The 72,089-nt window shown below is 30.3% G+C and overlaps 4 protein-coding genes across 4 annotated transcripts; 3 read left to right on the top strand and 1 right to left on the bottom strand.

The window, feature by feature from the left end:
• The first annotated feature begins 16,064 nt into the window (after positions 1–16,064).
• Positions 16,065–24,771, top strand: LOC140177666 (uncharacterized). Its single transcript, XM_072210814.1, has 10 exons — positions 16,065–16,121; positions 16,315–16,344; positions 19,488–19,547; positions 19,821–20,004; positions 20,104–20,208; positions 22,698–22,938; positions 23,004–23,143; positions 23,189–23,366; positions 23,502–24,399; positions 24,538–24,771. Exons 1-10 carry the CDS (start codon positions 16,065–16,067, stop codon positions 24,769–24,771), a joined length of 2,127 nt encoding a protein of 708 aa, XP_072066915.1.
• Positions 24,772–37,828: 13,057 nt separating this feature from the next.
• Positions 37,829–42,259, bottom strand: LOC112735215 (uncharacterized). Its single transcript, XM_072210813.1, has 3 exons — positions 41,961–42,259; positions 39,737–40,232; positions 37,829–39,571 (listed from the first exon to the last, which is right to left on the bottom strand). Exons 1-3 carry the CDS (start codon positions 42,257–42,259, stop codon positions 37,829–37,831), a joined length of 2,538 nt encoding a protein of 845 aa, XP_072066914.1.
• Positions 42,260–42,306: 47 nt separating this feature from the next.
• LOC140177665 (uncharacterized) lies at positions 42,307–61,282 on the top strand. Its single transcript, XM_072210812.1, has 7 exons — positions 42,307–42,390; positions 56,747–56,806; positions 57,080–57,263; positions 57,363–57,467; positions 59,989–60,229; positions 60,295–60,657; positions 60,793–61,282. The coding sequence occupies exons 1-7, from the start codon at positions 42,307–42,309 to the stop codon at positions 61,280–61,282; spliced, it is 1,527 nt and encodes a 508-aa protein (XP_072066913.1).
• Positions 61,283–61,285: 3 nt separating this feature from the next.
• On the top strand, positions 61,286–61,732 carry LOC140177664 (uncharacterized). The gene has a single exon (XM_072210811.1). The coding sequence runs from the start codon at positions 61,286–61,288 to the stop codon at positions 61,730–61,732; it is 447 nt and encodes a 148-aa protein (XP_072066912.1).
• The last annotated feature ends 10,357 nt before the right edge of the window (positions 61,733–72,089 follow it).

The raw sequence follows: 72,089 nt of genomic DNA, 5'->3' as shown, positions 1-72,089 counted from the left end.
CCATTCGAAAACTCAATACAGACCACTTGTGAACTCGCTGCCACGACACTATAAGACACTCCGGGCCATGCAAAGAGCACCCAAATACCTCTACTATGCCCCTGCACTTCTTTAATATGAATAGGAGTATAACCTAATTTGTTACAGAAAACAACCACCTTCTGGAAAGCACAATGAGTCTCTAAAATAATAAAAATGTACGGATAAAATTTTTTTACCAATTATTTCAGATGCACCCGAGCTAATTTATTTCTGGCACCTCTCATATTCCAAGCTATAATATTTGCACAATCCATATTAATATTACTTGGAATAAGACCCACAACTCAGATTTGTTGAGGATAGTGAGTGGGGCCTCCACTATAACCGCACTGTGCCCATTATCGACAAAACGCTCGTTACCATCCAGTATGCTTATCACGCCATTCTCAACCGAGAAACTCTGAAGAGAATTAAGCCTTAATCTCTTTAATTTGCTTCTGAATGGCGTTTTAAAAGTCACAGCACCTTACGAATAAACCTCTACCTGTGCTAAACTAGGTCCTTGCTTGCCACCCGTCACACCTTGAGAAGAGGTAGAACCTGACGAAGCTAATTTAAATTTCCTCGCTTGTTTTAGCAGTTGATTGCCCTTACTCATGTGTGAAGATGATTCAATCCCATTGATGCCTTTCATAACAGGCTCTTCTTTGGCAACATAATTAAAAGATTTATCCACATAAGCTTTTTTGGACTTATCTTGGTCAAGAATACCAAAAAGACCTTCTTGCCCTTTGCCTTTCTTTCCACCTTGATCCACGTCGCATCCCCTGCATGTGCCACTTCCATTACATGCACTTCCTTATCCTTACTCTTCTCTATCCCAATTGTAGCACTACCAAAAACAAAAGACTTCTCAATATTAGAAGAAAACGGTACATGATCCATCTTCTCATGCTCTTCTTCCTTGGCTTCATTTACCCTTGTTTCATCAATGTTTGCCGAAATTGAACTAATCAATTTATAGTCCACACCAACATGCCCATAACAACCACACATATTGCAGATCAACTCAAGGCTTTCATATTTAACATTCAAAACCCTCCCATCCACCTCAACACTACTAGTAATAGGATGCTTAAATCAATCTCCACACAAGCCCTCGCATACTTCTCTCTCGCTGCCATGTTAGTTGCTACATCAATTTTCACTGGCTTTCCCACCGCAGCGGTAATCCTCAACATAGCCCTCTCATGATAGTAACGAATCTCTAAGCCATAAAAGTGTACCCATACTATGGTGGATCCAAAAACCTCCTCCTTTGAAAAGAATTCTGGTGACCATGGCTTTACAGCAAGATAGAACCCGAATATCATCCAAGGATCACCAAGTAAAACCCTCTCCTGATCTTTGAAAGCATTAATCTAGAAAATGTTCAGAACTTGAAACCCACCTTTCAATCTCCACACCATATCCAGCTTATGCACCATCAACGTGCAACTCATATGTTTGCTCGAGATTTTGACGACGATGGCCTCTTTATATGGTACAGATAATGCCGCCAGTCCTTCTCCTGAGAAGATGACCCGAGGAGGATGCGGATCCCCGTGATTCCCTTTAATCACCTTGGCTAGCCTCTCTCCTTCTAAAGTCTCATCCCAAAGTATAGGAGACAAAGACTTCTGGCCAATCATCATGTCGCGAAAGAAAACCTTCTGAAAGCCATGTTCTCCTTTAAAACCCTTAGTAGCCTCCTCCTTTTCATCAGTATTTCTATTGCCGGCATTACCTTACCTCACTGTGTATCACCCTCTTCGTAAACACACAACTCCCCTCACTACCCCTTCGGTCATACCTAAACCTTAGCAGAGAAAATTTGAATACACAAAATTATATAAATCCAATTTAATAGAAAAAAGCAAAAATAACCTAACAATAAAACACAAGGTTAATATTAGAATTTAGAAAAGAATGACCAAAAGAGGATTAGGGTTCTACGTTGCACTGGAAAAAGGCAGGAGAAGAAGAAAGAGAAGAGAAGAAAGGAGAACCGCCATCGAAGGAGGAAGAAGAGAAAGGATAAGAAGACGATGGAGAGAGAAGTTGTGCCGTCGCCACTTTCTTCACCTCCAGCACCGTCTCTGCCTTGCTCTTCTGTTATCGTTTCTACCTTGCATTGTAATCCTCTTCTCTGCTCGCCGTCGTAGTGTTTCTCATTGCTCGAGCTCGCGCCGTGTTCTGCTCTGCTATGTTTTTCTGCTCACGCCGTTCTGAAACATTTAATCTGCTCCGCCGTTCTGAAACCTCTGCTCTGCTCCGCCGTGTTGTTGTCCTCTGTCCTCTCAAATAAATCGACAATTTTCTGTCGTTCACCTCTTTCTCTCAAGCCTCTCGCCTAAGCCTCTCGCCTCAGCCTCGGTCCTCAGGCATCTCTTCCTCCGTCGTCGTCCTTGAAGGCTTGCAGATTGATTTTACATATTACTTGGTTAATTTAGCTACATTTTTGAAATAACAAAACTAGTTCCAGTATACATCTCTCTCTCTCTCTCTCTCTCTCTCTCTCTCTCTCTCTCTCTCAGTCTAACTGATTGAAGAAGCTCACATAATCCTTTTCTTCTTTTCATTGTTTTTGCAGTTTCGAGTTCGACCATGTCGAAGGACAAAGATTCTACCAATTTGTCGCGCACCTTCAAATACCTCTTAGGTTTGATGTAAATTGTTGTTTCGTTTTTCAGTAATCACAATTTAGCAATGTGATTTTAGTTTAATTATTTTAGACTTTTGATTAGATTTTAGCAATGTGATAAATCCTGCACTTGTGGAACAATAAATCTTGCTTAGAAGGAGAAAGAAGGAGAAAAAGGTATATATAGAATCGCAAAGAGTCGGGAAAGAAGAACGAGAGATTTGGATCAGGTTAAGTGCATAAAGGATAAGGATGGAGAGGTGTTGGCTCAAGAGGAGAAGATTAATGAAAGGTGGAAGAGCTACTTCTACGAGTTATTTAATGAGGGACAGAAGACTCTTCCGAGCCTTGGTCGATTATGCACAAGGGAAGAAGATCAAAACTTTAACTACTATCGAAGGATTCGAGACTTCGAGGTAAAAGAGGCTCTAAAGCAGATGAAAAATGGCAGGGCAGTAGGACCTGATAATATCCCGATTGAGGTTTGGAAGGGTCTTGGAGGAAAAGGCATCAATTGGTTAACCAAGCTTTTTAATGAGATTTTAAGGTCAAAGAAGATGCCTGATGAGTGGAGAAAGAGCACCTTGGTACCTATCTACAAGAATAAGGGGGATATACAAAGTTGCGGAAACTATAGAGGGATTAAGCTTATGAGTCATACTATGAAGTTATGGGAAAGGGTGATAGAACGGAGGTTGAGAAAAGAGACACAAGTAACAGAGAACCAATTTGGATTTATGCCAGGCAGATCTACCACTGAAGCGATATACCTATTAAGAAGGATGATGGAGAGGTATCGTAGTAATAAAAGGGATCTACACATGGTGTTTATTGATTTGGAAAAAGCGTATGATAGGGTACCAAGGGAGGTCTTATGGAAGGTTTTAGAAAAGAGGAGAGTAAAGATCGCATATATTCGGGCAATTAAAGACATGTATGATGGGGCCACAACTAGTGTGAAGACTCAAGGTGGTGTGACAGAGGAATTCCCTATTGGTATAGGATTACACCAGGGATCATCCTTAAGTCCATACCTTTTCACATTAGTCTTGGAAGTACTCACAGAGCACATCCAAGAGCCTGTGCCATGGTGCATGCTTTTTGCCGATGATATCGTCCTTATGGGAAAGTCAAGGGAAGACCTAAATAAGAAGTTGGAGTTATGGAGAGAAGCTTTAAAAGTGTATGGTCTGCGCATAAGCCGTAGCAAGACGGAATATATGGAATGTAAGTTTAGTCTGAGAAGGGAAAACTCCAATATAGAGGTGAAGATTGGAGAAAACATCCTGCGAAAAGTTAAAAGTTTTAAGTATCTTGGGTGCATCATACAGGATAATGGAGAGATTGAACAGGATGTAAATCATAGGATCCAAGCAGGTTGGTCAAAATGGCGGAGTGCATCTGGTTTTATATGCGACAAAAAAGTGCCTTTAAAACTTAAAGGTAAATTCTATCGCACCGCTATAAGACCGGCTATGCTGTATGGTACGGAGTGTTGGGCGGCTAAAGGGGAGCACGAACATAAGTTGAGTGTGGCAGAGATGAAGATGTTGAGATGGATGAGTGGTCATACGCGATTGGATAAAATAAGGAATGAAGATATAAGGGAGAGAGTTGGAGTAGCACCCATTGTGGAAAAGATGGTTGAATCGCGTCTCAGGTGGTTTGGACATGTGGGAAGAAGACCGATAGAACATCCAGTCAGGAGGGTGGATGAGATGGAAGATGGACAAAGGGTGAAAGGCAGAGGAAGACCTAAGAAGACCATCCATGAGGTGGTCAAACAAGATCTACATGTAAACGGTCTCTCTGTAGACATGATACATGACAGAGCACAATGGCGTCGTTTGATTCATGTAGCCGACCCCACTTAGTGGGACAAGGCTTTGTTGTTGTTGTTGTTGTTGTATTTTTGTAATTGATTAGATTAAATTAAATTGTGATTGTATTTGACAAAACCTATTTTATAATTCGGATTGTGACAGGGATGTCAATGCGGCAGGGCGGGGCGGAGGCGGGGGATGCCTCCCTGCTTCCCATCCCCATCCCCGCCCCCATTCTCCGTCGTGGGGAAATATTGCTCCCATCCCCATTCCCCACAGGGCCCCATTCCCTGCGGGGACCCCATTCCGCATCTACATAATAGTTCTAACTAATTATTAATTTCCATATGAATAGAGCTGCAAGTATCTATCTTATACAAAAACTGCAAGATTTTATACAAAAAGTCTAAATGACACGATGGTGACTTCTTTCGAAATAACGCAATGGGGGGACACAACGACGAGCCAAAGGAAAAAGTAGTGGACGAGGTGGGAGATGCGGCAATAGAGAGGAGAATGGACACAACTGCAGAGTTACGAAAAGGAACGCCACAAATAGAAATTACGACGCGGTAAGGGTGATGGAATGGTGAGTTATGACGATGCGGTGAGAAGGGTGACGAGGGGGTGGCTGCAGAGAGGTTGGATGGAGTATGGACTGTGTGTGTGTGTGTGTGTGTGTGTGCGCGCGCGCGTGTGTGTGTGTACTAAAAAACATATATGAGAAATAAACTGTTAAGGATAATTCAAGGAATTCATAAATTTCGGGGAATAGCGGGGACGGGGCGGGGATCCCCGCTCGGGTCTCCGCGCTTGCTTCGAGGGAATTTTGTCCCCCATCCCCACGGAAAAAATTCCCCACAATCAGATCCCCATTCGGGGTAGTCACTGCAGGGATCCCCGTGTTTCGGGGAATTTTGCCATCCCTAGATTGTGTTGTGGAGCAAATTAAAGGAGTGTGGAACTGAGATTTCAATTTCGATTTTGGGGTTGAGATTTGGGCGTGCGTACGTACGTGCGCTCACTTTAGTTCTTGTGCTGTTTTTCTGGGATTGAGAAAGTAGATAGTGAGGGAAAGAGGATTGAGGAGAAATAATTGCCAATTATTTGTTGTTATTACAATTTCATTTTCTCTTAATATAATTTCTTGAGCATTTAGTTCTTATTTTTTAATATAATAGTTCATTAGTCATTTTATTAACATGCATATTAGTCATTTTATTTCTTGAGTATTTTAAGTTTTGAACTAGTTGCCAATTTCATTGAGGCTATGATCCCAAACCTACGCTCCTGAAGGCTTGTAAGTGCAAGCGTATGTATAAATTCTTTTATGACATACCTCGATAACCTATGCTAATTCTTAAATGATCGTTTATCTGTTTTAATATTTATGCTTATATAATAATTTTTCAATACAAATTTTTGTAACTGGCCATGTTGTGTCCTATGTTATTTAGAATTTCCATGCCCATAGATGTGTTTAGCTGTACTGGGTATGGTGTTGTATCCATGTTCTGTAGAATGTCAGACTAAGTATTCCATATTAATGGCCACTTGCCATGCTTTTCTATTTGACATGAGTCTCAAGTGTTGGTTAAAGGTTGCAAATGACTGCTTTCCTGCATCAAATTTTGCCATCTCTTGGAGTTTAGGTTCAATTCATAGTGGTAAGCTGGCATCCTTGTAGGTTGATGTTAGAAAATATTTGGCCTGGAAACCATGCTGGAACTGGACTAGGTATGTATTTATTGACTTCTGTATTTGGTACTGCACCAGGCGCAAAAAAAAAAAAAAGAAACAATTTGGAACATTTTCATTCTTGCATATATGGGCCATGAGGCACTCTATGCAATTACACTACCTGAAGACTAAACCAAGATTATAAAATAATTTCAAAGAAGCAGATGAATCTCAATTACGAGAAGTCTGCTAGAGTTTCCTTGGACCTCCAATAGGGATGGCCGAAGAAGCATTATTAGATTCAAAAAGCTTAGCATGGGATCCTCTTGTGCTTGTAGACTAATTTGTTTATTTACTTTTTCAGGCAGGGGAAAAAATAGTTGAGAGATAGGATTGTGAATGCTTGCTATGATTACTATTTTATTTTGTTCCTGTTGTTTCTTTTTCTCTCATAAAATGAAGCTATATGGTGAATAAATCAGCTTAAGTGTAGAGTGTGATTGTTAATGACTTTTGTTAACTATGCATTTTATTGGTGAGCAGGGGCATTTAATCCAAACTTGCTGGGGATACATGCATTAAACCAAGTCTACTTTGGTCGATCTTTCAGCTTCTGCCTAAGGTTTATGATAAGAAACTTGCTAATTTCCTAGGTTGAAGTTCTTTTTCCATCTCTCAATGCACATTATTACCTGACTTCTCAAAATCAGGAGTAGTTTAATCAAGTGTTTGTAATTCTCTAGACAATCAAAACATTGGAGGTCTTCCATATCTGATGAGCATTCAACTAAGTTAGAATCTTTGTCTTCAGCAGCAATCTTTTGTTTTCGAATCTGATGAGTTCTCAACCAGGCTAAGATCTTTTCCTTCAGCACATCCATGTTTCTGGTTCATCTCCGTCCTCGTTTTTAGGGTCAGGGAAAGAGTGAAAAGAACCTCAATCATCTTCTCTAGCATACAAATGAAGCGAGCTTCAAAAGTGGAAAGCATTTTCTGTTTTTGGTTCTGATGAGCTTTCAACCAAGCATCCTAATAAGCATCCTAATAATCTTCAGCAAATTATTACGAGATTCATTGGCAAACATGAATATATGTATTTAAAATGCTAGTTGAACCTTTTAATATCCATTTTAATTAGAACTTCATTAGTTATTAAGGTTTTATCTCTTTTCTGAATTTTATTGTGTATAAATTTATATAATAATTAAAATGATTATACATGTCTTTTTTTGTATTTTCACTGCAAAAATAATTCTTATTTTTAGCTAAAAAAGACAACCTTTCAATGGTTGCATATTTAGTTTAGAGGTAACACTTATATGGGTTGCATATTTAGAAGAATAAGCAATGCTTCCAAGGGTTGCATATCAAACTGATAGGCAACATTTCATCATGTTGCATATTTTAAACAATAGGTAACACTTCAACGTGTTGCATACTCAAAAGAAGACGCAACGTTTTTTACTAGTAGCTGAAGCATGACAGCTAAAAGAACAGGTGTAAAGTGTTGTCTAAAACACAGTTCAGGAGCGTTGTCTATTTTAAAGAATAAGTAATGCTTTTAAAGAGTTGTCTTCAGAAGCGTTACTTTTGAAGCAAAAAAGCATTGCCTTGACTTAAGGCAATGGCCGCATCTGCAAGCCACCCCCCAAAACGTTACCTCAAGTCCCAAAACGTTGTTATAGATCAAAGGCAATCTTTAGGCAACACTTTTTAAATGTTGTTTCAGTTCCAAAATGTTGTAGTATTGTATGAATAAATTTGTTGGTACGTTAATTAGTCTCAGATAATTTTAGTACTTTATTTAGTTTTAATAAGAAAGTTGAGTTCATATAAAATTAAAATTTCAATATTCAAATATCAAATACACGAAATCAATAACTAAAATATTGAAAAATAAATTAAAATTATATCAATCGAATGATCTTCTTTCCAACATAAAATTTGCAAGTATCTTATTAGAGATAAAAGTTGTGTTGTCTTCTGGTACATATCAATTGTGTAACCTTCATATATAATTTACTATTTGCCTTAATCTTCTTGTTGTCTAAGATCTAAGACTCACCATAAACACTTTTATTTTCCTTTAATGTATTTTTTGTTTGCTAAATGACCTTATGAAATATCATTAAAAAACTAGTTTTGAAGCAAGTTTAGTTTAATTTCAATAAAAACTAGCTAATTTTTTAATGCTCATGGTTGCTTGTTGTCAAAGACAAGCCGTTTCAAAACTGATCATCAGTCATAATCTTCCATCAGATTGTCTTGATTCTTTGAATGGGCAAATTTTTATTCTAAAAATAAACTCTTAAAACATAGATTTTTTTTAGCCGATCACATTCTTTTAATCTACAACAAAAAACGAGTTGTTAATTTAAATAATTTTGTTTAGAACATTTCTTTTAAGAGTTTAGTAGGATGTTAAAGCAAAAATAACACAATAATTAACTGAAAATGTTAAATAAATAAATATTGAATAGACTGGTCAAGCATACCCAAATTATCTTAAATTTTAACAAAATAGAGACTAACACTTCTATTAGAGAACTATTTTATGCTCTAATGTCTCTATTTTTCTCCTTGTTCTGATAAGATTTTGTTTGTATCTCTTCTATCAATAGAAGAATATGATTAAAACACTTTTGGAAATTGAAATCTTCAGTAATGTCCTCCCTAATGAAAAAGGGCAAATTATGGTGTAACAGACTTTCTACTTATTTTTTTTTTATCTTTTCTCTTCTCTTTTATTCCTACTAAAATTTCTTTTGTCTTAATTTGAATAATTTAAACTCTAATCTCCAAAAAATATGAAATATCTATCTACTCTGTTATATAAAAATTGGATTTCTGTCACTTAATGATGAAGTTGACGTGGCATGCTTCGGAGGGTGTTTCCTGATTTATTTCTTTTAACTCATTAAATACAAGTTATTACGATAAACTAATTATATCAACTAATTGATTTGATTAGATATTTAAATATTATATCATTTATTATAATTTATATCAATTTTATTTGGTAATATTTTTTAATTTATTTATTTTAATATTCTGTTAGTATTTTTTAATTTATTTCTTTTAATTTATTAAACCAAATTTATTGTGTGTACTAATTAATTAATTTGATTAATTTATTAGTCATTAAAATAATAAATCTATGAATAAAATAGGCAATAGAGATATTTTCAACTAATAATTAAATTAAATTAAATCAAATCATATATATTGAACTAAATTCAAATCATGTGAATTAAGGACTAAATTAAAATAAGATAATTTCTTACTTATTCAAGTTAAGTACAATAAATACAAATTAATTTTATTAGATAATCATAGTTGTCTGGTCTATTATATATAGATGGCCACACAAAATTATAAGAATCGTAATTTTTATCGCTCTTACTATTTCAACTCTTTTTTTTCTTTATGTATAGTTTCTTTTATTGATTGTTTGCTTGATGAATATATCTCAATTTAAGCATTCTACTACTACTACGACTGTAGATGGAAGTTGACATGTAGCAATTTAAAGTAGTCAATGTATTTTTTTATAATATTAGATAGTAGAATATTTGTTAAAATAAATATACTAATTGTAATGTTTTTTTTTTCAAATGTTATATTTTTATGTCAGTTGACCTGTTATGAATTTATTTTTTAGAATGACAACAAATTATATTTTTTTCTAATATTATTGCTAAAAAAAAGTGATAATGCGTATGAATATTATTTGTAAGAATGTTGAAAGAAGTCATAAGCCTACATTTTTTAAAGATTTATTGTTCAATAAAATAAACAAATTTCATATGATTTAATTTATATGAATACCAAACTTTCTTTTCTAGTAAAAAACGCTACAAAAGTTCAATGTGCAAATAATAGGTTTTGCAGAACCTTCTTGATGAGATGCATGATAATGGTCAAATTCTTGAATTTATGCATTTGTAAGAATAAAAGTAAATATGTATTAGTGGTTAAAGATTCGTGACCATTTGTTTTTGGGAAATCATTAAATTTTCATTGTCACAAAAAAAAAATATATCAGGGAACATCCTATTGGACTCGGACTAATGTGTAAAGGGAGAAGGTAAAATCAAGCTCTTATATATGGAAAATATGAGCAGCCCTTTAAGATAAATGAAGAGTTGTTCCAAAAAATGCATTATCCATGAAAAAGCAGAGAAGCATCTTAGCGGCATCAGTCATATAAATTTTTTGAAGGCACAAGATAATAAAATAGATTGACTTTAATATTATTAATTAGAAGCTAAATTTAATAGTTTAAATAAGCACCACTAATTATATTAAAAAAATACTTTTATAATAATAATAATGTGATTTACATATTAATTTTTTTGAGTAAATTCATTTTAAAATGTAAAAATTAGACTCAATTATATTAAAATTTTAAAAATAATATAAAATTTGACAACAAAATTAACATTCATTAAGAAAATAAATTTATTTATGGTTATAATTATAAATAATAATAAGACTTATAAAAAAATATTAATGTCATCATTCTTATTAATTAAAACATAATATTAGGTAGTTGATAGTTTTATAGGCGGAAATAATAGAATAGATTATGTAAAAATTAGCAACGAACAAGCAATAAAAATTCAGAAAAAATCTATTATATAAAATTAGTAACTAATGTTTGTGATAATTTAAAATTAAAAAATAAAAATACAAAATATTAATATATTGAGTTTTCGAAGTATAAATCTTGAAGTATATATATATAAAATTAATGATTATGATTAAAAATTTTTATTTTATTTCAATTTATTTAAGATATGTTTATCTTAAATTTTATTTTTTAATTAATTAGTATTTTTTTTTGTACATTTAATTATCATTAATTTATATAAATTAAAATATATAACTTAAAAAAATAGATACATGTATAAAAAATAAAAAATATTGTTTTTTGTTAGTAAAAAATTTATGTCACTTTAGCTTTTTTTTTTACATCATATCTTATATTTTTACTATAATTAAAAGTTAGAGGTAAATTATTAAATATAAATTAGTAAAAAAAATATAATACTTAATGACTTATCATAATCACATTAAAAGGTATTTAAGTTATTTTTATATAATAAAAATGATATGCTTCAAAAAATATCTATAACAATATACTTTTTTCCATTTTTATCCTTCCTAATAACCTATCCCACGTCAGTTATTCCGCGTTACAATACTCCCACTACCTCATCTTCATTCACGTTCTTTCTTATTTTATAAATTCAAGTAACTTCTATAATAATGATCTCTTTCTTCCCTTATTCTCTCTCACTTCACATTGCTGTTACTAGAAAAACTTCCTTCGTTTCTCATCCATTTTTTCATGCATCTTTTTCTCTTCATCTAATATATAATTTGTTTTTCGTCATTAAATAAAAGTGTAAAACTATGTTTATATATTTGTTCTGATTAATTACAGTTGACAAGATACCAATGGAAGTGGTGAGCGAAGAACAGAGGAGCAACACCTCGCCAGAAGGCGTGACAGTTAAGTTATACATCCCATTAATAAATTTATGTAGTTAGTATATCATTTAATATGAATTATCTTTTACAATATATTTTCATGTTAATAACAAATTTATTTAATACTCATAATAACATGGTCCAAGTAACAGATCGAATGATGCAAATATAGGTAAGAATCATGTGTATTTATTTAATTAATAATAATAATTTCTTAGGTTTTGATTCCATAAACCTTCCATAATTGTCCTAAATGATATAGTTATAGATATTATTATAATATCTTAATATACTTTAAATACAATATCTATAACAATATATATATATAACAATATCTATAACAATATATATCTATAACAATATATAATGCGAATACCTCAAGTTTGGTGTCCAATTTTCTTTCCTATTTTAATCCTGCTAAGTGCCAACATAATCCAAAACTAACTTTACAGTTATGTATTTCACTACCAGTTACAACAAAAATTCACAGGTAACTTCTTTCTCAATCATCAACTTAAATAATCTATTTTTTTATCATTTCTTTAATTTTCTTTACTTCTCTTACTCAACTCTAACATTTTTACCTTTTGAATAACTCTTTAGACAACTTCCTAAAATAGACTATGACTATGATAAATGTTGGTTTTAGAAGCATGTACGAAAAGAACAAAAGAATAATTTATGACGAAAGAAGTGTTCAATTATCATCAATAGTAGTGATAAGTAATTTTTGGTAAATTTTATTATATTTTGTGATATTCATTTAAATTATATTTTATTTAGTTTTATCTTAGTTTTAGTTTGTACCGTTTTGTTCTGAGTACAATGTACTCTGTAGCTTCACTCTAATTATTTTATTAGAGTTTTTGTTGTAGTTTCTTAAAAAATTTTATCATTTTTGTATTTCTTTTGATGTTTTTCTTCTCCTTTCTTTAACATTTTCAATTGAATTGTCTCCATCCTCTTCCTTTGTCTTTCTCCACTGCGGTTACAAATTTTTTTTCAATTTACTTAATCAATCTATATTTTTAATCTATTTTTTATTTTTGTAATTTGTTACCAATTTTTCACGTAGATAAATAGCGTTATGTCTTTTTCTCTCATTAATTTGATTTGACAAAAAAAATAGTTTTTTTACATTTTACATGTACATTTTATTTATGTTTTTGACATGTTTGTATTTAACTATCTGTCAACGATGGGATGAAAAAATTTTATAAATATTTTTTATACATTTTTCTTTTTAAATTGCTTTTAATGGGATAATTTTTTTTAATTTTCTAAAATACTTGATTACTTAGAATATTGTATTTAAAATTTGAGTATATAAATATTTTTAAATTAAACTAAAATAAATAAATTATATTACAAAAAAGTTTATTAATTTTGTCTTTTACAATATTATTTATTTGGCATATTGGCTTAGTTATTTAATTGGTATATAATACATGCAAGAAAATCACACCTATCAAATGTTTCTTAAAATATTAGTATACTAATTTTCTATATAATTAATTATTTAGAGTACTAGATTTGATATTTAATTATGTAAAGTATTGTATTTATCATATGGAGAATAATAGCAAGAAAAAATAGTGTTTAATATAGTAAGGGATATAATAAAAATATAAATTAATAATTTTAAAAAAATAATAAAATTAAAGATAATTTAAAAAATTAAATATAAAATAAAAAAAATAAAATATTTTTTAACAATTGAAATTATGCATGAAGATAGAGAGTGCTTTGAATATAAATTTTTATTTCGGCTTCAAATTAAATACTAATTAAAAATAAATAATTAAACTTAATAACGTTTAAAAATAGTTAATTTGTAAATAATGTTTTTAAATTTTTATTTTAATTTTGTTACACATAATTTTTAATTGAATAATCTTGAAGGGTTTATATATTTATTTTTATGGTCAGTAAATCTGGCCCTTAAATGGAGCTCAGTACCGCGACGGATTAGTCCTTAACCTGCCGGGTTGGGGGATACCGTGGGAAACCAAAAAAAAAAAATCTGGCCCTTTTTAAAACTAAAGAAGTCATTGATAAGAAGATATATGATAAATTACGAAAGATTTTTTTTATATACACAATTTTTATACTCTCCTATTTTATTTATTAATTATTCTTATATTTTGATATTTAAAAATAAAAAAAGTAAGCATTCTCATTTATTCTATTTTTTCACTATTTATAAAAAAATGAAGACATCTTCGTATTTAGATTCATATTTTGGCCTATCATTTAAAAAAGAAGACAAATATGAGTATCCATGACATTTAAGTAAAAATTATCTTCTGTAAATAACTAACATGTATTTTGGTTTATATATACTCTTTTTGAATCAGAATAATGTTATTATTATTATTTTTTAATTATATTTTAGTTTATAGTAATTTTAATTTTAATAAATATAATATAAATAAAGCCACATCAACATTAAAATAAAAAAATACTTATCTAATAAATTTGAAGAGTGAATGATATATTAACAAAAAAATAAAATTAATTTCTTAAAAACAATAGAAAAGCGGCTGAACAGGCACGTTAGTGCCTGTTGAGCCGCTAGTATATATAATGCGAAAACCTCAAGTTTGGTGTCCAATTTTCTTTCCTATTTTAACCCTGCTAAGTGCCAATATAATCCAAAACTAACTTTACAGTTATGCATTTCACTCTAGTTACAGAAAAAATTCACACGTAACTTCTTTCTCAATCCTCTACTTAAATAATCTATTTTTTTTATCATTTCTTTAATTTTCTTTACTTCTCTTACTCAATTCTAACATTTTCACCTTTTGAATAACTCATAGCCTATGACTATGATAAATGTTGGTTTTAGAAGCATGTACAAAAAGAACAAAAGAATAATTTATGATGGAGGAAGTGTTCAATTAAATTATATGTCATATTGGTAAGTAATTTTTGGTAAATTTTATTATATTTTGTGATATTCATTTAAATTATAACTTTATTTAGTTTTATCTTAGTTTTAGTTTGTACCGTTTTGTTCTGAGTACAATGTACTCTGTAGCTTCACTCTAATTATTTTATTAGAGTTTTTGTTGTAGTTTCTTAAAAAAAATTATCATTTTCGTATTTCTTCTCCTTTTTTTAACATTCTCAGTTGAATTGCCTCCATCTTCCTCCTTTGTCTTCCTCCACTGCAGTTATAAATTTTTTTTTAATTTACTTACTCAATCTATATTTTTAATCTATTTTTAATTTTTTTTTAATTTGTTACCAATTTTTCACATAGACAAATAGCGTTATGTCTTTTTCTTTCATTAATTTGATTTGACAAAAAAAAAACAGTTTCTTTACATTTTATATGTACATTTTATTTATTTTTTTGACATGTCTGTATTTAACTATCTGTCAATGATGGGATGAAAAAATTTTATAAATATTTTTTAATATTTTTCTTTTTAAATTACTTTTAATGGGATAATTTTATTTATTTTCTAATATACTTGATTACTTAGAATATTGCATTTAAAATTTGAGTATATAAATATTTTTAAATTAAACTAAAATAAATAAATTATATTACAAGAAAATTTATTAATTTTTCCTTTTACAATATTATTTGTTTGACATATTGACTGAGTTATTTAATTGGTATATAATGCATGCAAGAGAATCACACCTATCAAATGTTTCTTAGAATATTCGTATACTAATTTTTTAAATAATTAATTATTTAGAGTACTGGATTTGATATTTAATTATATAAAATATTGTATTTGTCATACACAAAAAATATGCACATTTTTACAAAAAATAATAATGGAAAAACCCATTTTGGTGTCCAATATTTTTTTCATTTTTATCCTTTTTAATAACTTACTTTCAGTTACAGAATTTCACTACTTCATTTTCATTCACGTTCACGTCAATATAACTTCTTCCATTAATTTCTCTCACATCACGTTACTGCATCATCAGTTACAGAATTTCCACTACTTAATCTTCATCTCATCTATAATAACTAATAGTATACCCGTTTCTCCAATTAATCTCTCTCACTTCACTGGTTACTCCATAATATAAAAGATTTCCTTCATTTCTCCTCCATCTTCTTCTCTTGCGTTCTTCTCACTTCACCTAAATATAATGTAAAACCTACTGTAATTTATTTTTCTTCATTAAATAAAAGTGTAAAATTATTTTTATATGTTTCTTTAATTAATTATAGTTGACAACATACCAATGGAAGATTCACGTGGAAGTGGTCGACGAACTTGGCAAGACTATGCCAGACAACGAAGACAAAATATAAGTGAAGAACAGAGGCAGCAACACCTTGCTAGAAGGCTAGAAGGCGTGCCAGTTACCGAGAGAGTATTAGACGAGGAAAACAAATCGATACATCAAGTGGACTAACTAACATGGCAACACCATTACAAGATATCACAGATATACCCCTTAACAATACTCTGTATCAGGTACTCTAAGTTATACTTCCCATTAATAAATTTATGTTGTTAGTTTATCATTTAATATGATTATTTTTACGATATATCTATGGTACTTAACTCTTAGTACGTACCAATTATGTATAATTTATTTCTTGAGTATACCCTTAAATTATCAATTTACATTATTTTTATCTCAATAATAAATTTTTTACATATACAGATACTTACAATAACACCAGAGCTAGTTCAAGTAATATACCAAACGGTCCAAATATGGGTAGGAATTCTCTATATTTATATTTATATTTATTTAATTAATAATAATTTATTTTTTCTTAAATTTTGATTCAATAAATCTTTTATTATTGGCCTAAATAATATTATTATAGATATTATTATATTGTCTTAAATATACATCATTATAATCTCAGTTATTATTAAATAGTTTAATAATTTTTAATATAATATCATTCAAATATAAAATTTTTATAACTGTATTATTATAAGATAAATATATATATATAGTCAATGTTTAATAATATATTTGTTATTAAATTTTTTGACTCTGTAACAAAAAAACTTAATAGATAATTCTGGTATATTTTTTTAACTTTTTTCTACAATTTAATTTGCTATTTAATTTTAATTATTTCTACAATATCTCTATGTTACTGTACTCTTAGTACTATTATGCCTGTTCAGCCGCTTTTCTAATTTCGTTATTGGTAATAAATATGGATAGAACTCCTGTATATTTATATTTATCTACTTAATAGTAATTTATTATAAGGTTACACTTGAATTATTTTTCAAATGATGACTTTTTACAGGAACTCAAACTCCCTATCATGTATTTTTATTTTACGGTCACTATCTATTCTTATTAGTTATTCAGAGTTTGGATAATTATTATGATATTAATGGGTATTCTATGTATTCTATTACTTTCAATCAATTTAATTTTGTATGATTTGCTTCTTATAAAGTAACCTCTCAATTACCACTGATACTGTATAAACTTAATTTAATGAACAATTTTATAATTTTGTTAATGTGTTCTTTTTACATACTATCATAAATTCATAGAAATAGATCTGATCAAAATAATAGACGTGAAGAAAATATAACTGGTGTGGTTAGTATTGTACTTTTTTTTCTTTATATATTTAGTATTGTGACATAATTTTAATAGGTAAATAAATTTATAAAAAAATTATTATTTTATCCTTATATGTTAGCATATTAATGTATTCATAATAAACATTAAGTGTGAGCATAATTGGTTTTAAAAAAATTATTTATTTAAGATCATTACAAGAACCAATTATAAAAAAAGAGTGCCAGTGCCTAACAAAAAAAATTAAAATCTATACACAAAAAAATTTATAAAAACCAATAAAATACTTAAAATATTTATTTGCCAATTAAAATGAAAAATATGTAAACTTTAGCGAAAATAAAAAATAGGTAATTTAAAAAATTTTATATTTTGTTGAATCATTTTGTTATAATTCACACAAACATGATAAAATAAAATAATTAAATAAAATGTTAAAAAATTTATTTATTTAAGATCATTACAAGAACCAATTATAAAAAAAGAGTACCCGTGCCTAACAAAAAAAATTAAAATCTATACACAAAAATTTTTATAAAAATCAATATAAAACTTAAAATATTTATTTGCCAAACAAAATGAAAAATATGTAAACTTTAGCGAAAACGAAAAATAGTTAATTTAAAAAATTTTATATTTTGTTGAATCATTTTATTATAATTCACACAAATATGACAACATAAAATAATTAAATAAAATATATTTTAAGAAATAAAATAAATAGTAAAAATTAAAATGATAACTTTAGGAGAAAGCATACAAAATAAAAATTATTAGAAGTAATAGAACAAATAAAATATGAACCAATATCGTCATGTATTGTATTATTTCGACTAGTAATATCTAAACATTTAAAAAATATGAAACAAAACATACAAACTAAAAAATTTGGCCAAAGGCAAAAATCGTCATACCCTATATAAGATAATTAACTAAAAAATGTTATAAGACAACTGATGCAACAGAGAACTTTATACAAAAAAAAATTATGATATATAAAGATAGCATTTTAAAAAAATATTATTTATTTCAAACTCAAACTATATTGTATTGACTATTTAATCTAAAAAAATAATCCATGACAAACATAGTGTTACCATATGAACAAAAACATATATAATGGAACAAGGAAATAATAAACATTTAAAATAATATAATGTTGTTATAGATCGTATGTGATTTTAACTTGGTTATAACAGTTTCGAATAAAATGTTTTAAACAAAATGATTTTATTAAAAAAAGAATAAAACTATTTTGCTACACAATAAATAATATTTCTTTATAATTAAAAGAATATAAATATTTGCTTAATGAATAAAAAACATCTTATAAAGAATAAAATAAAATATTTTATAATTAAAGATGTTAAATACATATGAATAACAAAATTTAAAAAAAATAAAGTCAAACAACATCACAATATATACAGTGTAACAAAGTTAAAAAAAAATGATTGAAACATCACCTAAATATTTGATAGTTACTTATCTCTTTTTTATGATGACCACTATAATGGAAGTAATTCTTTGTATTTATAATCAACAAAGAACTATTTTTTTAGTTGTTACAAAATTCATCATTTTCTGATTTTCATTATGAATGTAACCAAATATATGTTAATTTAATACGAGTACAGAAATTAGACAAAATGTTCGAGCATCTCATAATTGTGCTCGAAATTTTCAAGAGGATGCAACAATAATTCGAACTCCGCTACCAATCCCAAGGACATGTCATTACTGTAGCGCACGTCTATTTCACCATGAGACGTTCGAGATGTGCTGTAATAGGAGAAAAGTTTCTCTTCCCCGAGTAAATGCTCCTCAGGAATTGCTTGAAATCTTCCTGGACCCCTCTACAGAAGGAAACCATTTTAGAAAACATATTCGTGGATACAATCATGTATTTTTCTTCACTTCGTGTGGTGTGCACATAGACGAACAACTGGCTATAACAGGTCGTGGTATATACATTTCGTGCTCAAGGCTCAATATATCACAGTATAGGGGGATTTTATCCGGATCAAGGCACGCGGCCACGGTTTTTGCAACTGTACATATATGATACTGAGCACGAGTTGCAGAATAGGATGCTGGAGAACACACAACTACATAAAACATTGGTTTTCAAGTTACAATAATTGCTACACCGGTATAATCCTTTTCTCCATGTGTTTCGCCAGCTTGCACAATGGTCAGATGTACATGAGTGTAGTTTGGTCATTAGAGAGTGACCTGCTAATCAGCCACAATATAGTCTTCCAACTGCGTCGCAGGTAGCAGCTATAATTGTTGGTGATGACGTTGAAACAATGATTCGTGGGCGAGATATTAAGGTGCAAACTCATGCTGGTAGCCTACGAAGGATTCAGGAATTCGTTGGCTATTACGATCCACTACAATATCCTCTTCTTTTTCCATTTGGAACTCATGGATAGGATATCAATACCCGAAGTCAAAGTGGCGGCAAAGTATCATGCCGAACATATAATAGCTATATGCTCTAGGTACAAATCCCCATTTCCTATGCAGTATAGACTTCAATAAAATTCTGCCAAAGAATTGTTCAATGTATCTAATCTTTTTTGCAAATTCTTAAAAATTTGTAGATCTGCCCCGATGATCATTTCACCGTATTGCAAGCAGGGCGACTACTACAGCAATATGTTGTTGATAACTATCTGAAAATTGAAACCGGAAAGTTAAGACGGGTTCGAACTAGACAGAAGAAATTACGGGCTGAATTATACCAAGGCTTACAAGATGCTTTGCATACAGGAGAAACCAATGTAGGTAAATATTGTTGTATCTAATTGCTACTTCGTAAATCATTAAGAATTACCCAAAATAATTATTAAAACTAATAATATTTCTCTATATATTTGTCTTCAGAAAATGTTGTAAGAAAAAGAACAATATTACCATCGTCGTTCATTGGTAGCCGTCGCGACATGACCCAACGATATGAAGATGGAATGGCGATTGTTCTTAAAGAGGGTAGGCCATATATTTTTCTCACAATGACATGCAATCCATCTTAGACTGAAATAACTTCAGAACTTAACCCAGTTCAAACTCCACAAGATCGTCCAGATCTAACAACAAGAATTTTTTGAGCCAAATTTGAACAGCTGAAAGAGGATGTAATTACTAAGGGTGTCTTATGAAAGGTGAAGAGCTATATTTATGTCACTGAGTTTCAAAAAAGAGGGTTGCCACATGTACATATGTTGCTAATCTTAGAAAACAATGACAAGTTAATTGACCCGGAGCATTATTGTAACACCCTAATACTTTTAAACTGAGTTAAGCTTTATTTGGATTATATTTAGTAGCTGATATTCAAAAACCTTGCGAAATTTTTATTTTAAAACAAATATGAAATATTTATATAAAATAATTTATAGATAAAAATATTGAATAATTAATTTTTATTAGAATAGTTACTAGTTGAAAAATATAAGTGGATTTGAAAATACTAACATGAAAAACTGGTGTACTAAACTATGAAGACACAACAATGACAAGCTTCACTCATACCAAATAAAAAAGGAAACATAATAGTTACAATTGCAATCAGTCAATAAGGATAAAACAAGACACATAGGAAATCCTAATTCTCTTAATTTGTTTAACTATGGCTAAAACAATCGCATGTTCTTCCTTCTTAAGGTAAATGTTTAATGTTTTGTATCTACGTCCTCGATAGCTTGCTCCCACTAGTGACCTATCTTTTCACCTCAACTGTATTGCTTCGTACTGCATCGTTCCTGAAGATGGTACGGAGAGAGGGGTGAGAAACAAAAGTTTCTCAGTAGTTTATCTATATGGTGTCATCGTATCCATCTCCAGCCACTCCGAGTTTTAAAATAAAAATAGTGATGATGCAATGTTGTTCAATTATTATTTTCAAAAGTCTTGATTAGTCGGAGTGGTGTGACTTTTAGAAGCTTCTCATTTACTTATGTTATGACATGTGTAATGCATACAAAATGCCTATAGCGTTAAAACATATAAAGGTAACTCATAAACCTTGGTATGATGTTCTCATAGGCCATAAAGCAAGACAAAATAAATAATAAATAAGAGAAGAATAGTAACATTGCCATAGATAAGTCAAACAGAATAAATCTGAATAAAATAAAGATCTTAAACAATATCATACATCATACAAAAAGGAACTTTGGAAAAAAGAATGATCTTTAAATGCAATAATAAACATAATCATAAATAAAAAAAAAGATAAAAGAAGAACAATCATGATCACACTTTTCATTGCACTTTTCATTACTTTTTCACGTATCTTTTATGGAAGGTATTGAGCTCAAACCGGTATAAAAGGTGGGAGTCCCCTTCCCTTACCGAAGGCTCTTATCCCAAACGTTTTGGCGATCACCTTCCCTTACCGAAGGATCATTCCCTCAGTTCAATTTACAATCAAGGTTATTTAGACATACACAAGAAAAGAGTTATATCAACAAAGATATCTTATTATATAAAATTGATGGGAGTCTCCTTCCCTTACCAAAGGTTCCCAAAATTTTCCCGATCACCTTCCCTTACCAAAGGATCATCTCGATTATCTTGTCTTTGAGGGTTACATTCCCTTACCGAAGGATCATTCCCTCAGTTTTTTAATGCACATAAGATTGCTATTATAATGCATAATGCGTATGATGGAAAGAGACATTATATCATGACATATGCAATGCTAACATCCATATTAAAAAATATTTAAGATATGACATATAAAAATTAGCATAAAATCCCCTACCTCGAGTGAAGTTCCGCTAGGTATTCCGATGCAAATAGATGCAGTTTGTTAGTGAAGAGAGACTTGTTTCATGGCTAGACTTTGTGTATACTAGAATATTTTGTATAGAAAAAGGGAATAGAATGAGAAGGGAAGGATCAAATAGCTCTCAGGTATGTGCAGATTATGTTAGGAGGCATTTAGATGAAATCTTCAATCTGGATTGTTACTTTGTGAGCCCTATAAATTTTTTTACGTTTGGAATTTGGAAATATCTATTAGAGACAAATTTATAGAGAATTGAATTATCTTTAAAACAAATCTTAAAAAAAGTCAATCAGATAACCACAACTTAAGATATTCCCGAAATACTGTTAGTATATCAGGCTGGCTGATAAGAGCACGATTTTCTACTATGAACTTGTAACCGATTTATCTACCTAATTTAATTTGAATTTGATTTTATACTGAACTTAAGGAATAGAGATAGTATTCTTATCTTTTCATATAACTAAATATCATTCAAATCTAATAAATGTAAAATTAATTATGACTATATTTTAAAAAGTTATTTATTGTCGGTTAGAGATTTACTACCACTAGTGCTTTCATATATTTAAATTTTAAATTCAAATCTTAAATCATTACCATTTTAATTAATTAATTAGTTATTAAATAATGATTTGATTCAAAAAATTGGGATGTTACAATTATGATAGTTTGGTACGTGCAGAGATACCATCTAAAGAAGTAGAACCACATCTACATGATGCAGTGCTAAAACATATGATTCATGGTCCTTGCGGTACACTTGATCAATCTTCACCCTGCATGAAAATGGCCAATGTAAACGCAACTACCCAAAAGAGTTCACAGCAGAAACATGAAGAAGTGACGACTCATATCCGCAATATAGGCGACGATTCGACACTCCAGTACCGATTAACCAAAATATCACAGTTGACAATAGATGGGTAGTTTTGTACAACCCTTGGCTACTACTAAAGTATGGTTGCCATATTAATGTTGAGATATGTAGTAGCATCAAGAGTATAAAGTATCTCTACAAATATTGCTACAAGGGTCCAGACCGGGTTGCAATGGAAGTTCACAACGGTTCTAATGTTGACGAGGTCCAACAGTTTGTTGATGCAAGATGGATTGCTGCTCCAGAGGCATGTTAGAGAATATTTAAATTTAACTTTTACCGAATGTATCCATCAGTGGAAAGGTTACAAATTCATTTGCCAAATCAACATCAAGTGAGCTTCTATGATCACCAAACCATTCCTGAAATACTTAATGATGATTATTTCTCTAGAACAATGCTCACTGAGTTCTTTGTCCTAAATCGTGAGGAGGACCAACAATTTAGGCATCTTCTTTACAGGAAAATTCCAGAGTATTACACTTGGCACAACAAGGAAAAGGAATGACGTCGGCGCAAGACACAGAGGAGATCCATCGGTCGAATTTATACTGTATCACCTTCAGAAGGAGAAAAATTCTATTTACGTATTCTGTTATCTAATGTCAGAGGACCAATTAGTTGGGATGACTTGCTAACAGTGAATGGGGTCCAATATTCGTCCTTCAAGCAATCTGCTCAACACCGAGGATTGTTAGAGAGTGACAGTAGCATCCATGCGTGTTTGGTTGAGGCTTCTGTTTTACGATTGCCATGTGCTTTACAAAGGTTGTTTGCAACCATCTTAATATTTCGGGAGCCTACAGATGTAAGAAGCTTATGGGATGAATTTTTTTTATATATGGTGGATGATTATCCGTCAACCAGCACCACAACATTAGTGTTCACAAATCGGCTACTTAGGGATATAAATGATATAATCCTTCAGCACAGAAAACAGATTACACAATACGATTTGCCAGCTCTAACTCATAAAAATGACAATGACAACTTGATACCCAGAGTTATCCAAGAAGAACTGTCTGTCAAAGTACCTCGGGAAGACCTGTGTTCTGTAGCAAGATTGAACAATGACCAATCTAAAGCTTTCAAGTGCATTATGAATACAATTGATCGAAGAGAAAGTGGAGTGTTCTTTGTTGATGGGCCAGGAGGATCAGGCAAAATATTTCTTTACAGAGCTATAATTGCAGAATTGAGAAATAAGGGTCATATTATCTTGATAACTGCATCATCAGGAATAGCCGCAACATTATTGCCTGGGGGTCGAACAGCTCATTCTAGGTTTAAGATCCCAATTAATGTAGAACCATCATCCATTTGCAACATAAGCAAACAATCAAATCTTGCAAAGCTGATTAGACAAACAACGGCAATCATCTGGGATGAAGCACCTATGACAAATAAAGAATCAGTGCAATCATTAGACCGCACTCTGAGAGATATATTAGCAAACGATATGCCATTTGGAGGAAAAGTGATGGTGATGGGAGGAGATTTCCGCCAAGTACTGCCTGTCGTACCGAAAGATAGTAAGTCACAAATGATTTCAGCTTCTATAGTTAAGTCTCATTTATGGGCTTCCACTAAAATTCTATATTTGCGACAAAATATGTGATCTTCTAATGATCATGTTTTTGCTGAGTATCTTATGCGCATTGGTGATGGAATTGAGCCCACCATACATGAAGACTTTGTACGGATACAAGCAAATATGGCAATTCCTTGGGAGGGTGAAACATCGTTACACAAGTTAATAGAAGAAATATTTCCAAACGTACAATCTCATGGGGAGGATGCTTCTTACATGGTAGAAAGGGCAATATTGACGCCAAAAAATCATGATGTGCAACAGCTTAATGATATAATTATCAACTAGTTTCCAGGAGAAGAACGAAATTTACTCTCATTTGATGAGGTAGAAGGAGATGCTAATAATTTATATCAACAAGAATACCTTAACTCAGTTTCTATAGGCGGGTTTCCACCTCATGTGTTGAAGGTAAAAAGAGGTGCACCTTTGATGTTATTGAGAAACATAGACCCTAAGGCTGGCTTATGCAATGGTACAAAGTTATTATATCGTGGAACTTTTCAAAACATGTTGGATGTAGAAATTTTAACCGGTCATCACTGTGGAAGAAGAGCTTTCTTGCCTCGGATAAAACACAAAACAACAGAAAATTCAGGACTGCCTTTTATACTTATCCAGAAGTAATTTCCTGTAAGGTTGAGTTTTGCAATAACAATAAACAAATCACAAGGACAGACCATTCTTAAAGTAGGGATCTATCTCCCTAAACATGTATTTAGCCATGGCCAATTATATGTTGCTCTGTCTCGAAGTATTTCTCAGTCAACTATAAAAATTTTAGTCAAAGAAGGAAAAATAGATGGAACAAGTGGAGAATTTACCAGAAATGTAGTTTTCAAAGAAATATTGTTACCTTCACCACAGGTAATTTATGTTCTTAGTAAGTGTGTGTGTAGTTACTTCTTGGTACAATGCAGTCTACATATAATTTTAATCTTTAAATCTTTTTCATTGATATAGATATTTTTGTTTACAAACTTCAATTTATTGACGATTAACGACTTATATTTTTTTAATAGACAATTTGATTTCAAAGGAGCTCATCAATATATGCCAGGAGATAAAGACAACGAACTTGAACAGTTATTTTACGCAACAGGTACGTACTAATTATCATTAACTAAGACATACTAGATATACTAGAAATATATTAACAAATATCAATTACAGGAAGAATGATTCCAAAATCTCTGGAGTGCATGGAAAGATGAGCAAGCAATTGTATCAATCAAACCAATAGACAATAAAGTAATTTTTTAAATTAATTACTGTCAAAATTACATTCAATATACATACTTCTATTTCTATGTTAGTAATTATAATCATATGTTATCTAATAGGTTCATTCCCTTCAAATTTATTCTATTGGTTGGGGAGGAACGGTTAAAACAGACAAGACCCAATTCTAGAAGATGATAAAAAAAGAAAATACTGCTCCAACAACATACAAGATAATGCGATCATCGTAATCAGAATGTTATTGATATGCCTATTATCTATCCCCTTCTATGTTCTTCTTTTACTATTAAAAAATGAAGGGAAAAAGTATATGCCTAAAATATTAAAAGGTTACTTTGAGATTGTAACGGAGATTATGTTTTCCATGTTGAATAAAGTTACAAAAAATAATTTTAAACTAATGATAATAAATTAAACAATTTTCTTTTTCCAGCAACAAACTCATAGGAGCGGAACCAACTGATGTTAGTAAAGAACAACATTGCAAGTACCTATCATTAGATTAAGAAACCGCACAAAATAGAGGTAATATCGGATAATTATAGATTTAAATGCTCTACAGAGGGTTTAATGGCTTCTTTTGTTGTGCATGTGTAGGAAATCCAACCTCAAACAGGAAATTTCAATTTTGCAGGTTTTATTTTTTTTATTGTTAACTTTTCATTCAAATATAATGAAATTTGTATTGGCATATGGTATATTTTATTGATTTCTAAATTTTGTAGTTCTTCAAGGCTCAAGAATTTATTGATAAGGAGATGTATGAGGAATTGCTAAAGATTTTTTCTCAGTACAAATTCAGAAATTACTTTAGATTTATCTTAACGTTTTTACTTATAGTTTGATCTATAATCACAAAAAAAAAGACATAATTATTTTTCTTCTTTACACTTTTTGTAGGCACAATAAAGATTCTTCAAATACAGATCCGTACTTTGGCTTACCATTTAAAAAAAAAGGTCCCTAAACAAAGGAAAAAAATATGACTTTTAAATATGCCTCATTTTTTGTAAACAATCGTATTTTTCTATTTATTTTTATGACTTTGAGTTAGATAGAAGAAAATAAAATATTATTGTAATAATTATTTTATGAATTATGTTATTTGTAGATCTGTAGATAGGTGATGTATGTGTTCATTATAATTAAATCATTTTCATATTGTTATTGTTTATAGATAGGTAATATATGATTATTTTAATTTGAACATTTCTATATTATCATTGATTATCATTGATTATTCTATATTATTATTTTTATGTTATTCGAATTTAAAATTTATTAAAATAATTAACTTTAAATCCCATAAAAAAAGCGGTTGAACAGGCACGGCAGTGCCTGTTAAGCCGCTAGTATATATAAAGGGAATATGAGAGTTTGGTGTTCAATTTTCACTTTTCCATCTTAATCTTATTGATAAATAGTGTTTAATATAATTGTCGTCTTAAAATTTGGTCAAAAAGTGTAATTATTAGTTAATTTTTTTTGTTCTTTGTCCAATTATTTTTTTATTCTACACATAACTTCTATTCATGTTGTCTTTTTTTTGTTTTATGGAGTATATGTAGTATTCTCTACCTATCTTTATTTTACTTAATTAAAAAATAATAATAAATATGTGTATGGAGAATAGTGAAAAATAATAAAAATAAAAATAAAATTTTTTTAAAAAATAATGGAACAAAATATGATTTAACATATTGAATATAAAATTAAAAAAATTAGCAATTAAAATTATAACAATATATAATGAGAAAATCTGTTTTGGTGTCTAAAACTTTTTTTTCATTTTTATCCTTCCTAATAACCTACCCCACGTTAGTTATTCCCGTTACAATACTCCCACTATATCATCTTCATTCACGTTCTCTCTTATTTTATAAATCCACGTAACTTCTATAATAATAATCTCTTTCTTCCCTAATTCTCTCTCACTTCACATTGCTGTTACTAGAAAAACTTCCTTCGTTTCTCATCAATCTTTTTATGCATCTCTCTCACTTCATCTAATATATAATTCGTTTTTCGTCATTAAATAAAAGTGTAAAACTATGTTTATATGTTTGTTCTGATTAATTACAATTGACAGGAGACCAATGGAAGTTGTGAGCGAAGAACAGAGGCAGCAACACCTTGCCAGAAGGCGTGACAGTTAAATTATACATCCCATTAATAAAATTATGTAGTTAGTATGTCATTTAATATGAGTTATCTTTTACAATATATTTTCATATTAATAACAAATTTATTCAATACTCATAATAATATGGTCCAAGTGACCGAATGATTTAAATATAGGTAAGAATCCTATATATTTATTTAATTAATAATAATAATTTCTTAGGTTTTGATTCGATAAACCTTCCATAATTGTCCTAAATGATATTGTTATAGATATTATTATAATATCTTGATGTACTTTAAATTAAATATCTATAACAATATATAAAGGAAATAGGAGAGTTTGGTGTCCAATTTCCACTTTTCCATCTTAATCTTATTGATAAATAGTGTTTAATATAATTGTCGTCTTAAAATTTGGTCAAAAATATAATTATTAGTTAATTTTGTTTGTTCTTTGTATAGTTACTTTTTTATTTTGTCTTTTTTTTTTCTGTTCTATGGAGTACATGTAGTACTCTCTACCTATCTTTATTTCACTTAATTAAAAAAAGTAATGATAAATATGTGTATGGAGAATAATAAAAAATAATGAAAATAAAAATACTTTTTTTTTAAAATAATGGAACAAAATATGATTTAACATATTGAATATAAAATTAAAAAAATTAGCAATTAAAATTATACAAGAAAAAGAGTTCCTTAAATTTAAATTTTTATATCTGCTTCAAATTAAATAAAATTAAAAAAATAAATAAATTTATAAATTTTTATCTTAATTGTTACATATAATAACAACATAATAATTTTAGTATCATGCTTAAATTAATTTAAATTTTATTATTCTATACATTAAAAAATAAATAACTTATAAAATTTATATTTTTATTTTTATTTATTAATAATTTATTATTTATTAAAATTTTTATTTTTTTATCTCAAATTTATAATTTAAAAAACATAAAAATTATTTTCCTAAAAATATTAGAAAAAAATAAAAATATAAAAATTACAATTTTATTTTGAAATTAAATGAAATTTTAAGAAAATCTTACTAATTTTATTAGTTAGAGACATAGAAGTTGACATATTAGATCTAGAGAAATATTAAGAATTATTACAAATAAGTGTTAAGAATAAGGAAGATATTCAATAATAATATAATATTTTATATTCAATTGTATATCTATAATTCTATAATAATATATAATGCCAAAACATGGAGTTTGGTGTCCAATTTTCTACTTCCTATTTTAACCCTACTAATATAATTCAAAAATATTTTACAGTTACTTGTTTTTCTTCTATAACAATATATAATGCCAAAACATGGAGTTTGGTGTCCAATTTTCTACTTCCTATTTTAATCCTACTAATATAATTCAAAAATATTTTACAGTTACTTATTTTTCTATCATATTTCACTAACAGTTACAAAAATTCACACATAACTTCTATTCAATTCTTTACTGCCACAATCTCTCTTTTTTTATTTTTTTTATTTTTTTGTGGCCATATATGAAATGAAAAAAATAATAATTAGAAACTAACGAGTGTTTAACGAGTAGTGATAAATAGTTTTTTCATAGACCTTATTATATTCTGAGGTATTCATTTAAATTATATTTTGTTTAATTTTATGTTAGTCTTTGTTTGTACTTTGTATAGTGTTGTTTTGAGTATGTTCAACAATTTAGCCTCACTCTAATTATTCTATTAGAATTTTATTTGTAATCATAAAAAAATATATATATATATATATATATATATATTTTTATATAATTTCATCTATTCTACTGTTTCTTTTTTGACCTCTTAATACACTTTGTTATATTTTTCTTACTACTATTATTTTTTTACCTTTAACACCATCGATTTCATCACATCCATCGTTACAAATTTCATTTAGTTTTACTACAGTTACTACATTCACGTATAACTTTTACCTATATTTTTTTCTCTTTAATTTACTTACCCAATTAATATTTTCATCATTCTTTTACCTTTTTAATTTGTCTCCAATATTTCACGTACAAAGGTAGTGTTCTATTTTCTCTTACCAAGGAAGAACTATTTTTTTCATCTCAGATGTATTCTTTATTTTTTTAAATATGTTTGTCCTATCAATAATGAATTAAAAAAGTCTAATATTTTGTTAAATTAATTTTTTTTAAATTACTTCATATGGGATAATATTATTTTTTTAATTTTTAAATTATTAATTATACAGAATATTATATTTAAAATTTGAGTACATGAATATTTATTTTTAAATTAAACTAAAATAAATGAATTATATTACAAAAATATAATTTATTTTAATTTCTATAATATCATTTGTTTGGCATATGTCACTGGTTATTTGATTAACGTATAAAAGATGTAACATATAAATACTTAGTGATAATTAATTACGGTAGGTGAAGAGAAGTTGGAAGGAGAAGAAAAAAACTAGAAAGAACAAAATAATATAATGAGTATATACCCATTTTGGTCCTCAAAGAATTTTAAACCAGACATTTTAGTCCCCAACAAAAATTAATTACTCGAGTGGTCCCTAACAATTAATTCCATCAGTCACTTAAGTCCTTGGCTCCGTCAACTCTAACGGAAGACAAAATGGTCCCTAAAAACTCTAACATGGAACAATCCTGACAACTCTAACAAGGGACAAAATGATCCCTAACCCCTTTATTCGAAAACGACACTGTTCTTCCCCAATTTTTATCATATCTCGCATAACCCTAACATTCATACTCTCCTTCTTCACCTCCACAATCTTCTTTTCCATCTTTTCCTTCCTCCTCTTTAGCTCCAAGATTAAGGCATGGTGTAATTGTCACATGTGTCGCACCTACCTCAACATGTCATGGACCACACACTTCCTAAATCTTTGTGACTGGTACATCCACCTCCTCTGCACTTCACCCACCAAAAGCATCCACTTCCACGTCTTTGATAACATCACCTCCAACTCCGACAACGTCCACGACATCCTCAAGACCAAGTTCTACAACTACTCCAAGGGCACGCCTTTCTCCACTCTCCGGCAAGCAATATAGATTGTTGGATATTAGGACATCATGAGAAGATTCTCCTTCGACATCATATGCAAATTCTCATTTGAAATAGACACTGAGTGTTTCATTCCTTCTTTCCCAGAGTCCAAGTTGGCAGACAGCTTCGACCTCGCATCCAAGCTATTACAATAAGCAATGTCACCGCTGTCGCTCATATGGAAACTGAAGCGATTACTGAACATTGATTCGAAGAAGAAGCTGAAGGAAACGATCGGAGTGGTGGACAATGTGGTCATGGAGATGTTAGAACAGAGGAGGAGGGAGATGGCAACGACGACGATGAGTCTTAACAAATCAGACTTGCTATCTATATTCATGGGATCCATCGAAGACGACAACTAGTTGAGAGACATAGGCATTAGTTTCCTGAGTATGAATTGGTTGAGAATAAGTTGAGGATTTTTTTTCTTGTGAACATTAAATTTATAGAGTGTGCATTGTGCAGTTTGAAGTTACAGTGTTAGACTATTAGTGTTATACGAGATATGATGAAAATTGAGAGAGAACAGTTTCATTTCCGAATAGAGGAGATCAGAGACCATTTTGTCCCTTGTTAGAGTTGTCAAGGACTATTTTGTCCTCCGTTAGAATTAACGGAGTAAAGGACTTAAGTGACTGACGGAGTTAATTGTTAGGGACCAATCGAGTAATTAATTTTAGTTGAGGACTAAAGTGTCTAGTCTAAAATTCTTTGAGGACCAAAATGGGTATATACTCTAATATAATAATGGCGACTAGACAATGACAGGTATGTGTATAGAGTATAATAATAATAAGAGAAAGAATAATGTTTGATATAGTAAGGGGATATAATAAAAGTTATAAATTAATAATTTTGAAAAATAATGAAATTAAAGAAAATTTAAAAAATTAAATATAAAATTAAAAAAGAAAAATAAAATATTTTTTATCAATTGAAATTATACATGAAGATAAAGAGTCCTTTGAATATAAATTTTTATTTCGACTTCAAATTAAATACTATTAAAAATAAATAATTAAACTTAATAACATTTATAAATAGTTAATTTGTAAATAATGTTTTTAAATTTTTATTTTAATTTTTTTATGCATAATAACAACATAATAAATTTGTTTAATATCTTATTTAATTTAAATTTATAAATTTTATGCATTCTAAAAGTTAATTTGATAATTTGGGTAAAAAATTTAAATGCTTTATGTCTTACTTTTTATTAGCGAAACTTCAACAACAACTCATAAAAGTTAACAGAATAGATAGTTATAAATCAAAGTGATAGACAAGATTAAAAGTTGCGAACTTGCGATAATAATACTTGGTAATAATTAATTACGGACGATCGGGTGAAGAGAAAATGGAAAGAGAAGGAAAAAACGAGACAGGAGAACAAGGTAATATAATCTATAACAATATATAATGCGAATACCTCAAGTTTGGTGTCCAATTTTCTTTCCTATTTTAACCCTGCTAAGTGCCAACATAATCCAAAACTAACTTTACAGTTATGTATTTCACTACCAGTTACAACAAAAATTCACACGTAACTTCTTTCTCAATCCTCCACTTAAATAATCTATTTTTTTTATCATTTCTTTAATTTTCTTTACTTCTCTTACTCAACTCTAACATTTTTACCTTTTGAATAACTCTTTAGACAACTTCCTAAAATAGACTATGACTATGATAAATGTTGATTTTAGAAGCATGTACGAAAAGAACAAAATAATAATTTATGACGAAAGAAGTGTTCAATTATCATCAATATTAGTGATAAGTAATTTTTGATAAATTTTATTATATTTTGTGATATTCATTTAAATTATATTTTATTTAGTTTTATCTTAGTTTTAGGTTGTACCGTTTTGTTTTGAGTACAATGTACTCTGTAGCTTCACTCTAATTATTTTATTAGAGTTTTTGTTGTAGTTTCTTAAAAAAAATTTATCATTTTTGTATTTCTTTTGATGTTTTTCTTCTCCTTTCTTTAACATTTTCAATTGAATTATCTCCATCCTCCTCCTTTGTCTTCCTCCACTGCGGTTACAATTTTTTTTTCAATTTACTTACTCAATCTATATTTTTAATCTATTTTTTTATTTTTTTAATTTGTTACCAATTTTTCACGTAGATAAATAGCGTTATGTCTTTTTCTCTCATTAATTTGATTTGACAAAAAAAATAGTTTCTTTACATTTTACATGTACATTTTATTTATGTTTTTGACATGTTTGTATTTAACTATCTGTCAACGATGGGATGAAAAAATTTTATAAATATTTTTTATACATTTTTCTTTTTAAATTGCTTTTAATGGGATAATTTTTTTTAATTTTCTAAAATACTTGATTACTTAGAATATTTTATTTAAAATTTGAGTATATAAATATTTTTAAATTAAACTAAAATAAATAAATTATATTACAAAAAAGTTTATTAATTTTGTCTTTTACAATATTATTTATTTGGCATATTGGCTTAGTTATTTAATTGGTATATAATGCATGCAAGAAAATCACACCTATCAAGTGTTTCTTAAAATATTAGTATACTAGTTTTCTATATAATTAATTATTTAGAGTACTAGATTTGATATTTAATTATGTAAAGTGTACGAGATGTCTCTGGTACGGTTTGAAGGGTGGATCGGGAACCCGCGGACAGTGCTGGAGCCGGGTCGCTTGACTGGAGCAATGGGGGTGGTACCTGCAAAGACACTCCGACGCTTAAGTCAGAATGGATCTAAGAGGTAGAAAGTGTGAGGAATGAATGAATACCTGGAGGAACCTGGGTCCTCTATTTATAGGTGATGGTGAATATCTTATCTTATCTTATTTGGTTAAGATAAGAAAGAGATATTTGGGTTAGAGGTTTTGAAGGGCCGGTGTTTGGGCCTTTGTGTGGAAGCGGGTTGTCCCCGGGTAACCGGGTATGCGGGATCCGAAACACGGATCCGTAACAGTTGCCCCCGCAGCGGGAGAGCGAGCGGGGTCGATCTGTCGCTGGGAGACGTTTGTCATGGGCTCGACTTTTTCTCGGGTGCCCGTCTGGTTTCTTTGAGATGAGGTCGGTGTCTCGGTCTCTGTGTTTGTGGAAGATTCGTCTGACCGTTTAGGTCTGACGTGACTCTTCCGTATCGGTCGCGTCTGTTGCGTTCTTCGAGGCGTTACCTTTTTTCGAGGGGTATTTATTGCAGGTTGTGTTTTTTCTTTTTTTGTCCTTGCGTTTGTTTTGCTTTCTTAAGGGTATTTTCGTCGTTGTACTTCTTTCAAAAACCGTTTTGGTTTTCCTCCTTTAGTTCCCTCGTTTTGCTTTTACTTCTCTATTGCTTCTCTTTCTGGTTACAGCATTTCCCTTTCTCCATTTTCGCTTTCTGTGGTTTTGGTTGGATTTCTTTTGCGGCGTCTTTCCTTGGGGTTGTCTTCCTTCGATTTATCAGGTTAGCATCTCTTTTGTTACTTTTTGCTTTCTTCTGCTTTATTTTCTGCAGCATTTTGTTTTTGTTTTTGCTAAGTGTAGGCTGTTTTAGAGTAGTTTTGTGGTGTTTGTATGGTGGTTTAGATAGTTCTATTGGTTTCCTAGGAAAGGGTTAGGGCGAGTGCCACCGTATAATTGGTGGTGTGCGGTGGCGGTATTTTTTGGTTTTTTACCCGCTGTCGTTTTCTGCCGTGAGGTTTGGCTGACGGTGGTGCTCGTCGATATTTTAGGTATGGCTCGCCGACGGATGGAGGGTGTGAGGGCTCCGGTGGCCCCGGCGGGGGGTGTCCCTGACCTTTTTTCTTGGGTCACCAGTGATGTTTAGGGGACACCGTCGCGGATGACGGAGGCGGACCTCCAACGGCTCCGTGATGAAGGGGCTGTTTGTGGGGGTGGCGATGCCGAACGCCACTACGAGCTTGCCCTCTCTGGGGTTGACGAGAGGGTTTGCTATACTAATCTCGACTCCCCGACCGTGCCGGATTGGATGTGGGTGTATGAGGCGATGTTCACCCGACTTGGTGTTCGGCTTCCCTTTTCTCCTTTTATTCAGCAGTTGTTGAATCGGTGCTCCGTGGCGCCGTCCCAGCTACATCCGAACAGCTGGGCGGCAATACGGTCTTTTGAGCTCGTTTGTGATTATTTAGAGTTACCTGCCTCAGTAAACGTTTTTCTTTTCCTTTTCTTGTGCACTCTTCCGACTAAGGAGGGGAAGCATAAAAAGGGGTATGTGTCTTTCCGAGCTCAGCCCCATCGTCGGATTTTCGGTTTGTATGAAGACTCCTTCCACGGTTTTAAGAGTGGTTATTTTAAGGTTCGTCCCTCGGAGGGACATCATCCCTTTTGGTTGACGTTGGAGGGTGATCGTCGGTTCCCCACTTACTGGAATTTTAAGGCGGGACCGTCGGTTTTTACTCGGGTTTCGAAAGAGTTCCTGTCCTCGGAGGAGCGGGATATTGCTCTCGTTCTGTGGCAGTTGTTTGGAGAGCGTCCTCTTAATCCCCGAGATGTGATGGGTGATCCGATTGCTTGTCGGTCATATGTTGGTGTGTGTCTGTTTTTTCTTTGGTTTTTTATGTTTTGTTTCCCGTTTTTGTAACTTGGGAATTTTTTGTATTGTTTGCAGTTGAGATGGCTGGTGGCTTGACATCCTTGGCGCGTCTGAAGGCGGCGATGGCCCAGGAGGAGGGGTCGTCGTCCCCGGCTACTCCCGTTTCTAATCCTGCCGTAGAGTCGCAGCTAGTTTCTCAGGAGGTGGTTTCTTCGGGTGCGCAGGCCGATACTCAAGTTTCCCCTGGCCCTGCGAACTCTCCTGAAGTCGTCGTGGTGACGGCTGCTGAGGCTTCTCGGAAGAGGAAGAGGCATGAGGACCCGAGCAGTGAGACTTTCGAGGATGAAGGTCTTGTGCCCAGCGTGATGGATCGACGCTTCGATGCTCCGGGGTTTATTGATCAACACTTGATGCCTGGAACGGAGCCGTTTTTTTATGGCTGCGATGTTTCGTTCCAGGCCAAGTCGGTGTATCGTGCTCTCCTCCGGTCTGCCGTTGTTGTTCGGAAGGCTGAGCCTGTGATGGCTCAGGTCGGTTTGCTGGACAAGAAGCTTCGTCATTCTCATGCTGAGGTAGCCAAGTTGAAGGGGGAACTTGAGGCTGCCGAAGCTGCGAGGGAGAAGGCTGTGAAGTCTTCTGAGGAGGCCGGGTCAGAGATTCTTCGACTTGCCGAGGTTGAAACTTCGCTTCTCTCTCAGCTGGCAGAGGAGCGGCAGCGGGCTTCTGATGTAGGTTCTCAGGCTGCCATGCTTCTCGCCAAATCGGAGGCTCTAAAGGCCGAGGTTGCTGCTTTGAGGAGGGAGAAGACGGAGTTACTAGCTAATGCGAAGGACGCAATTGCGGCTACCGAGGAAACGATGAGGGCTCAAGCTTCAGTGCTGGCTCCTGGTGTGGATATGTCCGTGATGGGGGCCTTCAAGACTGTTCGCGATGGCCAGATCGTTGACCTCGAGTAGCTTTTACTTTTATCTCTTTGGATTTTTTCTTTGAACTGTGCTTTTGGATATTTTCGGATGGCCGGGGGCCGTGTATTTTGATTTTGGAACACTTTATTTTTGTTTTAATGGTACTTTATCGGCCGTTCGGGCCTTTTGTATGTTCTGTTTGTTGTTTTTGGGCCGTCCGGGCCTATCATGTATTCCGTTTTAGGCTATTTTGCTCCCTCAGACCGTCGTTTGGTCGGGTTTTTTCATGGATATCCGCGTATTTTGGACCTGGGGGGTGATCAGTTCCCCAGTTGTGGCCGTGTTTTCGTTCCGTTTTTTAGGACGTTTAGGAAAATATAAATAGCTGTTTTATTGATGGTTGGGCCTTGTTAAAACCCTTCGTTGGTGGCGGGAAAGAGTACCCGAGTTTAAAACTTAGATGAAATAAAAACACTTAGAATTTGCATACAGGTAGGAGAAGTACAAAAACATAGATGAGGGCAAGGGTGCGACCTTGTGGGTTGGTCTAGGCGTAGTATCGTCGCAAGTTGGCGGCGTTCCATGTTCTCGGGACTTCGTCGCCACTGAGCCGTTCGAGTTTGTACGCTCCTTTTCCGATTACGGCCTTGATTCTGTATGGTCCTTCCCAGTTGGGGGTGAGCTTTCCTTCTCCTGGGGTCGGGGGACCGATGTCGTTTCGTCGTAAAACGAGGTCGTTGGCCGCGAATTCTCGCCGGATGACTCCGTGATTATATCTTAGGCTGATTCTTTGCTTTAGGGCTAGTTCTCTGAGATGGGTTATGCTTCTTGTTTCGTCAATAAGGTCTCGTTCTGCTTCCTCGTCGTTACCTCCGACCGTTTTTCTGGGGCTTGGGTCTTCGATTTCTACCGGGATGACCGCCTCAACGCCGTATGTTAGTCGGAAAGGTGTTTCTCCCGTTGTTGTTTAGGGTGTGGTTCGGTATGACCATAGGACCGATCCGAGCTCGTCGGCCCATAGTCCTTTGGCTTCGTCGAGCCGCTTTTTAAGTCCTTTGACGATTATTTTGTTCGCGGATTCCACCTGTCCGTTTGTCTGAGGGTGTTCTACCGAGCTGAAACGGTGGGATACATGTAGCCCCTCTAAAAATTCTCTGAATTTTTTGTCGGTAAATTGGGTTCCGTTGTCCGAGATAACGATCTCGGGGATCCCGAATCGGGTGATGATCTGTCGCCAGAGGAATTTTCGGCATTGGGTTGCCGTTATGGAGGATAGGGGTTCGGCTTCAATCCATTTAGTATAGTAGTCTATGGCGACGATGAGGTATCTAAGCTGGCCGGGTGCCGTTGGGAAGGGTCCGACGAGGTCGATGCCCCAAGTGCCGAACGGCCGTTCTGCCGATATGGTGCTGAGCTGGTGCGGTGCGGCTTGGTGGATATTGGCATGCCTTTGGCATTTGTCGCAGTTTTTAACTATTTGTATGGAATCTCAGATAACCGTGGGCCAGAAGTAGCCTGCTCTGATGACTTTTTGGGCTAAAGTCTTGCCCCCGACGTGGTGACCGCAGCAGCCTTCGTGGATTTCACGGAGTATGTACTCCGTATTCTCGGGTTCTATGCATTTGAGCAAGGGCTGCGAGAATCCGCGTTTGTACAGCTGTCCTGCGACAATGGTATAGTTGGCGGCTTCCCTTTTTATTCGCTTTTCTTCTTTGGGATCTGGTGGCAGTGCTCCATTGAGGAGGTATTGCAGGATCGAGTAGGTCCAAGATCCCTGGTTTGAGATTGTCAGGTGAGCGCTGGTTGTTGTTGACACGGAAGGTGTCTTAACGACTTCCTGGATTAACGATTTGTTGCCGTGTCCGGGTTTGGTACTGGCTAGCTTGGAGAGTAGATCTGCTCTGGCATTTCGTTCCCTAGGGACGTGCCGTATGGTGACGTGTTCGAATCCTTCTCTTAGTTCGTTTACCTTGGCGAGGTATTGTTGGAGTAGGGGGTCTCGTGTCTGGTAGTCTCCGTTAATTTGGGAACTGACTACTTGTGAATCGGTATTTACTTCTAGGACCTTTGCTCCGACTTCCTGGGCTAAGGAAAGGCCTGCCAAGAGGGCCTCGTATTCTGCTTGGTTGTTTGATACCGGGAATTCGTATCGTACCGATTGTTCGATCGTGATTCCGTCTTGATTTTCGAGTATGACTCCGGCGCCTCCGTAGGTGGAGTTTGATGAGCCGTCGACATGTAGTTTCCATGAATCGGGGGTAAGCTTTCCCGGGGTCATCTCGGCGATGAAGTCGGCCATAGCTTGTGCTTTGATTGCATTTCGGGGTTCGAATTTGATCTGGAATTGAGATAGTTCGATGGACCACGCTAGCATTCTTCCGGCTAGGTCGGGTTTCTGCAACACCTGTTTGACCGCTTGGTCGGTTCGAACCGTTACGGGATGAGCTTGGAAGTATTGTCGTAGGTGTCGGGAGGCTGTAAGGAGTGTGAAAGCTAGCTTTTCTAAGCGTGAGTAGCGGGCTTCCGCGTCCTGTAGGACTTTGCTTATGAAGTATATGGGTTTTTGTTCCTTTTTCTCGTTTTCACGGACGAGTGCTGCTGCGAGTGCCTCTTCCGTTATGGAGAGGTATAAGTAAAGTGTTTCCCCTGTCTGGGGTTTTGCGAGGATTGGTGGTTCCGCTAGGACCCTCTTGAAGTGTTGGAATGCTTCTTCACATTCCGTCTCCCATTTGAAGGGGGCTTCTTTTTTCATTAGTTTGAAGAAGGGGGTCGCTTTTTGGGCTGAAGCCCCGAGAAAGCGTGACAATGCCGTTAGTCGGCCGGTAAGCCTTTGGATGTCTTTGAGGTTTTTGGGGCTCGTCATCTCGAGGATGGCGCGACATTTTTCTGGGTTTGCTTCAACTCCGCGTTGCGTAATCATGAAGCCGAGGAACTTCCCTGCCTCCATTCCGAAGGCACATTTTGCCGGGTTGAGTCGCATTTGGTGCTTTCGTAGGGTGTTCATTATGACTTTGAGGTCGCCGGTTAGTTGTTCGCCAGATTCGGTCTTGGCGAGCATGTCGTCTATGTAAACTTCTAATTTGTTACCGGATAAGTCTCGGAATATCTTGTTAACCAGTCTTTGGTAGGTTGCTCCAGCATTTTTTAGGCCGAAGGGCATTACTGTGTAGCAGTACGTCCCGTCTGGGGTGATGAACGCTGTTTTCTCTTCGTCTGGTCGGTGCATCAGAATCTGGTTGTATCCGGAGTATGCGTCCATGAAGCTGAGGTACCGGTGACCGGATGCGGCGTCTACCAACCCGTCGATGTTTGGTAGGGGGAAGGCGTCTTTCGGGCAAGCTTTGTTGAGGTCCGTGTAGTCGACGCACATTCGCCATTTCCCATTAGATTTTTTCACCAGTACGACGTTGGCTAGCCAAGTCGTGTAGGGGAGTTCTCGGATAAAGTTGGCCTCGAGTAGGGCTTTGACTTGTTTTTTGACCTCGGTGGCTCGGTCCGGTGACATTTTTCTTCTCCTTTGTGCTATTGGTTTGGCTTTGGGATCCACGGCTAGACGGTGAGACATTAGGTCGGGGCTTATTCCCGGCATGTCGGCCGGTGTGAATGCGAACAGGTCCCTATTTTGTTTCAGGAGTTGAGAGAGCTCCTCTTTGAGGTCGTATGGGAGGTTCCTGTTAATGAAGGTGTACTCATCCTTGGTTGGCCCTATTTGTAATTTTTCCATATCCCCTTCTGGTTCTGGCCTGGGTTGGCCGTCTTGTCGGGCATCCAGATCGGCTAGGAATACACCAGCCGCATCCCGTGATTTCTTCCTTAGGGCTAGGCTGGTGTTGTCGCATTCGGCTGCGACTTCTCGGTCTCCGTGGATGGTGCCGACGGAGCCGTCGTCGGTTCTGAATTTCATAAGGAGGTATTTGGTAAAGATAACTGCGGAGAAGTCGTTGATTGTTTTCCTTCCGAGAATCACGTTATAGGCTGTGGAGTCTTTTAGGACTACGAATTCAGATAGAATTGTCTTCTTTTGGCTGCTCGTTCCTATGGTGATGGGAAGTGTGATTGAGCCGTCTGGTTTGAGGAAGTTGTCTCCGAGTCCCGTGACGCCGTGGCGGTGTGTTTGGAGGTTGTCGTTGCGGAGTCCGAGTTTATCAAAGGCTCCCCGAAAAAGGATGTTTGAGTCTGTCCCGGTGTCTACTAGTATTCTTCGTACGAGTCCTGCTCCGATTCTAGCTGAGATGACGAAAGGGGCGTCCTCGGCTGAGGTGCCGTGTTGGCAGTCCTCTGGTAAGAATGTTATCGTATTGTCGGCCGCGGAGATTGGGACTTGGTTCCTTACAGCCATTATCTTGAGGTCTTTTTTCATTGTTAGTTTTGACTTGCTTGATACGTCTTTGCCTGTGATGACGTTCACTATGATGGTTGGATCTTCCTCTGGGCTTTCCCTCGGGGGTTGCTTTTGGGTTCTCGGGTTACGTCCTTCCCTCTCCGACGACCTGTCTCTCTCCGCGCGTCTCGGTTCTCTGATGATTTTGGCGAATTCTGGGAGTTTGCCGTCTCGTATGGCTTGTTCAATGGCGTCTTTAAGGTCGAAACAATCTTGTGTTCTGTGACCGTAACCTCGGTGGTATTCGCAGTAAAGGGTCTTGTTGCCTCCTGTCCTTTCTTTGAGTTGCCGTGCTTTCGGAATGATGCCTCGATCTGCTATTTGGTGGTATACCTCGGTAATTGGTGCTGTCAGGGGCGTGTAGTTTGAGAATTTGCCTATTCTCGGTGGTCGGCTGGTCGGCCTGGGGTGGTCCCGTTGATTCTCTTTGGGTGTTGGGTTTTGGTGAGAAGCCGAGTTGCCGCGCTGGGCGTTGCCGTGCTGCCGTTTGTTGGCGGCAATGACCTGGCTGACTTCTTCGTCGTTTATGTAATCTTTGGCGACGTTCTGGATCTCATGCATGGTCCATACCGGTCTGGTGGTGAGGTGTTTGCGAAAATCTTCGTTCATTAGCCCATTGGTCAGGCAAAGGCTTGCGACGGAATCCGTGAGTCCGTCGACCGTTAGGCATTCGTCGTTGAAGCGGTCGAGGTATTTTCTTGTGGATTCTTCTTGTTTTTGCGTGACCCCTAGTAAGCTGATGGGGTGTTTGGCTTTGGTGATCCTAGTAGTGAACTGGGCCATGAACTTTCGTGTAATATCGTGGAAGCTGGCTATGGATCCGTTCGGGAGGGCGTTGAACCATTTGATCGCTGGCCCGGCGAGGGTTACCGGGAAGGCTCTGCATCGGACCGCGTCGGCCGCTCCTTCTAGGTTCATTCTGGCTTCAAAAGCCGTTAGGTGTTCTTGGGGATCCTTAGTTCCATCGTATTTCATATCGGTAGGTTTGTCGAAGCCTTTGGGGATTTTTGCCCTCAGGATTCTTTCTGTGAAGGGTGTAGCTCCCATTATTGTATGGTCGTTCCTCGTGCGTTTGGTGTTTCGGTCCCTCCGATCTTCGTCTGAGTAGTGTTGATAACTCAGATCTTGAGAAGCGCTGCGGTTATGTTTCTTGTTGTATCGCCGTTCTGGCGATTTCTCGCGTCTGTGATCGCGTGTTGAGCTGCGACCGTCTCTTCTGTCGTGTCGTCGGGTTGGCGACCTTCCGCGGCGAGATCCTGATCTGGAGATTGCATGGCTTCCGTGCTCGTTGTTGTGTTTTCCTTTATCGGTTATCTTGCCTTCGAGTTCTTGGACTCGGAGGCAAAGATCCTGGATGATCTGCGCTGCTTTGTCGCTGGCTTTTTCAGGATGTCGTCGGTTCGTGATGTCGTGATCGTTCGCGTTTTGAATAGTGCTTGCTATTCTTGCTTGGTTCGTTATTTCACGGTGCTCGGGGGTTGGGTTAATTGGTTGAGAGTCATCCTGGCTTGAGGGGGTTTCCTCCAGGACGTCCCCCATTGGGTCCAGCTGGCGCAGGTTTCCCACAGACGGCGCCAATGTACGAGATGTCTCTGGTACGGTTTGAAGGGTGGATCGGGAACCCGCGGACAGTGCTGGAGCCGGGTCGCTTGACTGGAGCAATGGGGGTGGTACCTGCAAAGACACTCCGACGCTTAAGTCAGAATGGATCTAAGAGGTAGAAAGTGTGAGGAATGAATGAATACCTGGAGGAACCTGGGTCCTCTATTTATAGGTGATGGTGAATATCTTATCTTATCTTATTTGGTTAAGATAAGAAAGAGATATTTGGGTTAGAGGTTTTGAAGGGCCGGTGTTTGGGCCTTTGTGTGGAAGCGGGTCGTCCCCGGGTAACCGGGTATGCGGGATCCGAAACACGGATCCGTAACATAAAGTATTGTATTTATCATATGGAGAATAATAGCAAGAAAGAATAGTGTTTAATATAATAAGGGATATAATAAAAATATAAATTAATAATTTTTAAAAAATAATAAAATTAAAGATAATTTAAAAAATTAAATATAAAATAAAAAAATAAAATATTTTTTAACAATTGAAATTATGCATGAAGATAGAGAGTGCTTTGAATATAAATTTTTATTTCGGCTTCAAATTAAATACTAATTAAAAATAAATAATTAAACTTAATAACGTTTAAAAATAGTTAATTTGTAAATAATGTTTTTAAATTTTTATTTTAATTTTGTTACACATAATTTTTAATTGAATAATCTTGAAGGGTTTATATATTTATTTTTATGGTCAGTAAATCTGGCCCTTTTTAAAACTAAAGAAGTTATTGATAAGAAGATATATGATGAATTACGAAAGATTTTTTTTTATATACACAATTTTTATACTCTCCTATTTTATTTATTAATTATTCTTATATTTTGATATTTAAAAACGAAAAAAGTAAGAATTCTCATTTATTCTATTTTTTCACTATTTATAAAAAAATGAAGACCTCTTCGTATTTAGATTCATATTTTGGCCTACCATTTAAAAAAGAAGAAGACAAATATGAGTATCCATGACATTTAAGTAAAAATTATCTTCTGTAAATAACTAACATGTATTTTAGTTTATATATACTCTTTTTGAATCAGAATAATGTTATTATTATTATTTTTTAATTATATTTAATTTATAGTAATTTTAATTTTAATAAATATAATATAAATAAAGCCACATCAACATTAAAATAAAAAAATACTTATCTAATAAATTTGAAGAGTGAATGATATATTAACAAAAAAATAAAATTAATTTCTTAAAAATAATAGAAAAGCGGCTGATCGTGCCTGTTGAGCCGCTAGTTTGTATATAATTTACTAACGAATATATGAGATATTTATCATAATTTTTATTTTTAATAAAAATATATTGTATTAAAGTGATGCATTTTATAGTTGTATAAGTGAGATTTTTATTAAAAAAAATTACAAGATAGCAAATGCAATTTTATTTTAATTTTATCCTTAACATTTAGTTTTAATTTTACCTATAAAGTTTTAATATGTTTCAATTATATTATCTGATTTGACCAAAATTAAACCAAAATTAAATAAATTTAATTTGAATTATTCTCTTATTATTTTCTATATCTAGAAATCAGAATGTGCTTTTATGTATTTTGATTAATAATTCTTAAAAAAGTTATTATTTTATTTATCAACATTTTAAATTTTTTATAATATTTTCATAAAACTTGATTAATAGGATCTTCTTCACGTTTTTTTTTTTAATTTTTTAACAAAAATATATCTTAATTTTTGTCTTTCATCTTTTATATTTATTGATTATACTAATTTTTTTACAGTGTATTTTTATCAACTACATGCATTATTTTTTTTGTCTTTTTTTTATTTTTTTAATTATTTTATTACCTTATTTTTAATTATTTATTTTACTTTCACTCCTCATATGTTTATTGTATTTTACTTTATCTTAGTTTCAATTTCATAGTTAACTTTCATTTATATAAAATTCAATAGTTTCTTTCAAAATATGCTTAAATATATTATTTATTATATATGATCATTAGGATAAACAAACAAATATAAATTAAATATATAATTTAATTTTAATTTAAACTAAAAACTAAAAGAATTGTCAGAAAAATAACAACCAATTTTGTTTTTAATTTTTCTATAATTTATTTAAAGGTAAAAATATCTCAATAACCACTAACATCGCCGATAACAAAATTATAAGTCTCTATAAAATAAAAAGAAATATATAAAATAAATAACATATATATAATTTTAAAGTTATTAATCATAGATTATGGACAATTTTTTTTTTAAAAATTCCTTATGGATCAAAATGTAATTTTTTGATATTTTTATATTTTTCTAAAATTTTTTAAACTTATCAACATTTAAGTTGTCTATACATTACTTCTCAAAATATTATGATTTTACAAGTTATAATATGTAAAGTAAATCACCTTTACAAACAATTTGCAAACCAATTTTACGATATCCCCAAAGTAAAAAAGGCTACGTGCATGTCTCAATTTTCATATCTATGTAATTAAATTTATGGAGTTCGAATTATGTGTTTTCGTAGTAAATCGAATCTATAAGATTTGAATTACTTGGATGTTATCTATACTACTAAATCGAATGAAGGAGATTCGGTTTACAATGAGTTAGATTGCTACTAAATAAGTATAAATCGAACCTTATTGCTTTGATTTAGCATGGACCATATAAATCAAAATTTATAGATTCGATTTAGTAGGGGATGACATAATTCGAATTCTTTGAATTCAATTTACTTTCGAATCACAATGTCAAGTAATTTGAATCCTATAGATTTGATTTACTACTTATTACCCTAATTCGAATTCTTCGATTTATATAGAAATGTAAATGGAGACAATTAGGTAATGTTTTTTGGGTTCGGGGGATTTAGGTAATTTTGGAGTGGTTTTGGTTTATCAACGTAAATTAACCTAATATGTGATATTAGTTATTGTTATATATATGAAAAATGTGTATGTGGAAAAATAAAATGCTGGAAAAGAAAATGGATAGAAACATCAATTTTTCATTGTTTGGATCAACAAAGAAATTGAATGGAAAACATAAAAGTATATGTGGGGCTCATGTAAATTTTTTCTCTTCAAAATTGTAAAGAAAACTGATGCAAAAAAACAAATATGGATAAAAATACAGAGTTAACATTTGAATTATAATTTATATATAATATATAATTATTAATATATTTTTACATTATTATAATTTTTTCTCTTCTCACTTTTCTTTCCATCCAAGCAAAAGAAAAATAACATTTTTTCTTCATCTAAACAACACAAAAAAAATATACTTTTCTTTCCATTTTTTTCCTCTCTTTTTCTTTCTTTCCATTTTCTTTTCTTTTAATTTTCATCTTATATCCAAACAATAGCTTAGTGTTTATCTATTTATCTTCTATTAATATTATTATAACAAGGATACATATGACTTTTATCTATTTATCTTCTATTAATATTTATCTTCTATTAATATTATTATAGCTTAGTGTTTATCTATTTATCTTCTATTTATCTTCTATTAATTCATGGGCTTTGGCGGGAGGGGAGCGGGCCGGGCAGGCTTTCGCTGGGCCAAGCTTTTATTTTGTCATAGTAATTTTTTTTATAAATTTCTATGATGTTATTGATCTACAAGAGGATGAAGATGATAATTGAAGATGTTCTAAGTTATATTTTGGCTTATGTTTTATGTTTGATTGATTATAAACTTGAAGATGTTTAATTATATATTTTGGATAATATTTATTTTGTTTTGGACAATGTTGATTTTATTATTTTGTTTTAAAAAATTTGGTTTATAATTATGTTTATTTATATATTTATATTTATAAAGACTTTAATGTGTGTGTGAATTTAAAAATTATAATTTTTTATGTTTTTAGAAATTATAAATTTATTGAAATTGTTGTGAAAATATATATTATTTAATATTTAATGGCTTATAAAAAAAGGAGAGCCCGCCAACCCGCCAGCCTGCTATTAGACGGGGCGGGGAGAAATTCAGGATCGCCTTACTAGATGGGGCGGGGCGCCGGGGTGGGCCAGCCCACCAGATGGGGGGCTTTTGGCGAGACAGGGCGGACTTTTCCGTTTGCCACCCCTAATGGGACACGGACATAAGTACCTGTCCCATGGAACCTATTAAATATACACAAATATAAAATTATTAATTTATCTTAATTTATATATACATAAATCCATTTCTTGAATTTAGTAACCTTAATTTCTGTTTCCAATTTGAATTCTTCCTTTTTCTTCCAGACTCATTCTCAGCCTCGATCCTCTCTCTCTCTAACTCACTTTCTCTACCTCTCAAGTCCGTCACTACGTCGCTCAGTATCATCCCAAAAATGTTATGTTATGTTATTATGTTGGAATATATTTTTATATTTTCTTCTTTTAAAATTTTATTTTTCATAACGAATATGTTATAAATTGTGTTGAATTATATTGAATTGATTATTTTATGATTATTATATTATGTCTTTTTGTGTTAATTTTTTTCAAAAATTTTCAAAGAATATTTGTAGATATCCGAGGAGATCTGCATTCCTTAAGGGGTAATTAAATAGGAACTTGCCATGACGGAAAAGGATCGAGAGCATTTTTTTAAATAGGAGTGAAGGATGGGAAGGGGCTTCTCACGCTCCCCTGAGTACTCATTACCATATCTAACTAGTAACAGAGATCCAATCTGAACCCATTTAAGAGGGAACGTGTGGACTTCATCTGCATTGGGCCTTTAAGGTAATGAACCTGAATCGAATTTGGGACCCTAATAATGGATTTTAGTTGATCTTGTTTGCGTTGAAGTTTTACTAGGTCCAAATATATCTTGGATTAATATTTTGAGTTGTTATAACAAATACACTATACTATTTAATATTATAACACTTAATATATGTAAAAATTGGATATATTTACAAGACAAAATTAATTGTCTCTTTTTTAGTTTTAAATATCATTTTTAATGTAACGAAAAAGTAAAAATAACAATAATCACTCACATAATTAAAATAGATAATTTTAATATATATGACACTATATATATCAAAGATTATTATATATGATATGTAATTTTTTTTTCTTTTCTGTAGTGACGATTTATATAATTTATTGAACGATTTTTTCATCTTAATATTTAATAAAGTTAACATAAAAAATATTATTTAATATATAAAATAAGTAACGTAAGTCATCATCTAGGATAATAAATATAATAGTGTAAATACTTATTTATTTATTAGTAGTAAAAAAATATGTAAATAGTATAAATTGATATTTTTTAAGTATAAAAGTAATAATAAAGGTTATTAATTAAATTAATTACATAATTAAAAAATTATGAAGAATTTTTTAAATAATCATAAAAAATAAGATCACTATTTTCACATATTACAAAGTTTATGAAAAAAATTTTGGTTAATAAATCAATCCTCACTAAATTATACATTAATTCTGTTAACAAAATAAATAATCAATACATTGGATATCATTATTTATGTACTAATATAATATATATTATCGTTTATTAAATTTATAATTAATTTTTAATTCAATTTTTGGTAATTAAAATTTAAATGATTAAAATTATTAAATTTTGAATATTTTGTATCTAACCAATTTATTTTTTATTGAAATTAAAAAAGGATGAGTTGTTAATCAATTTTAAATTTAAATTTAAATTTGAGTAAGAAAATAAAAAATATTTTAAATTTTATCTCACTAACCAGAATTGATTTTAAGATAAGAAATTATTTTGTATATCATATATTGTAGGATAGTATGGTCATTTGTTATTTTTTTAATGATAAATATTGTTAAATAAAATGGTGTAAGAAATTAGAAGAAAATATATTTACAAGTTTAGGAAATATTAATTTATTTTTCAATAGAATAAATTATATATTGAATAACAAAAGTTGTTATTGATTTCTTTTCACACTAACTAATACTCAACGATGGTGTTTCGGTATACCATGTTACAAAAAAGTATTAATCGATCTAATGACTTTTGTAATGACATAAGTTTATAAATTTGAAAATTTAAAAATTATTTCACAAAATGTGAAGTTTTAACAAGTAACAATGTTGATCATATTATTTTGATTTCAAGAATGAATACGATACTAACAAATAAAATTGTCCCAAGTAAATTTTAACAAAGGTAAAAGTCCATAAGTATTGCTATTAATGAAAAATTAATCTATTTTAAAGACAAAGACAATTTTTTTATATGGATTTCTTAATTCGACAAGTCGAGGACTAATCCACCACATATTGATGTTCTATTTATTAAGGGTCTGTCGCTAACTAATAGATTGTTATACACACAAGCCGAGATTCGAACTCCAAATACTTACCTAATAGACAAATAAAATGACCATTCAACTAATCTAAATTGATTAAAATAAATATTAATTATTTTTAATATTTTTAAATTATAAAATATTTATAATAATAATTATTATATATATTTTTCATCTAAATTTTAATAATTTTTTTAATATAATTTTATGTTTTATCCCGTGCAGGACACGGGAACATACACTAGTTCTATTATATAAAAATCAGATTTCTGCACTTAATGATGGAGTTGACGTGGCATGCTTCTGAGATTGTTTCGATTTATTTCTTTTAACTCATTAAATACAAGTTATTACAATAAACTAACTATATCAATTAATTGATTTGATTAGATATTTAAATATCATTTAATTTATTATAATTTATATCAATTTGATTCGGTAGTATTTTTTAATTTATTTATTTTAATATTCTGTTAATATTTTTTAATTTATTTCTTTTAATTTATTAAACCAAATTTATTGTGTGTACTAAACAATTAATTTGATTAATTTATTAATCATTAAAATAATAAGTCTATGAATAAAATAGGCAATTGAAATATTTTCAACTAATAATTGAATAAAATCAAATCATATCATATATATTGAGCTAAATTCAAATCATCTATAACAATATATAATGCGAATACCTCAAGTTTGGTGTCCAATTTTCTTTCCTATTTTAACCCTGCTAAGTACCAACATAATCCAAAACTAACTTTACAGTTATGTATTTCACTACCAGTTACAACAAAAATTCACACGTAACTTCTTTCTCAATCTTCCACTTAAATAATCTATTTTTTTATCATTTCTTTAATTTTCTTTACTTCTCTTACTCAACTCTAACATTTTTACCTTTTGAATAACTCTTTAGACAACTTCCTAAAATAGACTATGACTATGATAAATGTTGGTTTTAGAAGCATGTACGAAAAGCACAAAAGAATAATTTACGACGAAAGAAGTGTTCAATTATCATCAATAGTAGTGATAAGTAATTTTTGGTAAATTTTATTATATTTTGTGATATTCATTTAAATTATATTTTATTTAGTTTTATCTTAGTTTTAGTTTGTACCGTTTTGTTCTGAGTACAATGTACTCTGTAGCTTCACTCTAATTATTTTATTAGAGTTTTTGTTGTAGTTTCTTAAAAAAAATTATCATTTTTGTATTTCTTTTGATGTTTTTCTTCTCCTTTCTTTAACATTTTCAATTGAATTGTCTCCATCCTCCTCCTTTGTCTTTCTCCACTGCGGTTACATTTTTTTTTTTTCAATTTACTTACTCAATCTATATTTTTAATCTATTTTTTATTTTTTTAATTTGTTACCAATTTTTTACGTAGATAAATAGCGTTATGTCTTTTTCTCTCATTAATTTGATTTGACAAAAAAAATAGTTTCTTTACAGTTTACATGTACATTTTATTTATGTTTTTGACATGTTTGTATTTAACTATCTGTCAACGATGGGATGAAAAAATTTTATAAATATTTTTTATACATTTTTCTTTTTAAATTGCTTTTAATGGGATATTATTTTTTAATTTTCTAAAATACTTGATTACTTAGAATATTGTATTTAAAATTTGAGTATATAAATATTTTTAAATTAAACTAAAATAAATAAATTATATTACAAAAAAGTTTATTAATTTTGTCTTTTACAATATTATTTATTTGACATATTGGCTTAGTTATTTAATTGGTATATAATGCATGCAAGAAAATCACACCTATCAAGTGTTTCTTAAAATATTAGTATACTAATTTTCTATATAATTAATTATTTAGAGTACTAGATTTGATATTTAATTATGTAAAGTATTGTATTTATCATATGGAGAATAATAGCAAGAAAAAATAGTGTTAATATAGTAAGGGATATAATAAAAATATAAATTAATAATTTTAAAAAAATAATAAAATTAAAGATAATTTAAAAAATTAAATATAAATAAAAAAAATAAAATATTTTTTAACAATTGAAATTATGTATGAAGATAGAGAGTGCTTTGAATATAAATTTTTATTTCGGCTTCAAATTAAATACTAATTAAAAATAAATAATTAAACTTAATAACGTTTAAAAATAGTTAATTTGTAAATAATGTTTTTAAATTTTTATTTTAATTTTGTTACACATCATTTTTAATTGAATAATCTTGAAGGGTTTATATATTTATTTTTATGGTCAGTAAATCTGGCCCTTTTTAAAACTAAAGAAGTTATTGATAAGAAGATATATGATGAATTGCGAAAGATTTTTTTTATATACACAATTTTTATACTCTCCTATTTTATTTATTAATTATTCTTATATTTTGATATTTAAAAACGAAAAAAGTAAGAATTCTCATTTATTCTATTTTTTCACTATTTATAAAAAAATGAAGACCTCTTCGTATTTAGATTCATATTTTGACCTATCATTTAAAAAAGAAGAAGACAAATATGAGTATCCATGACATTTAAGTAAAAATTATCTTCTGTAAATAACTAACATGTATTTTGGTTTATATATACTCTTTTTGAATCAGAATAATGTTATTATTATTATTTTTTAATTATATTTTGGTTTATAGTAATTTTAATTTTAATAAATATAATATAAATAAAGCCACATCAACATTAAAATAAAAAATACTTATCTAATAAATTTGAAGAGTGAATGATATATTAACAAAAAAATAAAATTAATTTCTTAAAAATAATAGAAAAGCGGCTGAAACGTGCCTGTTGAGCCGCTAGTATATATATATATATATATATATATATATATATATATATATGCTAGTATATATATATATATATATATATATATATATATATATATATATAATGCGAAAACCTCAAGTTTGGTGTCCAATTTTCTTTCCTATTTTAACCCTGCTAAGTGCCAACATAATCCAAAACTAACTTTACAGTTATGCATTTCACTCCAGTTACAGAAAAAATTCACACGTAACTTCTTTCTCAATCCTCTACTTAAATAATCTATTTTTTTATCATTTCTTTAATTTTCTTTACTTCTCTTACTCAACTCTAACATTTTCACCTTTTGAATAACTCATAGCCTATGACTATGATAAATGTTGGTTTTAGAAGCATGTACAAAAAGAACAAAAGAATAATTTATGATGGAGGAAGTGTTCAATTAAATTATATGTCATATTGGTAAGTAATTTTTGGTAAATTTTATTATATTTTGTGATATTCATTTAAATTATAACTTTATTTAGTTTTATTTAAGTTTTAGTTTGTACCGTTTTGTTCTGAGTACAATGTACTCTGTAGCTTCACTCTAATTATTTTATTAGAGTTTTTGTTGTAGTTTCTTAAAAAAATTTATCATTTTTGTATTTCTTCTCCTTTTTTTAACATTCTCAGTTGAATTGCCTCCATCTTCCTCCTTTGTCTTCCTCCACTACAGTTATAATTTTTTTTTTAATTTACTTATTCAATCTATATTTTTAATCCATTTTTAATTTTTTTTTAATTTGTTACCAATTTTTCACATAGACAAATAGCGTTATGTCTTTTTCTTTAATTAATTCGATTTGACAAAAAAAACAGTTTCTTTACATTTTATATGTACATTTTATTTATTTTTTTGACATGTCTGTATTTAATTATCTGTCAATGATGGGATGAAAAAATTTTATAAATATTTTTTAACATTTTTCTTTTTAAATTGCTTTTAATGGGATAATTTTATTTATTTTCTAATACACTTGATTACTTAGAATATTGCATTTAAAATTTGAGTATATAAATATTTTTAAATTAAACTAAAATAAATAAATTATATTACAAGAAAATTTATTAATTTTTCCTTTTACAATATTATTTGTTTGACATATTGGCTGAGTTATTTAATTGGTATATAATGCATGCAAGAGAATCACACCTATCAAGTGTTTCTTAGAATATTCGTATACTAATTTTTTAAATAATTAATTATTTAGAGTACTAGATTTGATATTTAATTATATAAAATATTGTATTTGTCATACACAAAAAAATATGCACATTTTTACAAAAAATAGTAATGGGAAAACCCATTTTGGTGTCCAATATTTTTTTTCATTTTTATCCTTTTTAATAACTTACTTCCAGTTACAGAATTTCACTACTTCATTTTCATTCACATTCACGTCAATATAACTTCTTCCATTAATTTCTCTCACATCACGTTACTGCATCAGTTACAGAATTTCCACTACTTAATCTTCATCTTCATCTATAATAACTAATAGTATACCCGTTTCTCCAATTAATCTCTCTCACTTCACTGGTTACTCCATAATATAAAAAATTTCCTTCATTTCTCCTCCATCTTCTTCTCCTGCGTTCTTCTCACTTCGCCTAAATATAATGTAAAACCTACTGTAATTTATTTTTCTTCATTAAATAAAAGTGTAAAATTATTTTTATATGTTTCTTTGATTAATTATAGTTGACAACATACCAATGGAAGATTCACGTGGAAGTGGTCGACGAACTTGGCAAGACTATGCCAGACAACGAAGACAAAATATAAGTGAAGAACAGAGGCAGCAACACCTTGCTAGAAGGCGTGCCAGTTACCGAGAGAGTATTAGACGAGGAAAATAAATCGATACATCAAGTGGACCAACTAACATGGCAACACCATTACAAGATATCACAGATATACCCCTCAACAATACTCTGTATCAGGTACTCTAAGTTATACTTCCCATTAATAAATTTATGTTGTTAGTTTATCATTTAATATGATTATTTTTACGATATATCTATGTTACTTAACTCTTAGTACGTACCAATTATGTATAATTTATTTCTTGAGTGTACCCTTAAATTATCAAATTACATTATTTTTATCTCAATAATGAATACTCACAATAACACCAGAGCTGGTTCAAGTAATATACCAAACGGTCCAAATATGGGTAGGAATCCTCTATATTTATATTTATATTTATTTAATTAATAATAATTTATTTTTTCTTAAATTTTGATTCAATAAATCTTTTATTATTGGCCTAAATAATATTATTATAGATATTATTATATTGTCTTAAATGTACATCATTATAATCTCAGTTATTATTAAATAGTTTAATAATTTTTAATATAATATCATTCAAATATAAAATTTTTATAACTGTATTATTATAAGATAAATATATATATATATATATATATATATATATATATATATATATATATTCAATGTTTAATAATATATTTGTTATTAAATTTTTTGACTCTGTAACAAAAAAAACTTAATAGATAATTCTGGTATATTTTTTTTAACTTTTTTCTACAATTTAATTTGCTATTTAATTTGAATTATTTCTACAATATCTCTATGTTACTGTACTCTTAGTACTATTGTGCCTGTTCAGCCGCTTTTCTAATTTCGTTAATGGTAATAAATATGGATAGAACTCCTGTATATTTATATTTATCTATTTAATAGTAATTTATTATAAGGTTACACTTGAATTATTTTTCAAATGATGACTTTTTACAAGAACTCAAACTCCCTATCATGTATTTTTATTTTACGGTCACTATCTATTCTTATTAGTTATTCAGAGTTTGGATAATTATTATGATATTAATGGGTATTCTATGTATTCTATTACTTCCAATCAATTTAATTTTGTATGATTTGCTTCTTATAAAGTAACCTCTCAATTACCACTGATACTGTATAAACTTAATTTAATGAACAATTTTATAATTTTGTTAATGTGTTCTTTTTACATACTATCATAAATTCATAGATATAGATCTGATCAAAATAATAGACGTGAAGAAAATATAACTGGTGTGGTTAGTATTGTACTTTTTTTCTTTATATATTTAGTATTGTGACATAATTTTAATAGGTAAATAAATTTATAAAAAAATTATTATTTTATCCTTATATGTTAGCATATTAATGTATTCATAATAAACATTAAGTGTGAGCATAATTGGTTTTAAAAAAATTATTTATTTAAGATCATTACAAGAACCAATTATAAAAAAAGAGTGCCAGTGCCTAACAAAAAAAATTAAAATCTATACACAAAAAAATTTATAAAAACCAATAAAATACTTAAAATATTTATTTGCCAATTAAAATGAAAAATATGTAAACTTTAGCGAAAATAAAAAATAGATAACTTAAAAAATTTTATATTTTGTTGAATCATTTTGTTATAATTCACACAAACATGACAAAATAAAATAATTAAATAAAATGTTAAAAAATTTATTTATTTAAGATCATTACAAGAACCAATTATAAAAAAAGAGTACCCGTGCCTAACAAAAAAAATTAAAATCTATACACAAAACTTTTTATAAAAATCAATATAAAACTTAAAATATTTATTTGCCAAACAAAATGAAAAATATGTAAACTTTAGCAAAAACGAAAAATAGTTAATTTAAAAAATTTTATATTTTGTTGAATCATTTTATTATAATTCACACAAATATGACAACATAAAATAATTAAATAAAATATATTTTAAGAAATAAAATAAATAGTAAAAATTAAAATGATAACTTTAGGAGAAAGCATACAAAATAAAAATTATTAGAAGTAATAGAACAAATAAAATATGAACCAATATTATCGTCATGTATTGTATTATTTCGACTAGTAATATCTAAACATTTAAAAAACATGAAACAAAATATACAAACTAAAAAATTTGGCCAAAGGCAAAAATTGTCATACCCTATATAAGATAATTAACTAAAAAATGTTATAAGACAACTGATGCAACAGAGAACTTTATACAAAAAAAATTATGATATATAAAGATAGCATTTTAAAAAAATATTATTTATTTCAGACTCAAACTATATTGTATTGACTATTTAATCTAAAAAAATAATCCATGACAAACATAGTGTTACCATATGAACAAAAACATATATAATGGAACAAGGAAATAATAAACATTTAAAATAATATAATGTTGTTATAGATCGTATGTGATTTTAACTTGGTTATAACAGTTTCGAATAAAATGTTTTAAACAAAATGATTTTATTAAAAAAAGAATAAAACTATTTTGCTACAAAATAAATAATATTTCTTTATAATTAAAAGAATATAAATATTTGCTTAATGAATAAAAAACATCTTATAAAGAATAAAATAAAATATTTTATAATTAAAGATATTAAATACATATGAATAACAAAATTTAAAAAAAATAAAGTCAAACAACATCACAATATATACAGTGTAACAAAGTTAAAAAAAAAATGATTGAAACATCACCTAAATATTTGATAGTTACTTATCTCTTTTTTATGATGACCACTATAATGGAAGTAATTCTTTGTATTTATAATCAACAAAGAACTATTTTTTTAGTTGTTACAAAATTCATCATTTTCTGATTTTCATTATGAATGTAACCAAATATATGTTAATTTAATACGAGTACAGAAATTAGACAAAATGTTCGAGCATCTCATAATTGTGCTCGAAATTTTCAAGAGGATGCAACAATAATTCGAACTCCGCTACCAATCCTAAGGACATGTCATTACTGTAGCGCACGTTTATTTCACCATGAGACGTTCGAGATGTACTGTAATAGGAGAAAAGTTTCTCTTCCCCGAGTAAATGCTCCTCAGGAATTGCTTGAAATCTTCCTGGACCCCTCTACAGAAGGAAACCATTTTAGAAAACATATTCGTGGATACAATCATGTATTTTTCTTCACTTCGTGTGGTGTGCACTTAGACGAACAACTGGCTATAATAGGTCGTGGTATATACATTTCGTGCTCAAGGCTCAATATATCACAGTATAGGGGGATTTTATCCGGATCAAGGCACGCGGCCACGGTTTTTGCAACTGTACATATATGATACTGAGCACGAGTTGCAGAATAGGATGCTGGAGAACACACAACTACATAAAACATTGGTTTTCAAGTTACAATAATTGCTACACCGGTATAATCCTTTTCTCCATGTGTTTCGCCAGCTTGCACAACGGTCAGATGTACATGAGTGTAGTTTGGTCATTAGAGAGTGACCTGCTAATCAGCCACAATATAGTCTTCCAACTGCGTCGCAGGTAGCAGCTATAATTGTTGGTGATGACGTTGAAACAATGATTCATGGGCGAGATATTAAGGTGCAAACTCATGCTGGTAGCCTACGAAGGATTCAGGAATTCGTTGGCTATTACGATCCACTACAATATCCTCTTCTTTTTCCATTTGGAACTCATGGATAGGATATCAATACCCGAAGTCAAAATGGCGGCAAAGTATCATACCAAACATATAATAGCTATATGCTCTAGGTACAAATCCCCATTTCCTACGCAGTATAGACTTCAATAAAATTCTGCCAAAGAATTGTTCAATGTATCTAATCTTTTTTGCAAATTCTTAAAAATTTGTAGATCTGCCCCGATGATCATTCCACCGTATTGCAAGCAGGGCGACTACTACAGCAATATGTTGTTGATAACTATCTGAAAATTGAAACCGAAAAGTTAAGATGGGTTCGAACTAGACAGAAGAAATTACGGGCTGAATTATACCAAGGCTTACAAGATGCTTTGCATACAGGAGAAACCAATGCAGGTAAATATTGTTGTATCTAATTGCTACTTCGTAAATCATTAAGAATTACCCAAAATAATTATTAAAACTAATAATATTTCTCTATATATTTGTCTTCAGAAAATGTTGTAAGAAAAAGAACAATATTACCATCGTCGTTCATTGGTAGCCGTCGCGACATGACCCAACGATATGAAGATGGAATGGCGATTGTTCTTAAAGAGGGTAGGCCATATATTTTTCTCACAATGACATGCAATCCATCTTAGACTGAAATAACTTCAGAACTTAACCCAGTTCAAACTCCACAAGATCGTCCAGATCTAACAACAAGAATTTTTTGAGCCAAATTTGAACAGCTGAAAGAGGATGTAATTACTAAGGGTGTCTTAGGAAAGGTGAAGAGCTATATTTACGTCACTGAGTTTCAAAAAAGAGGGTTGCCACATGTACATATGTTGCTAATCTTAGAAAACAATGACAAGTTAATTGACCCGGAGCATTAATGTAACACCCTAATACTTTTAAACTGAGTTAAGCTTTATTTGGATTATATTTAGTAGCTGATATTCAAAAACCTTGCAAAATTTTTATTTTAAAACAAATATGAAATATTTATATAAAATAATTTATAGATAAAAATATTGAATAATTAGTTTTTATTAGAATAGTTACTAGTTGAAAAATATAAGTGGATTTGAAAATACTAACATGAAAAACTGGTGTACTAAACTATGAAGGCACAACAATGACAAGCTTCACTCATACCAAATAAAAAAGGAAACATAATAGTTACAATTGCAATCAGTCAATAAGGATAAAACAAGACACATAGGAAATCCTAATTCTCTTAATTTGTTTAACTATGGCTAAAACAATCGCATGTTCTTCCTTCTTAAGGTAAATGTTTAATGTTTTGTATCTACGTCCTCGATAGCTTGCTCCCACTAGTGCACCTGTCTTTTTACCTCAACTGTATTGCTTCGTACTGCATCGTTCCTGAAGATGATACGGAGAGAGGGGTGAGAAACAAAAGTTTCTTAGTAGTTTATCTATATGGTGTCATCGTATCCATCTCCAGCCACTCCGAGTTTTAAAATAAAAATAGTGATGATGCAATGTTGTTCAATTATTATTTTCAAAAGTCTTGATTAGTCGGAGTGGTGTGACTTTTAGATGCTTCTCATTTACTTATGTTATGACATGTGTAATGCATACAAAATGCCTATAGCGTTAAAACATATAAAGGTAACTCATAAACCTTGGTATGATGTTCTCATAGGCCATAAAGCAAGACGAAATAAATAATAAATAAGAGAAGAATAGTAACATTGCCATAGATAAGTCAAACAGAATAAATTTGAATAAAATAAAGATCTTAAACAATATCATACATCATACAAAAAGGAACTTTGGAAAAAAGAAGGATCTTTAAATGCAATAATAAACATAATCATAAATAAAAAAAAGATAAAAGAAGAACAATCATGTTCACACTTTTCATTGCACTTTTCATTACTTTTTCTCGTATCTTTTATGGAAGGTATTGAGCTCAAACCGATATAAAAGGTGGGAGTCCCCTTCCCTTACCGAAGGTTCTTATCCCAAACGTTTTGGCGATCACCTTCCCTTACTGAAGGATCGTCTTGATCGATCACCTTCCCTTACCGAAGGATCATTCCCTCAGTTCAATTTACAATCAAGGTTATTTAGACATACACAAGAAAAGAGTTATATCAACAAAGATATCTTATTATATAAAATTGATGGGAGTCTCCTTCCCTTACCGAAGGTTCCCAAAATTTTTCCGATCACCTTCCCTTACCGAAGGATCATCTCGATTATCTTGTCTTTGAGGGTCACATTCCCTTACCGAAGGATCATTCCCTCAGTTTTTTAATGCACATAAGATTGCTATTATAATGCATAATGCGTATGACGGAAAGAGACATTATATCATGACATATGCAATGCTAACATCCATATTAAAAAATATTTAAGATATGACATAAAAATTAGCATAAAATCCCCTACCTCGAGTGAAGTTCCGCTAGGTATTCCGATGCAAATAGATGCAGTTTGTTAGTGAAGAGAGACTTGTTTCATGGCTAGACTTTGTGTATACTAGAATATTTTGTATAGAAAAAGGGAATAGAATGAGAAGGGAAGGATCAAATAGCTCTCAGGTATGTGCAGATTATGTTAGGAGGCATTTAGGTGAAATCTTCAATCTGGATTGTTACTTTGTGAGCCCTATAAATTTTTTTACGTTTGGAATTTGGAAATATCTATTAGAGACAAATTTATAGAGAATTGAATTATCTTTAAAACAAATCTTAAAAAAAGTCAATCGGATAACCACAACTTAAGATATTCCCGAAATACTGTTAGTATATCAGGCTGGCTGATAAGAGCACAATTTTCTACTATGAACTTGTAACCGATTTATCTACCTAATTTAATTTGAATTTGATTTTATACTGAACTTAAGGAATAGAGCTAGTATTCTTATCTTTTCATATAACTAAATATCATTCAAATCTAATAAATGTAAAATTAATTATGACTATATTTTAAAAAGTTATTTATTGTCGGTTAGAGATTTACTACCACTAGTGCTTTCATATATTTAAATTTTAAATTCAAATCTTAAATCATTACCATTTTAATTAATTAATTAGTTATTAAATAATGATTTGATTCAAAAAATTGGGATGTTACAATTATGATAGTTTGGTACGTGCAGAGATACCATCTAAAGAAGTAGAACCACATCTACATGATGCAGTGCTAAAACATATGATTCATGGTCCTTGCGGTACACTTGATCAATCTTCACCCTGCATGAAAATGGCCAATGTAAACGCAACTACCCAAAAGAGTTCACAGCAGAAACATGAAGAGGTGACGACTCATATCCGCAATATAGGCGACGATTCGACACTCCAGTACCGATTAACCAAAATATCACAGTTGACAATAGATGGGTAGTTTTGTACAACCCTTGGCTACTACTAAAGTATGATTGCCATATTAATGTTGAGATATGTAGTAGCATCAAGAGTATAAAGTATCTCTACAAATATTGCTACAAGGGTCCAGACCGGGTTGCAATGGAAGTTCACAACGGTTCTAATGTTGACGAGGTCCAACAGTTTGTTGATGCAAGATGGATTGCTGCTCCAGAGGCATGTTGGAGAATATTTAAATTTAACTTTTACCGAATGTATCCATCAGTGGAAAGGTTACAAATTCATTTGCCAAATCAACATCAAGTGAGCTTCTATGATCACCAAACCATTCCTGAAATACTTAATGATGATTATTTCTCTAGAACAATGCTCACTGAGTTCTTTGTCCTAAATCGTGAGGAGGACCAACAATCTAGGCATCTTCTGTACAGGAAAATTCCAGAGTATTACACTTGGCACAACAAGGAAAAGGAATAGCGTCGGCGCAAGACACAGAGGAGATCCATCGGTCGAATTTATTCTGTATCACCTTCAGAAGGAGAAAAATTCTATTTACGTATTCTATTATCTAATGTCAGAGGACCAATCAGTTGGGATGACTTGCTAACAGTGAATGGGGTCCAATATTCGTCCTTCAAGCAATCTGCTCAACACCGAGGATTGTTAGAGAGTGACAGTAGCATCCATGCGTGTTTGGTTGAGGCTTCTGTTTTACGATTGTCATGTGCTTTACAAAGGTTGTTTGCAACCATCTTAATATTTTGTGAGCCTACAGATGTAAGAAGCTTATGGGATGAATTTTTTTTATATATGGTGGATGATTATCCGTCAACCAGCACCACAACAGCCTTAGTGTTCACAAATCGGCTACTTAGGGATATAAATGATATAATCCTTCAGCACGGAAAACAGATTACACAATACGATTTGCCAGCTCTAACTCATAAAAATGACAATGACAACTTGATACCCAGAGTTATCCAAGAAGAACTGTCTGTCGAAGTACCTCGGGAAGACCTGTGTTCCGTAGCAAGATTGAACAATGACCAATCTAAAGCTTTCAAGTAAATTATGAATACAATTGATCGAAGAGAAAGTGGAGTGTTCTTTGTTGATGGGCCAGGAGGATCAGGCAAAACATTTCTTTACAGAGCTATAATTGCAGAATTGAGAAATAAGGGTCATATTATCTTGATAACTGCATCATCAGGAATAGCCGCAACATTATTGCCTGGGGGTCGAACAGCTCATTCTAGGTTTAAGATCCCAATTAATGCAGAACCATCATCCATTTGCAACATAAGCAAACAATCAAATCTTGCAAAGCTGATTAGACAAACAACGGCAATCATCTGGGATGAAGCACCTATGACAAATAAAGAATCAGTGCAATCATTAGACCGCACTCTGAGAGATATATTAGCAAACGATATGCCATTTGGAGGAAAAGTGATGGTGATGGGAGGAGATTTCCGCCAAGTACTGCCTGTCGTACCGAAGATAGTAAGTCACAAATGATTTCAGCTTCTATAGTTAAGTCTCATTTATGGGCTTCCACTAAAATTCTCCATTTGCGACAAAATATGCGATCTTCTAATGATCATGTTTTTGCTGAGTATCTTATGCGCATTGGTGATGGAATTGAGCCCACCATACATGAAGACTTTGTACGGATACAAGCAAATATGGCAATTCCTTGGGAGGGTGAAACATCGTTACACAAGTTAATAGAAGAAATGTTTCCAAACGTACAATCTCATGGGTGGGACGCTTCTTACATGGTAGAAAGGGCAATATTGACGCCAAAAAATCATGATGTGCAACAGCTTAATGATATAATTATCAACTAGTTTCCAGGAGAAGAACGAAATTTACTCTCATTTGATGAGGTAGAAGGAGATGCTAATAATTTATATCAACAAGAATACCTTAACTCAGTTTCTATAGGCGGGTTTCCACCTCATGTGTTGAAGGTAAAAAGAGGTGCACCTTTGATGTTATTGAGAAACATAGACCCTAAGGCTGGCTTATGCAATGGTACAAGGTTATTATATCGTGGAACTTTTCAAAACATGTTGGATGTACAAAATTTTAACCGGTCATCACTGTGGAAGAAGAGCTTTCTTGCCTCGGATAAAACACAAAACAACAGAAAATTCAGGACTGCCTTTTATACTTATCCAGAAGTAATTTTCTGTAAGGTTGAGTTTTGCAATAACAATAAACAAATCACAAGGACAGACCATTCTTAAAGTAGGGATCTATCTCCCTAAACATGTATTTAGCCATGGCCAATTATATGTTGCTCTGTCTCAAAGTATTTCTCAGTCAACTATAAAAATTTTAGTCAAAGAAGGAAAAATAGATGGAACAAGTGGAGAATTTACCAGAAATGTAGTTTTCAAAGAAATATTGTTACCTTCACCACAGGTAATTTATGTTCTTAGTAAGTGTGTGTAGTTACTTCTTGGTACAATGCAGTCTACATATAATTTTAATCTTTAAATCTTTTTCATTGATATAGATATTTTTGTATACAAACTTCAATTTATTGACGACTAACGACTTATATTTTTTTAATAGACAATTTGATTTCAAAGGAGCTCATCAATATATGCCAGGAAATAAAGACAACGAACTTGAACAGTTATTTTACGCAACAGGTACGTACTAATTATCATTAACTAAGACATACTAGATATACTAGAAATATATTAACAAATATCAATTACAGGAAGAATGATTCCAAAATCTCTGGAGTGCATGGAAAGATGAGCAAGCAATTGTATCAATCAAACCAATAGACAATAAAGTAATTTTTTAAATTAATTACTGTCAAAATTACATTCAATATACATACTTCTATTTCTATGTTAGTAATTATAATCATATGTTATCTAATAGGTTCATTCCCTTCAAATTTATTCTATTGGTTGGGGAGGAACGGTTAAAACAGACAAGACCCAATTTTAGAAGATGATAAAAAAAGAAAATACTGCTCCAACAACATACAAGATAATGCGATCATCGTAATCAGAATGTTATTGATATGCCTATTATCTATCCCCTTCTATGTTCTTCTTTTGCTATTAAAAAATGAAGGGAAAAAGTATATGCCAAAAATATTAAAAGGTTACTTTGAGATTGTAACGGAGATTATGTTTCCCATGTTGAATAAAGTTACAAAAAATAATTTTAAACTAATGATAATAAATTAAACATTTTTCTTTTTCCAGCAACAAACTCATAGGAGCGGAACCAACTGATGTTAGTAAAGAACAACATTGCAGGTACCTATCATTAGATTAAGAAACCGCACAAAATAGAGGTAATATCGGATAATTATAGATTTGAATGCTCTACAGAGGGTTTAATGGCTTCTTTTGTTGTGCATGTGTAGGAAATCCAACCTCAAACAGGAAATTTCAATTTTGCAGGTTTTATTTTTTTTTATTGTTAACTTTTCATTCAAATATAATGAAATTTGTATTGGCATATGGTATATTTTATTGATTTCTAAATTTTGTAGTTCTTCAAGGCTCAAGAATTTATTGATAAGGAGATGTATGAGGAATTGCTAAAGATTTTTTCTCGGTACAAATTCAGAAATTACTTTAGATTTATCTTAACGTTTTTACTTATAGTTTGATCTACAATCACAAAAAAAAAGACATAATTATTTTTCTTCTTTACACTTTTTGTAGGCACAATAAAGATTCTTCAAATACAGATCCGTACTTTGGCTTACCATTTAAAAAAAAAGGTCCCTAAACAAAGGAAAAAATATGACTTTTAAATATGGCTCATTTTTTGTAAACAATCGTATTTTTCTATTTATTTTTATGACTTTGAGTTAGATAGAAGAAAATAAAATATTATTGTAATAATTATTTTATGAATTATGTTATTTGTAGATCTGTAGATAGGTGATGTATGTGTTCATTATAATTAAATCATTTTCATATTGTTATTGTTTATAGATAGGTAATATATGATTATTTTAATTTGAACATTTCTATATTATCATTGATTATCATTGATTATTCTATATTATTATTTTTATGTTATTCGAATTTAAAATTTTAAAATTTATTAAAATAATTAACTTTAAATCCCATAAAAAAAGCGGTTGAACAGGCACGGCAGTGCCTGTTAAGCCGCTAGTGTGAATTAAGGACTAAATTAAAATGAGATAATTTCTTACTTATTCAAGTTGAGTGCAATAAATACAAATTAATTTTGTTAGATAATCATAGTTGTCTGGTCTACTATATATAGATGGCCACACAAAATTATAAGAATCGTGATTTTTATCGCTCTTACTATTTCAACTCTTCTTTTTTTCTTTTTTTTTTTATCTTTATGTATAATTTCTTTTATGTATAAATGTACCCAAAATGAAAAGTATATATGAGTGTTTTATTGATTGTTTGTTTGATGAATATATCTCAATTTAGGCATTTTACTACTGTGGATAGAAGTTGACCTGTAGCAATTCAAAATGGCCAATGTATTTTTTTATAATATTAGATAGAAGAATATTTGTTAAAATGAATATACCCATTGTAATGAATTTTTTTCAATTGTTATATTTTTATGTCAGTCGTGTAAATTCTTTAGAGGCACAAGATAATAAAATAGGTTGACTTTAATATCATTAGAAGCTAAATTTAATAGTTCAAATAAGCACCACTAATTATGTTAAAAAAGTAATTTTATAATAATAATGTGATTTATATATTAACTTTTTCGAGTAAATTTATTTCAAAATTAAATGTAGAAGTTAGACACAATTACGCTAAAATTTTAAAGGTAATTTAGAATTTGACAACAAAATTAACATTCATTAAGGAAATAAATTTATTTATGACTATTTTCTAATTATAAATAATAATAAGACTTATGAAAAAATATTAATGTCATTGTTTTTATTAATTAAATTATAATATTAGGTAGTTGATAGTTTTATAGGCGAAAATTATTAAGTAATTACGTAAAAATTAGTAACGAATAAGCAATAAGGATTCAGAAAAAATCGATTATATAATACCAATTTCATAATTAAAATATGCCACATATCATATTCTCATATATTCTATTTATTATCTATTCTATTATATAAAAATTAGGTTTCCCACTTAATGATGGAGTTAATGTGACATGCTTATGAGAATGTTTAGCGATTTATTTCTTTTAACTCATTAAATACAATTTATTATGATAAATTAACTATATCAACTAACTGATTTGATTAGATATTTAAACATCACATAATTTATTATAATTTATATCAATTTGATTTGGTAGTATTTTTTAATTTATTTCTTTTAATGTTCTGTTAGTATTTTTTAATTTATTAAACAAAATAAATTATACTAATTATCTGTATTAATTAACTAATTAGATTAATTAATTAATTATTAAAATAATAAATCTATGAATAAAATAGGTTCTTGAGATATTTTTTACAAATAATTAAATCAAATCAAATTATATTTATTGAGCGAAATTTAAATCATCTGAATTAATTAAGGACTAAACTAAAATAAGATTATTTTTTACTCATTCAAATTGAACGCAATAAATAAAATTAATTTTGTTAGATAATCATGGTCTTTTGGTTTTTTTATATATAGATAGCCACACAAAATTATAAAAATCATCATATTTTTAAAGTTACTATACAAATATTATATTTTAGGTAATTATATATTTTTATGTTATTTTAAAATTATTATATAATTTTAAGATCATTTAATTATGTTTATTTTTTAAAAGCATTGTTATTATTGGAGAGTAACTAATGTTTGTGATCGTCTAAAATTGAAAAATAAAAATACAAAATATTAATATACTGAGTTTTTAAAGTATAAATCTTGAAGTAAATATATGTGATTATAATTAATGATCATAATTAAAAGTCTTTATTTTATTTCAATTTGTTTAGGACATGTTTATCTTAAATTTTATTTCTTTATTAATTAGTATTTTTTTTGTACATTTAATTGTCATTAATTTATATAAATTAAAATGTATAACTTTAAAAAATAGATATGTGTCTAAAAAATAAAAAAAAATTTTGTTAATAAAAAATTTATGTCGCTTTAGCTTTTTTTTTTTTTGCATCATATCTTACATTTTTACTATAATTAAAAGTTAGAGGTAAATTATTAAATATAAATTAGCAAAAAAAAAAATAATACTTAATGAATTATCATAATCACATTTAAAGGTATTTAAGTTATTTTCATATAATAAAAATGATATGCTTCAAAAAATATTTGTATATAATTTACTAACAAATATATGAGATATTTATCATAATTTTTATTTTTAATAAAAATATCATTATATTAAAGTGATGTATTTTAAAGATGTATAAATGAGATTTTTATTAAAAAATTTACAAGATAGTAAATGCAATTTTATTTTAATTTTATCCTTAACATTTAGTTTTAATTTTTACCTTTAGAGTTTTAATATGTTTCAATTATACCATTAGAGTGAACAACATTAATTATAACTAATCAATTATATTATCTTATTTGACCAAAATTAAATAAATATTAAATTATTTAATAAATAATAAATAAAAAATAAAATAAATGAATTTAATTTAAATTATTTTCTTATTATTTTCTATATTTAAGAATCTTAATGTGCTTTTATGTGTTTTGATTAATAGTTCTCAAAGGAGTTACTATTTTATTCACTAACATTTTAAATTTTTTATAATATTTTCATAAAACTTGATTAATAGGTTCTTCTTCACAATATTTTTCTTGAATTTTTTAACAAAAATAAATCTTAATTTTTGTCTTTCATCTTTTATATTTATTTATTATACTAATTTTTTTTACAGTGTATTTTTATCAACTATATACATTATTTTTAGTCTTTTTTACTTTTTTTTTAAAATTATTTTATTACCTTATTTTTAATTATTTATTTTATTTTTACTCCTCGTATGTTTATTGTATTTCACTTCATTTTAGTTTTAATTTCATAGTTAACTTTCAATTATATAAAAGTCAATAGTTTCTTTCAAAACATGGTTAAATATATTATCTATTATATACAATCATTAGGATAAACAAACAAATATAAATTGAATATATAATTTAATTTTAATTTAAACTAAAAACTAAATAAATTGTCAAAAAAATAGCAACTAATTTTGTTTTCAATTTCTCTATAATTTATTTAAAGGTAAAAATCTCTCTATAACAACTAACATCGCCGATAACAAAATTATAAGTCTCTATAAAATAAATAACATATATATAATTTTAAAGTTATTAATCATAGACTATGGACAAATTTTTTTTAAAAAAAATTTATGGATCAACATGTAATTTTTTTATATTTTTATTTTTCTAAAATTTTTCAGACTTATCAACCTTTTAAGTTGTCTATACATCACTTCTCAAAATATCATGATTTCACAAGATATAATATGTGGGGTAAATCACCTTTATAAACTATTTGCATACAAATTTTACGTATATCCCCCAAATTAAAAAAGGCTACGTGCATGTCTCAATTTACATATCTATGTAAATCAAATTTATGAAGTTCGAATTATGTGTTTTCGTAGTAAATCGAATCTATAAGATTCGAATTACTTGGATGCTATCTGTACTACTAAATCGAACGAAGGAGATTCAATTTAAAATGAGCTGGATTGCTACTAAGTGAGTATAAATCGAACCTTATTACTTCGATTTAGCATGGACCACATAAATCGAAATTTATAGATTCGATTTAGTAGGGGATGACATAATTCAAATTCTTTGAATTCAATTTACTTTCGAATCACAATGTCAAGTAATTCGAATCCTATAAATTCGATTTACTACTTATTACCCTAATTCGAATTCATTAAATTCGATTTATATAGAAATATAAAAGGAGACAACTAGGTAACGTTTTTGGATTTGGAGGATTCAGGTAATTTTGGGGTGCCTTTAGTTTATCAATATAAATTAACTTAATATGTGATATTAGTTATTGTTATATATATATGAAAAATGTGACTTATTTATGCATTGTTTGGATTAGAAGAATTTATAGGAAAATAAAATGCTGGAGAAGAAAATGGATGGAAAATTCAATTTTTCATTGTTTGGATCAACAAATAAATTGAATGAAAAACATAAAAGTGTATGTGGAGGTTATGTAAATTTTTTCTCTTCAAAATTGCGAAAAAAACTAATGCAGAAGTGTAAACATGGATAAAAATATAGAGTTACCATTTGAATTATAATTTATATTAATACATAAAAATATTAATATAATTTTTCTCTATTATAATTTTTTCTCTTCTTACTTTTTCTTCCATCCAAGCAAAAGAATTTTTTTTCTATTTTCTTTCCATTAATTTTTACTTTATCTAAACAACACACACAAAAAAATATACTTTTCTTTCCTCTTATTTTCTTTCTTTCCATTTTCTTTCATCTTATTTTCAATCTTATATCCAAACAATAGCTTAGTGTTTATCCATTTATCTTCTATTAATATTGTTATAACAAGGATACACGTGACTTTATAAAAATGATATAACCTAAACTCTGATTATCACAAAAACAGTCAAAATAGATATTTGCAGAGATCATTCGCGTTTTGGGGCTAGATGGGGACTCGTGAAATCCTCATGACCTGCCATGCGAAAAAGGATAGGGACTAGAGGTGGCAAATAAGCCGAAACACGTCAGGATGGCCCGCATAACCCGCCAAAAAGGGGGTTGGCCTGGAATTTTGAGACCGCCAAACTTAAAAAGCCTGTCTATCCCGCACCGCTTAATCATGGGTTTCGGCAGGGCGGGGGCGGGGTGGAACAAGCTTCCCCGCTGGGCCAAGTTTTTATTTTATTAGGGCCATATTTTTACAAATTTCTATAATGTTATTGATCTACGAGAGGATGACGATGATAATTGAAGATGTTCTAAGTTATATATTGGATTGCGTTTTATGTTTGATTAATTATAAACTTGAAGATGTTTAATTATATATTTTGGATAATATTTATTTTGGTTTGAACAATATTGGTTTTATTATTTTGTTTCAAAAAAATTAGTTTATAATTATGTTTATTACATATTTATAATTATTAATTAAAATTTTAATGTATGTGAATTTAAAAATTATAATTTTTTATATTTTTAGAAATTATAAATTTATTGAAATTGTTGTGAAATTATATATATTGTTTAATATTTAATGGTTTATAAAAAAAAGAAGATTCCGCCAACCCGCCAGCCTATTGTTAGGCGAAACGGGGGAGAAATTCAAGACCACCTTACTAGACGGGGCGGGGCAGACCAGCCCACTAGATGGTGGACTTTTGGCGAGACAGGACGGGCTTTTCCATTTGCTACCCCTAATGAGGACACGGACATAAGTACTTGCTCCATGGAACCTATTAAATATACACAAATATAAAATTATTAATTTATCCTAATTTATATATACATAAATCCATTTCTTGAATTTAGTAACCTTAATTTTTGCTTCCAATTCAAATTTTTTCTTTTTCTTCTAGACTCATTTTTAGCCTCGATCCTCTCTCTCTAACTCACTTTCTCTGCCTCTTAAGTCCGTCACTATGTCACTCAGTATCGTCTCAAAAAATTATGTTATGTTATTATGTTGGAACATGTTTTTATGTTTTCTCCTTTTAAAATGTATTTTTTCATAACGAATATGTTATAAATGGTGTTGAATTATATTAAATTGATTATTTTATGATTATTATATTATGTCCTTTTGTGTTAATTTTTTTCAAAAATTTTCAAAAAATATTCGTAGATACCCGAGAAGATCTGCGTTCCCTAAGGGATAATTAAATAGAAACTTGCAATGACAAAGAAGGAACGCGGACATTTTTTTTAAAATAGGAATGAGGGATGGGAAGGGGCTTCTCACGCTCCCTTAAGTATTCATTACCATATCTAACTAGCAATGGAGATCCAATTTGAGTCGATTTAAGAGGGGACGCGTGGACTTTATCTATATTGGACCTTTAAAGTAATGAACCTAAACTAGATTTGGGACCCTAACAATGGATTTTAGTTGATCTTTCTTGCATTGAGGTCTTACTAGACCCAGATATATCTTGGATTAATATTTTGAGTAATTGTCAATGACGGATCCAGAAAATTTTGATAGTGGGGGCAATATATATATATATATATATATATATATATATATAAAATAATTTTTATAATAAAAATATTATGTGTATATAAAAATCAGTTATCAAATTATTCATTAATCGTTATGTATTTATATATAAATATATGTATTGTTTAATTTATTTTTAATGTATATTTTTTATTTCAATATATATCTACAGGTGGTTATTTTCTATATACATATAATATAGTTAGTTTTTGAAATATCTAATTTACAAATTAAAACACTAAAATAGTAATTTAAATAATAACATATAATTTAGAATTTTATTATTTAAGTTTCGTATGATAAAAAAATTAAGTAATCTTTTTTTTAACAATACAATCGAAATATCTGTCTTTTTATATAGGATAATGCTACATATTCATGTTCTTTTGTTAACCAAGTCCACCCAAGTTAGTCTAAGATAACAAAAATCAGTTATCACTAATATTATTTCAAGTATTATTGTTTAACTTGGTTAGACTTAGTTCATAAAAAGACTTGGATGTGTAGTATTATTCTTACATATATATAAGTAAATACTTATTTAAAAATTTATTTCTCATACAATTAGAAGCCAATATTTATTGAGATTCATAGTTGAGAAAGTTTTTTCAATTAATACAATTGTTATGGAAAAAAAATTAAAACTAATATAAAAAAAGATAAAGAATACTCTTTCGAGTTGATTTCTAAAAAAAAAAACACAAATTTCATTTAAGTTGAGAATTGATCATTCTAATGACATCTAATATAAAATTTTTAAATTGACTATGAAGTACCAAAAATTGAATAAAAAATTATTGTGGGGTCAAATTCAATAATTTAGTGGGGTCAAATAAATATTATTATCATATACTACTCAAAAAATTTTCAAATTGTAGTGGGGACGGTTGCTCCCACAATTATATATGTACGTCCGTCTCTGGTAATTGTTATAGCAAATACTATACTATTTAACATTATAACACTTAATATATATAAAAGTTGGATATATTTACAAGACATTTTTTAATTCAAATTAAAAAAATTAATGATCTCTTTTTTAGCTTTAAATATTATTTTCTAATGTAACAAAAAATGAAAATAACAATAATTACTCACATAATTAAAATAGATAATCTTAATATATACATGACACTATATATATATCAAGAATTATTATATATGATATATAATTTATTTTCTTTTCTATAATGACTATTTATATAATTTATTCAACAAATTTTTTATCTTAATATTTAATAAATTTAACATACAAAATATTATTTAACATACAAAATAAGTAATTTAAGTTATCATCTAAGACAATAAGCATAATAGTGCAAATACTTATTTATTTATTAGTAGTGAAAAAATATGTAAATATTATAAATTGATATTTTTTAGTATAAAAGCAGTAATAAAAGTTAATTACATAATTAAAAAATTATGAAGAATTTCTTAAATAATAATAAAAAATAAGATCATTATTTTTATATATTAAAAGTTTATGAAAAAAATTTTGGATAATAAATCAATCCTCAATAAATTATACATTAATTCTGTCAAAAAAAAATAATCAATACATTAGATATTATTATTTACGTGCTAATATAATATATATTATCGATTATTAAGTTTATAATTAATTTTTAACACAATTTTTGGTAATTAAAATTTAAATGATTAAAATTATTAAATATTAAATATTAAA

This window comes from Arachis hypogaea, chromosome 13, assembly GCF_003086295.3.
Source record: "Arachis hypogaea cultivar Tifrunner chromosome 13, arahy.Tifrunner.gnm2.J5K5, whole genome shotgun sequence".
In the NCBI taxonomy this organism is placed as follows: Eukaryota; Viridiplantae; Streptophyta; class Magnoliopsida; order Fabales; family Fabaceae; genus Arachis; species Arachis hypogaea.
This window is presented reverse-complemented; position numbering and strand designations above follow the sequence as displayed.

Excerpts from the sequence above, each read along its gene's own strand:
- LOC140177666 (XM_072210814.1), top strand. The coding sequence starts at position 16,065 with ATGGCAACACCATTACAAGATATCACAGATATACCCCTTAACAATACT. Across the intron at positions 16,122-16,314 it reads TTAACAATACTCTGTATCAG|ATACTTACAATAACACCAGA; the intron begins GTACTCTAAGTT and ends TTACATATACAG. Across the intron at positions 24,400-24,537 it reads TGGGAGGAGATTTCCGCCAA|TATCTTATGCGCATTGGTGA; the intron begins GTACTGCCTGTC and ends GTTTTTGCTGAG.
- LOC112735215 (XM_072210813.1), bottom strand. The coding sequence starts at position 42,259 with ATGGGGGACGTCCTGGAGGAAACCCCCTCAAGCCAGGATGACTCTCAA. Across the intron at positions 40,233-41,960 it reads TCAGGATCTCGCCGCGGAAG|AACCGACGACGGCTCCGTCG; the intron begins GTCGCCAACCCG and ends TATGAAATTCAG. Across the intron at positions 39,572-39,736 it reads GGCTAGCCAACGTCGTACTG|ATTCTGATGCACCGACCAGA; the intron begins GTGAAAAAATCT and ends GGATACAACCAG.
- LOC140177665 (XM_072210812.1), top strand. The coding sequence starts at position 42,307 with ATGTCTCTGGTACGGTTTGAAGGGTGGATCGGGAACCCGCGGACAGTG. Across the intron at positions 56,807-57,079 it reads TTCATGGGCGAGATATTAAG|ATCTGCCCCGATGATCATTC; the intron begins GTGCAAACTCAT and ends AAAAATTTGTAG. Across the intron at positions 57,264-57,362 it reads TACAGGAGAAACCAATGCAG|AAAATGTTGTAAGAAAAAGA; the intron begins GTAAATATTGTT and ends ATTTGTCTTCAG.
- LOC140177664 (XM_072210811.1), top strand. The coding sequence starts at position 61,286 with ATGAATACAATTGATCGAAGAGAAAGTGGAGTGTTCTTTGTTGATGGG.